Source organism: Ranitomeya imitator, chromosome 5 (genome assembly GCF_032444005.1).
Source record: "Ranitomeya imitator isolate aRanImi1 chromosome 5, aRanImi1.pri, whole genome shotgun sequence".
NCBI lineage: Eukaryota > Metazoa > Chordata > Amphibia > Anura > Dendrobatidae > Ranitomeya > Ranitomeya imitator.
The window spans coordinates 138,392,863-138,464,951 of NC_091286.1; the positions used below are offsets into that span (position 1 = coordinate 138,392,863).

Consider the following 72,089-nt stretch of genomic DNA (forward strand, 5'->3'; position numbering starts at 1 on the left):
GTGGGAGAAAACTACTGTTTCGGTACACGTAGGGGCAGGGCCGGCGTCAGCACCCGGGCACGCGCCGGGGCCCTGGTGAGACAAGGGGGCCCACTCACGCTGTCATAGATACAGCTGGCATGGCACAAGCATCTTCTCACTCAGCCAGGCATTCAGGCACATAGGGGTTAAGAGAACGTAGCCAGCCGTCACTGTTTGTGGGCGGAGAGAGCACGTTCTCCTGCTCTGCTCTCCGCCCCTGGCTGGCTACAGTGAGTGCATGCAGCCTGCTCTCCGCCCCTGGCTGGCTACAGACTACAGTGAGTGCATGTGTGCCCCGCTCCGCAGCCGTCCTGTGTGCCCCCACCCTGCCTGTGTGACCCGCTCCTACAGTCCTGTGTACTCCCACCCTGCCTGTGTGCCCTGCAGCCGTCCTGTGTACCCCCACCCTGCCTGTGTGCCCCACTCCGCAGCCGTCCTGTGTACCCCCACTCTGCCTGTGTGCCCCGCTCCGCAGCCGTCCTGTGTACCCACACCCTGCCTGTGTGCCTGCCAGGCTCTGCAGCCGTCCTGTGTACCCCCACTCTGCCTGTGTGCCCCGCTCCGCAGCCGTCCTGTGTACCCCCACCCTGCCTGTGTGCCTGCCAGGCTCCGCAGCCGTCCTGTGTACCCCCACTCTGCCTGTGTGCCCCGCCCTGCAGCAGTCCTGTATGCCCCCACCCTGCCTGTGTGCCTGCCAGGCTCTGCCGCCGTCCTGTGTACCCCGCTCTGCAGCCATCCTGTGTACCCCCACCCTGCCTGTGTGCCCCGCTCTGCAGCAGTCCTGTGTACCCCACCCTGCCTGTGTGCCCTGCTCTGCAGCCGTCCTGTGTACCCCCACCCTGCCTGTGTGCCTGCCAGGCTCTGCAGCCGTCCTGTGTACCCCCACCCTGCCTGTGTGCCCTGCTCTGCATCCGTCCTGTGTACCCTCACCCTGCCTGTGTGCCCTGCTCTGCAGCCGTCCTGTGTACCCCAGTGCCCCCATAATAGAGTAGCACATAACTGAACCCCATGAGACATAAGACACATTCATGTACACACGGCAATACAGAGCGAGCGGCTCCTGCGTGCTGAACTTATTAGGCAGATTCCGGAGGAGCTCCTACCGGCGCCTGAGTGACTCTGAGTGCAATGGTATCCCTGTATTCTGGGGTTCTGGGTGAGCTGGGCGGCTGCAGGTTGCAGCTGAGATGCTGAAGTACTGTATATACACTGTACAGCACCACTCCTCCTGTATATATACACTGCACAGCACCTCTCCTGTATATATACATTGCACAATACTGCTCCTCCTGTCCTGTATATATACACTCCACAGTACCGCTCCTCCTGTCCTGTATATATACTGCACAGTACCACTCCTCCTGTATATATACACTGCACAGCACCTCTCCTGTATATATACATTGCACAATACTGCTCCTCCTGTCCTGTATATACAGTGGGGCAAAAAAGTATTTAGTCAGTCAGCAATAGTGCAAGTTCCACCACTTAAAAAGATGAGAGGCGTCTGTAATTTACATCATAGTTAGACCTCAACTATGGGAGACAAACTGAGAAAAAAAAATCCAGAAAATCACATTGTCTGTTTTTTTAACATTTTATTTGCATATTATTGGGGAAAATAAGTATTTGGTCAGAAACAAAATTTCATCTCAATACTTTGTAATATATCCTTTGTTGGCAATGACAGAGGTCAAACGTTTTCTGTAAGTCTTCACAAGGTTGCCACACACTGTTGTTGGTATGTTGGCCCATTCCTCCATGCAGATCTCCTCTAGAGCAGTGATGTTTTTGGCTTTTCGCTTGGCAACACGGACTTTCAACTCCCTCCAAAGGTTTTCTATAGGGTTGAGATCTGGAGACTGGCTAGGCCACTCCAGGACCTTGAAATGCTTCTTACGAAGCCACTCCTTCGTTGCCCTGGCGGTGTGCTTTGGATCATTGTCATGTTGAAAGACCCAGCCACGTTTCATCTTCAATGCCCTTGCTGATGGAAGGAGGTTTGCACTCAAAATCTCACGATACATGGCCCCATTCATTCTTTCATGTACCTGGATCAGTCATCCTGGCCCCTCTGCAGAGAAACAGTCCCAAAGCATGATGTTTCCACCACCATGCTTTACAGTAGGTATGGTGTATGATGGATGCAACTCAGTATTCTTTTTCCTCCAAACACGACAAGTTGTGTTTCTACCAAACAGTTCCAGTTTGGTTTCATCAGACCATAGGACATTCTCCCAAAACTCCTCTGGATCATCCAAATGCTCTCTAGCAAACTTCAGACGGGCCCGGACATGTAGTGGCTTAAGCAGTGGGACACGTCTGGCACTGCAGGATCTGAGTCCATGGTGGCGTAGTGTGTTACTTATGGTAGGCCTTGTTACATTGGTCCCAGCTCTCTGCAGTTCATTCACTAGGTCCCCCCGCGTGGTTCTGGGATTTTTGCTCACCGTTCTTGTGATCATTCTGACCCCACGGGGTGGGATTTTGCGTGGAGCCCCAGATCGAGGGAGATTATCAGTGGTCTTGTATGTCTTCCATTTTCTAATTATTGCTCCCACTGTTGATTTCTTCACTCCAAGCTGGTTGGCTATTGCAGATTCAGTCTTCCCAGCCTGGTGCAGGGCTACAATTTTGTTTCTGGTGTCCTTTGACAGCTCTTTGGTCTTCACCATAGTGGAGTTTGGAGTCAGACTGTTTGAGGGTGTGCACAGGTGTCTTTTTATACTGATAGCAAGTTTAAACAGGTGCCATTACTACAGGTAATGAGTGGAGGAAAGAGGAGACTCTTAAAGAAGAAGTTACAGGTCTGTGAGAGCCAGAAATCTTGATTGTTTGTTTCTGACCAAATACTTATTTTCCACCATAATATGCAAATAAAATGTTAAAAAAACAGACAATGTGATTTTCTGGATTTTTTTTTCTCAGTTTGTCTCCCATAGTTGAGGTCTACCTATGATGTAAATTACAGACGCCTCTCATCTTTTTAAGTGGTGGAACTTGCACTATTGCTGACTGACTAAATACTTTTTTGCCCCACTGTATACACTGCACAGTACCGCTCCTCCTGTCCTGTATATATACTGCACAGTACCACTCCTCCTGTATATATACACTGCACAGCACCTCTCCTGTATATATACATTGCACAATACTGCTTCTCCTTTCCTGTATATATACACTGCACAGTACCGCTCCTCCTGTCCTGTATATATACTGCACAGTACCACTCCTCCTGTATATATACACTGCACAGCACCTCTCCTGTATATATACATTGCACAATACTGCTCCTCCTGTATATATACACTGCACAGTACCGCTCCTCCTGTCCTGTATATACACTGCACAGTACCGCTCCTCCTGTCCTGTATATACACTGCACAGTACCACTCCTCCTGTATATATACACTGCACAGCACCTCTCCTGTATATATACATTGCACAATACTGCTCCTCCTGTATATATTGTAGGGGTTCCAGTCACTCAGCTGCGACGGCTGACACTCGGAGGCAGGTTCCTTTAAAGTTCACTGGGTTTATTGCTCCATAAACCATATGACAAAAACAACAGAAAGCAAATAGCCTTTGGTTCAGGCAAAGAAAAACAAGTGTCCAGTTCATCCGGCTCAGTCCTGAAGCCGTAACACACTCAGGAGGGTTTCACCTCCACACATATCTACCTGTGTTAAGCATTAGGCTTTCTTTTATATGTCTAACCACACCCAGAACCCATCACATGACCAGACATGTGGTTGTGACATCACCACAGGTCCTGAAACACATATAGGTAGCTATGGTTACATCACAGCAGCAAGCCATCTATAAGACACATATCTCCCATCGATTAGACATCCTTTAGCCACGCTACATACCTCCCCCCTCTGCCTAAAGCCGTGGGGCTTGGCACTTTCCCCCACTAGACAAGGGATTCTTGACAGGGCATCAGCATTACCGTGCAGCTTTCCGGCCCTATGTTCCACATGGAAACAGAAGTCCTGCAGGGCTAAGAACCAACGGGTGACCCTAGCATTTCTACCCTTCGTTTCCCTCATCCACCTAAGTGGGGCATGGTCGGATATCAGTCTAAATTTACGTACGTCCCAGCAAATAGTACCGTAATGTGTCGACTGCCCATTTTATGGCCAAGCACTCCTTTTCAACGACTGAGTAGTTCTTTTCAGACGAGGACAGCTTCCTACTCAGATAGAGAACAGGATGCTCCTCTCCATGTAGTTCTTGGGAAAGGACTGCTCCCACCCCAACATCTGAGGCATCTGTCTGAAGAATAAACTCTTTCTTGAAGTTTGGGGCCATCAGAACGGGTTGCTTACATAAAGCCTCTTTCATTTCTTGGAAGGCTGAATCTGTTTCTTCGGACCACTTAACCATTACTGATTTTGTCCCTTTTAGCAGGTCAGTCAGAGGCGCCGCCATTGTGGCGAAGTTTGGGATGAACCTCCTGTAATATCCCACGATTCCCAGGAAGGCTTTAACTTGCTTCTTGGAAACTGGTTTTGGCCATGTTTGAATTGCCTCCACTTTACTGATTTGGGGTTTTATTTCTCCATGACCCACTATGTATCCAAGGTACTTAGCTTCTTCTTTACCCAATGCACACTTCTTCGGGTTTATTGTAAATCCGGCCTCTCTTATAGCATCAAACACCGCTTGGACTTTCTCCAGATGACTCTCCCAGTCCGGGCTAAAGATGACGATATCATCTAGGTACGCAGCAGCGTATGCCTTGTGGGGTGCAAGGACTCTATCCATAGCCCTTTGGAAGGTGGCCGGAGCTCCCTGTAGGCCAAATGGCATCCGGACATACTGGAAGCATCCATCTGGTGTAGAAAACGCCGTCTTCTCCTTGGCTTCCTGTGCCATGGGGATCTGCCAATACCCCTTCGTCAAATCCAAGGTGGTTATGTACCTGGTGGGCCCAAGCCTTTCCATGAGCTCATCAACGCGGGGCATGGGATATGCGTCGAACTTGGAGACCTCATTCAACTTCCTATAGTCGTTGCAAAATCTCCACTCCCCATCAGGTTTTGGGACCAAGACAATTGGGCTCGACCAACCGCTCTTGGATTCCTCAATGACTCCAAGCTTCAACATACGCTCCACTTCCTTGGAGACTATTTCTCGACGGGCCTCAGGAATTCTATAGGGCTTCACGTTCACGCGCACATGGGGCTCTGTCAGGACCTCATGCTCTATGACCTTCGTGTACCCAGGCAACTCGGAAAACAGGTCCCTGTTTTTCTGGAGTAACTCCCGGCATTGCTGTTTCTGGGACTCCGATAGCGTCTCCGCTATAGTAACCGCTCCAACCTCATCTTCTGGGTTGCTTAACAACGATGGAGTTACTGTCGGCTCTCTATCTTGCCACGGCTTGATAAGGTTGACATGGTATACTTGGAATGGTTTCCGTCTTCCTGGTTGGTGAATTTTATAGTTTACTTCACCAAGTTTCTCGACAACCTCATATGGCCCTTGCCATTTGGCCAAGAACTTGCTTTCCACTGTCGGAACTAACACAAGAACTCGGTCTCCCGGATTGAATTGCCTCACTCTTGCAGACCGGTTGTAGACCCTGGCCTGAGCTTCTTGTGCTTGGAGAAGGTGTTCTTTCATGATAGGCATCACCTTTGCAATCCTCTGCTGCATCAGGGCCACATGCTCAATGACGCTTCTGTGGGGCGTGACTTCGGCTTCCCAGGTTTCCTTGGCTATATCCAGGAGTCCTCGTGGATGTCGGCCATACAGAAGCTCAAACGGTGAGAAACCTGTGGAGGCCTGTGGAACTTCATGAATGGAAAACATCAAATAGGGTAAGAGACAATCCCAGTCTCTACCGTCTTTCTCTATAGCTTTTCTCAGCATGCTTTTCAGTGTCTTGTTAAATCTCTCAACAAGGCCATCTGACTGGGGATGGTACACCGAGGTCCTCAACTGGGAGATTTTCAGGGCTTTGCATAGTTCCCTCATCACCTTGCTCATGAAAGGTGTCCCCTGGTCAGTCAGGATCTCCTTCGGCAGACCTGTCCGGGAAAAGACATGGACCACCTCGCGAGCTATACTCTTTGAAGAAGAATTTCTCAAGGGAATTGCCTCAGGATAGCGTGTGGCATAGTCCAGGATGACTAATATATACTGATGGCCCCGGGCTGATTTAACTAAGGGACCGACCAAGTCCATGGCAATTCTCTCGAATGGCACCTCAATAATGGGCAGTGACACAAGGGGGTTCCGGAAATGAGGAGTGGGAGCAGTTAGCTGACATGTAGGGCAGGACCTGCAATAGTTCACTATTTCCCGGTGGCACCCAGGCCAATAGAACCTCTGCACAACCCGTTCCTGCGTTTTTTCCACCCCTAGGTGTCCACCCAAGATGTGTGAATGGACCATGTCCAACACCTTCCGTCTATATGGACCCGGCACTACCAACTGCTCTACCAACTCCTCCCTTATTTTCGTGACCCGGTACAACAACTCCCTGCTCATTAGAAAATGGGGAAATCTTGTGTCTGCCCCCGGCTCCTGTACCACCCCGTCAATAACTGTGACATTATTAAAGGCTTCCCTCAGAGTGGGGTCCCTATGTTGGGCAGTCCCAAAATTTTCACCGGATACCTCTAACTCCAGAATGTCAGATGCAGGGGACACATCCTCCTCATCTCCAGCCAGGACACAAAAAGGAAACCTGTCTGACTCTGGGTGTGGCACCACCCTTCCAGGGTTCACTGGTTCCCTACTCTTGCTAGGGAGCTCAGAACCTTTCCCCCACAAATCCCAAAACAAACAGAAATCCCGGCCAATAATTATAGGGTGCAACAAGTCCTGAACGACGCCGACTATGTGGGACTCCGTGCCACATGTCGTTTCAATGTTCACACTGGCCACAGGGTAGTCCTTTGCATCACCATGTATGCACCGCACTCCGACCTTCTTTCCCGGGAGCAGGTGGAGAGGAAAAGTGGCCCTCACCAGGGTCACTAGGCTCCCCGAGTCTAACAGTGCCGTTACTGCTCGACCGTTCACCTTTACGGGACACGCTTGAGGTCCCTTGTTGGGCGGAGAGTTCACACTGCAGGCTGGATACGCATAGTATGAACAACGGCGTCCCATGCTGCAGTCCATCTGCTCAGTGGTCTGGGAACAACGGGCAGCTATATGTCCTGGCCCGTGGCACCTCCAACAAATAATATCACCCGTAGGGACCTTGGGCACCACCTCCCCTGCCCTTGGTGACCTTGGACGCGCCACCCCTTTTTGGGGCTCAGCTCCCTTCTGGGACCCCCAGTATGGCATGGGCTGCCTCCTGAAGGAGCCTTCCAACCCTTGGTATCTCTCAACCAGTCCGATCAGCTCGTCGGCAATCTGGGGATCACCCTGGGCAACCCAAGTCTGTATAGGCCTCGGGAGGGAATGGACAAACCGATCCATCATCACCCGTTCTACCATTTGAGCAGGTGTAGATGACTCTGGCTGCAGCCATTTCTGGACCAGGTGCAACAGATCAAACATTTGGGAACGAGGTGGTTTGTCCCGGTGATAGGCCCAGCAGTGAATTCGCTGTGCCCTGACAGTCAGTGTCACCCCCAAACGTGCGAGAATCTCGGCTTTCAACTTGTGATACTCCTTGGCATCCTGCAAGGTCAAGTCATAGTACGCCTTCTGGGGTTCTCCCGTCAGGTATGGCGCCAATACCTCTGCCCACTGCTCTGGCGGAAGTTTTTCCCTCTCAGCGACCCTCTCAAACACTGTCAGGAAGGCCTCAACATCATCCCCGGGGGTCATTTTCTGCAATGCGCGTCTTACCGTCTTCCGGACGTGGGCGTCATCAGCCAGACCTGGGGTTGGGGCACTCGTCTTGCCCTGGATGGCGGTTGCCAGAAGCTGCATCTGCTGCCGTTGCTCCTGCTGGCTCTGTTGCATCTGCTGCCTCTGCTCCTGCTGGCTCTGCCGTTGCTCCTGCTGGCTCTGTTGTATCTGCTGCATCAACAGCCTGTTGGTCTCTTGCTGCCGTTGCTCCTGCTGGCTCTGCAACTGGACCAAGTGTTTCAGCAGGTCCTCCATTTTCCCCGGCGACGCTTGCTGGCTTGCAACAGACTTGACCCAGGACATTAAACAATAGACTTACGTCTCTGCTGGGAACGCTGCCCGCACGTCTACCACCAATTGTAGGGGTTCCACTCACTCAGCTGCGACGGCTGACACTCGGAGGCAGGTTCCTTTAAAGTTCACTGGGTTTATTGCTCCATAAACCATATGACAAAAACAACAGAAAGCAAATAGCCTTTGGTTCAGGCAAAGAAAAACAAGTGTCCAGTTCATCCGGCTCAGTCCTGAAGCCGTAACACACTCAGGAGGGTTTCACCTCCACACATATCTACCTGTGTTAAGCATTAGGCTTTCTTTTATATGTCTAACCACACCCAGAACCCATCACATGACCAGACATGTGGTTGTGACATCACCACAGGTCCTGAAACACATATAGGTAGCTATGGTTACATCACAGCAGCAAGCCATCTATAAGACACATATCTCCCATCGATTAGACATCCTTTTGCCACGAAATCTGGCATTGTACTATACATTTCTCTGCCGTATCTGTGCATCATAAATCGGGGTATGTGTTAAAGGGGGGGGGGGTGGGCACTGAGACTCTTTCGCCCCCGGCCCTGCGTAGGGGCTCGGAAGGGAAGTACTGATTTGGAATGCAGACTTTGATGAAATGGTCTGCGGGTGTCATGTTGCATATGCAGAGCACCTGATGTACCTAAACAATAGAAACCTCCCACAAGTTACCCCATTTTGGAAACTAGACTCCCTAAGTAACTTATCTAGATGTGCCTAAACAATGGCAATGCCCAACAAGTGCCCCCTTTTTAGAAGTAATCTACTGTTTCTTGGTATGTGAATTTTATGATGTAGTGGCATACGTGAGTTGTGTAGTGTTTGTCAGGTTGTCATACGTCAGTTTTGTGGTGTTCGACAGGTTGTCATATGTCAGTTGGGTTAGTCAGAAGTAAATTTATTAGTGCATGGAGGTGTGGTACAGTCTGAAGCAATCTTTCATACACAGGCCAGGTTTCTTGGGGCAGGTGTCGCATTGATAAATGGTGTCCTTGCTTATTCCCCTTTTGTAACACACTCGGTACCTCTTTTGCAACTTGCCATTTTTTCTACTTTGAGGGACCTCCCACGGGAAATGTTGACCTGGTGTAACAACTCTGCTGGCATCACAGCATGGCCTCTCATCTCTCACACACCATCTTACCCACTGCTCCAGGTCATGTTGTGGTCTCTGTCTGCTGCCTGCTCCATGCTCTGTGTCTCTTGCTTTCTTCTCTGCATGCTTCCTGGCTGTGTGCATAGGGGGGCGGCGCCAGAGCTCTCTGGTTCTTATAGAATCAGGGCGCACCTGTCTAATGTGTTCCTGACCAATTACCAAGAGGCTTCCAGTATTTAGGGCAGCTCCACCCTGTGGTCTGGGCCTGTGCAATGTGTTAACTCAGTTAGTGTTTTGCTTCTGAGCTGCCAGGCCTTGCTCTGTGTCTTGCCTTCTCTGAAGGCTGTTCTCCTTGCTTTGCCTTATACCTGTCTGTCTGCCCTCCAGGAGGCTGAATATTCTGGTCCCTGTGTCTTTGTTCTTGTACATTTTCTTGTTCCATTACCTTGTCTGAACTTTGTCCTACCTCTGTCTCCTTGTCTGTGGCTTCTTTCCCTGCTGTGTCTTTCCTTGTGTCCTCTCTGTTTGCTTATGCTTCTCACTCTTGCGGCTCTGCCTGCTCTGTACCTTTGTGACTTTGCCTGTGCTCCGCTCTCTTGCAGCTTTACCTCTGCTCCGCACTCCTGCGGTTCTGCTCCGTTCTACTCTGATCTGCTCCTGCTGCTGCAGAAATCTCTTGCTGCATCTCCTCTCCGCATTCCTTGCGGTTCCGCTGTGCTTAGCGTCTGCTGCTGCAGAAATCTCTTGCTGCTGTACCACTCCTATCCGCAGCCTTGCGGTTCTCTTCCTGTGTGAACAGGTCCCAACCTGTTCCTTCATACTCCTTTCCTTCCAGCTTGTTTCCGTACCTGCATCTCCCGTGTGAACAGGTTCCAACCTGTTCCTTTATATTTCTTTCCTTCCTGCTTGTTTCCGTACCTGCATCTCCTGTCTAAACAGGTCCCAACCTGTTCCTTCCTGCTTGCATCCGTACCTGCACCTCTTGTGTGAACAGGCCCAAACCTGTTCCGTCATACACCACTCTTTCCTGTCTATTCCAGTACTAGCATCTGCTGTGTGAACAGGTGTCTATCTGTTCCTTCATACACCACACCAACCTGCCCTGTGTCTCTGCCGTATTTGCCAGCCCTGTGTCTCTGCCGTACCTGCCAGCCCTGTGTCTCTGCCGTGCCTGCCAGCCCTGTGTCTGCCGTACCTTCCAGCCCTGTGTCTCTGCCGTGCCTGCCAGCCCTGTGTCTCTGCCGTGCCTGCCAGCCCTGTGTCTCTGCCGTGCCTGCCAGCTCTGTGTCTCTGCCGTGCCTGCCAGCCATGTGTCTCTGCCGTGCCTGCCAGCCCTGTGTCTGCCGTGCCTGTCAGCCCTGTGTCACTGCCCTGTGTCTCTGCCAGCCCTGTGTCTCTGCCAGCCCCGTATCTCAGCCGTGCCAGCCTACTCGTCTGAGTCTCAGCCGTGCTCTTCTGCCAATCCTGCCTGATGCCCGCACCTGTCCTAGTGTTCCTGTTCTCCAAGTGGGATCAGGAGCCACAGCCAGACACCACCCTGGAGTAGCACCTGACAGCTGCCTGCCGCACAAGTCTGACCTCACCATCAGAGGCTCCAGAGAAGACCAAGGCAGCTGTCATAGTCACGCCCCTTCCAGGGTAGTTTGGGCGTGAGCGTGACATCTGGTATGATACGAGCACCTTCAGTTCCGGAAGTACTGGGGCTTCCTCTTTCCTGATCTCCAAAGATTAAGGCCTTGATCACTACCTCCTGGAACTGAAGATACGATGTATCGGTCTGGCCTGCACATCATGACAGCAGGAAAATACTTATTTTCCACCATAATATGCAAATAAATTGTTAAAAAAACAGACAATGTGATTTTCTGGATTTTTTTTTCTCAGTTTGTCTCCCATAGTTGAGGTCTACCTATGATGTAAATTACAGACGCCTCTCATCTTTTTAAGTGGTCGAACTTGCACTATTGCTGACTGACTAAATACTTTTTTGCCCCACTGTATCTAATAACTGTTGGACACAGAAATGTTTCTGCCTTGAAATGAGGTTTATTGTACTAACAGAAAATGTGCAATCTGCATTTGACAGGTGCATAAGTATGGGCACCCTTATCATTTTGTTGTTTTAAATACTCCTACCTGTCAATTTCCACTGTGAGGAACATAGTAAGGAAATGGAAGAACACAGGTACAGTTTTTGTTAAGGCCAGAAGTGGCAGGCCAAGAAAAAAATCAGGCAGAGAAGAAGAATAGTGAGATCAGTCAAGGACAATCCTCAGAGCACCTCCAGAGAGCTGCAGCATCAACTTGCTGCAGATGGTGTCACTGTGCATCGGTCAACTATACAATGCACTTTGCACAAGGAGAAGCTGTATGGGGGAGTGATGCGAAAGAAGCCGTTTCTGCAAGCATGTCACAAACAGAGTCGGCTGAGGTATGCAAAAACACATTTGGAGAAGTCAATTTCTTTTTGGAAGAAGGTCCTGTGGACTGATGAAACCAAGATTGAGTTGTTTGGTCATACAAAAAGGCATTATGCATGGCGGCCAAAAAACACAGCATTCCAAGAAAAACACTTGCTACCCACAGTAAAATTTGGTGGAGGTTCTATCATGCTTTGGGGCTTTGTGGCCAATGCCAGCACTGGCAATCTTGTTAAAGTTGAGGGACGCATGGATTCCTCTCAGTATCAGCAGATTCTTGACAATAATGTTCCTGAATCAGTGACAAAGTTGAAGTTACGCAGGAGATGGATCTTTCAGCAAGACAATGATCCAAAACACCGCTCCAAATCTACTCAGGCATTCATGCAGAGGAACAATTACACTGTTCTGGAATGGCCATCCCAGTCCCCAGACCTGAATATCATTGAACATCTGTGGGATCATTTGAAGAGGGCTGTCCATGCTCGGCGACCATCAAACTTAACTGAACTGGAATCGTCTTGTAAAGAGGAATGGTCAAAAATACCTTCATCCAGGATCCAGGAACTCATTAAAAGCTACAGGGAGCAACTAGAGGCTGTTATTTTTGCAAAAGGAGGATCTACTAAATATTAATGTCACTTTTCTGGTGGGGTGCCCATACTTATGCACCTGTCAAATTTTGTTTGAATGCAGATTGCACATTTTCTGTTAGTACAATAAACCTCATTTCAAGGCAGAAACATTACTGTGTCCAACAGTTATTAGATGTATGAAACTGAAATAGCTGTTGCAAAAAAAAACAATTTTTATAAAACATTAAGCTTAAGATTAATAGGGGTGCCCAAACTTTTTCATATAACTGTATATACAGGGCCGCCATCAGGGCATTACAGCCATGACTGGCGTATGGAGCCCGGTGGGCAGAGGGGGCCCGCATCGGGCCTCGTCTCATCTGCTCATCGGGCCCCCCCTACTGGCGCTGCGGCATGCTATTGACGTGCGGACCCGCGTCCGCACGTCAATAGTTAACAGCCACCGCCAGCCAGTCGGAGGCTGGCAGCTGACTTGAGCGGCCGCAGTGCGCACTTCGCCGGCGTTTGACGTCATTGTCAGCCGTCGGCGAGTGCGTCCTTCACCTGCGTGGAGGGAGTGAGCTTCGCCCGCCGCAGGAGCACGGCCAGGTAAGAACTCGTGTTTTTTTTTTTTTTTGAGAGCGCCATGTCCAGGGGGCCCCGGGGCAGAATGCTTGACACGCTGGGGCAGAGATGCTGGACACAGTGGCAGAATGCTGGACACTGGGGCAGAATGCTGGACACTGGGGCAGAATGCTGGACAGGGGCAGTATGCTGGACAGGGCAGTATGCTGGACACTGGTGCAGAATGCTGGACACTGGTGCAGAATGCTGGACACTGGGGCTGAATGCTGGACATTGGGGCTGAATGCTGGACTCAGGGGCAGAATGCTGGACTCGGGGGCAGAATGCTGGACTCAGGGGCAGAATGCTGGACACAGGCGCAGAATGCTGGACAGTGGGGCAGAATGCGAGACACGTGGGCAGAATGGAGATACGGGCTATGATTGGAGACACGGGGCAGGATAAAAGACATGGGGGCATGACTGGAAACAGATGGGGCAGGATTGGAGACAGATGGGGCAGAATGGAGACACAGGGGGCATGATTGGAGACAAGTGGCAGGATTGCAGACATGGGGGCATGAGTGGAGACATAGGGGGCAGAATGGAGACACAGGGCAGGATGAAAGACATGGGGCATGATTGGAGACACTGGGGGCAGAATTGGAGACAAATCGTGCAGGATCATAGAGCAGGATGGATATGATGGAGACAGATGGGTCAGTTTGGGGAGATCATATGGGGCAGAAAGGATACTCATGAGGGCAGGATGGGAGAACATATGGCTGATGCCAGGAATGAGACACACGGTGGCCAGGATGGGGAATATTATTACCATAGGGACTAATTTAGGGATATTATTACTGCAGTGATGTATTTATTTTATTTTTTGAGTATACTGTTTTAAATGAGGGGGCGGTCCTGTTACTGTGTAGAGTGACCCTATGTCGCCTCTTTTTTTCATGTGGTGTAATGTAGAAGTTGGGAAAAATTAAGTAATGTGTTCTACAAGCGGAGCTCAAGATAACTGTGTTATTTCCTGCAGAGACGAGTCCTGGCTGGATGAAGTGATGGCGGTCTGTGCTAGATGAAAGATGAAGGGCTTTACCTAGAGACGTCACTGGTGAGTCAGTGTTACCTATACACTGACACTATACACTGTATACTATATACAGAGTTTCTGTGTATAATGTCACTAGTGATCACTGTATTATCTGTACACAGACACTGCATACTAAGTACAGATCTCCTGTGAATACTGGCACTTATGGTGATAGTATGGTGCTTTTTTTAATACATAGTTACATAGTTATTAAGGTCGAAGGAAGACTATAAGTCCATCTAGTTCAACCCATAGCCTAACCTAACATGCCCTAACATGTTGATCCAGAGGAAGGCAAAAAAAACCCATGTAGAAAAGAGTAAGCTCCACATTGGGGAAAAGAATTCCTTCCCGACTCCACATACGGCAATCAGACTAGTTCCCTGGATCAACGCCCTATCAAGGAATCTAGTGTATATACCCTGTAACATTATACTTTTCCAGAAAGGTATCCAGTCCCCTCTTAAATTTAAGTAATGAATCACTCATTATAACATCATACGGCAGAGAGTTCCATAGTCTCACTGCTCTTACAGTAAAGAATCCACGTCTGTTATTATGCTTAAACCTTTTTTCCTCCAAACGCAGAGGATGCCCCCTTGTCCCTGTTTCAGGTCTATGATTAAAAAGATCATCAGAAAGGTCTTTGTACTGTCCCCTCATATATTTATACATTAAAATGAGATCACCCCTTAGTCTTCGTTTTTCCAAACTAAATAGCCCCAAGTGTAATAACCTATCTTGGTATTGCAGATGCCCCAGTCCTCTAATAACCTTGGTCGCTCTTCTCTGCACCCGCTCTAGTTCAGCTATGTCTTTCTTATACACCAGAGACCAGAACTGTGCACAGTATTCTAAGTGTGGTCGAACTAGTGACTTGTATAGAGGTAAAATTATGTTCTCCTCATGAGCATCTATGCCTCTTTTAATGCATCCCATTATTTTATTTGCCTTTGTAGCAGCTGCCTGACACTGGCCACTGAATATGAGTTTGTCATCCACCCATACACCCAGGTCTTTTTCGTTGACGGTTTTGCCCAGAGTTTTAGAATTAAGCACATAATTATACATCTTATTACTTCTACCCAAGTGCATGACCTTACATTTATCCCCATGAAAGCTCATTTGACATTTATCAGCCCAAGCTTCTAGTTTACATAAATCATCCTGTAATATAAAATTGTCCTCCTCTGTATTAATTACCCTGCAGAGTTTAGTGTCATCTGCAAATATTGAAATTCTACTCTGAATGCCCCTACAAGGTCATTAATAAATATGTTAAAAAGAAGAGGGCCCAATACTGACCCCTGTGGTACCCCACTGCTAACCGCGACAAAGTCCGAGTGTACTCCATTAATAACCACCCTTTGTTTCCTATCCCTGAGCCAGCTCTCAACCCACTTACACATATTTTCCCCTATCCCCATTATTCTCATTTTATGTATCAACCTTTTGTGTGGCACTGTATCAAAAGCTTTTGAAAAGTCCATATACACTACATCCACTGGGTTCCCTTGGTCCAATCCGAAACTTACCTCTTCATAGAAACTGATCAAATTAGTCTGACATGAACGGTCCCTAGTAAACCCGTGCTGATACAGGGTCATGAGGTTATTCCTCTTCAGATACTCCAGTATAGCATCCCTTAGAATGCCCTCCAGGATTTTACCCACAGTAGAGGTTAAGCTTACTGGCCGATAATTTCTGAGTTCAGTTTTTGTCCCCTTTTTGAATATTGGCACCACATTTGCTATACGCCAGTCCTGTGGTACAGACCCTGTTATTATGGAGTCTCTAAAGATTAAAAATAATGGTCTATCAATAACTGTACTTAATTCCTGCAGTACTCGAGGGTGTATCCCATCCGGGCCCGGAGATTTGTCAATTTTAGTGATTTTTAGACGCCGCCGCACTTCCTGCTGGGTTAAGCCGGTGACATTTAATTGGGAATTTTTATCACTAGTCATTTTGTCTGCCATGGGATTTTCTTGTGTAAATACTGATGAAAAAAAGTCATTTAGCATATTGGCTTTTTCCTCATCCTCATCCACCATTTCACCCAGACTATTTTTAAGGGGGCCAACACTATCATTTTTTGATCATCCGGTGCAGGGAACTTTATTCAAACGCTGTGCAATACATCTTCACGTCCGGGGGTGCTATACAAAGAGTGCGGCAAAGCTGGACGACGGCCGTTTCGCGCCTGGCTGGCGCTTCAACGGGTCTGACCCGTTGAAGCGCCAGCCAGGCGCAAAACGGCCGTCGTCCAGCTTTGCCGCACTCTTTGTATAGCACCCCCGGACGTGAAGATGTATTGCACAGCGTTTGAATAAAGTTCCCTGCACCGGATGATCAGCGAGTGCGCTCCAGTTTCTTTCTCTTGTGATTTACACGTGGATTCTTTCCAGCGGAGCATCGCACCCAAGATCAGACACCTTGGCGCACCACACACAGGTGAGCGAATCCCACTTGACTGTTTTCGGCTGTGGTGCTGTCCGGCTGTTTTCTCTTATGCTTGCACTATCATTTTTTAGTTTCTTACTATTTATGTAGTTAAAGAATATTTTAGGATTATTTTTACTCTCTCTGGCAATGAGTCTCTCTGTCTCAATTTTTGCTGCCTTGATTTGCTTTTTACAGAATTTATTTAATTTTCTGTATTTATTTAATGCCTCATTGCTACCTACTTCCTTTAATTCTCTAAATGCTTTCTTTTTGTCACTTATTGCGCCCCTTACAGCTCTATTTAGCCATATTGGTTTCCTCCTAATCCTATTTTGTTTATTCCCATACGGTATATACTGTGCACAGGTCCTATCCATGATGCTAATTAAACGTCTCCCATTTTCTTTGTGTATTTTTGTGTCTCAGGATATCGTCCCAGTTAATTGCACCAAGATCATCTCTCATCCTTTGGAAATTTGCCCTCCTAAAATTTAGTGTCCTTGTAAGCCCTCTACTACAAATCTTATTAAAGGATACATGAAAACTTATTATTTTGTGATCGCTATTTCCCAAGTGACCCCCAACCCTTACATTTGCTATGCGGTCTGGCCTGTTGGTTAATATTAGGTCTAGCAGTGCCCCCCTTCTTGTTGGGTCCTGAACCAGTTGTGAAAGGTAATTGTCTCTCATAGTTGTCAAAAACCGATTACCTTTGCTGGAACTGCAGGTTTCTGTTCCCCAATCTATTTCAGGGTAGTTGAAGTCCCCCATAATAATGACTTCTCCTTGAGTCGCAGCTTCATCTATTTGCTTTACGAGGATATTTGTTGTGAATTCTGTGGCAGAGTTCACTCCTGTGGTCACAAGTGGTACTTCGGCTGATTCTCTCTGGGATCTTCCGTTTGTGGAGGAAAGTGGTACTGCAGCTTCTGAGTTTCCTCCCTCAGGTGATCTGGTGAGCTCGTTAGCTTCTTCTCTACTTAACTCCACCTGATGCTTTGATCTATGCTTCCTGTCAATGTTTCAGTGTGGGACTTGTTTTTTCCCTGGATCATTCCTGTGGCCTGCTGCTCTGCAAAGCTAAGTTTTGCTTATGTTATTTTGTTGCTATTTTTCTGTCCAGCTTGCTTTATTGGTTTTTCTCGCCTGCTGGAAGCTCTGAGACGCAGAGGGACCACCTCTAGTCGGTGTGGAGGGTCTTTTTGTCCCCTCTGCGTGGTTTTTTATAGGTTTTTGTGCTGACCGTAAAGTTATCTTCCCTATCCTCGTTCTGTTCAGCTAGTCGGGCCTCACTTGGCTAAATCTGTTTCATCTCTATGTTTGTGTTTTCATCTTACTCACAGTCATTATATGTGGGGGGCTGCCTTTTCCTTTGGGGAATTTCTCTGAGGCAAGGTAGGCTTATTTTTCTATCTTCAGGATTAGCTAGTTTCTCAGGCTGTGACGAGGCGCCTAGGTTCTGGTCAGGAGCGCTCCACGGCTACCTTTAGTGTGGTTTGATAGGCTTGGGGATTGCGGTCTGCAGAGTTCCCACGTCTCAGAGCTCGTTCTATTATTTTGGGTTATTGTCAGTTCACTGTATGTGCTCTGACCTCCATGTCCATTGTGATTCTGAATTGCCTTTCATAACAGTACAGGAAGCCAAAAGTGCTAATGATTCTCAATAGAGGGAAAAAAGAAGTTCTGAGACCATTTTTTTTTCTTTGCACTGTGTTTTGTCTTTTTTTTCCCCTAGACATTTGGGTGGTTCAGGACATAGGTGTAGCAATGGACATTAAAGGTCTGTCTTCATGTGTGGATCAGCTCACGGCAAGAGTTCAAAATATTCAAGATTTTGTGGTCCAGAATTCTTTGCTTGAACCGAGAATTCCTATTCCAGATTTGTTTTTTGGAGATAGAACTAAATTTCTGAGTTTCAAAAATAATTGTAAACTATTTCTGGCTTTGTTTGAAACCTCGCTCTTCTGGTGACCCAATTCAACAGGTTAGGATCGTCATTTCTTTTTTGCGCGGCGACCCTCAGGACTGGGCGTTTTCTCTTGCACCAGGAGATCCTGCATTGAGTAATATCGATGCGTTTTTCCTGGCGCTTGGGTTGCTGTACGATGAGAATAATCCAGTGGATCAGGTAGAAAAAAATTTGCTGGCTCTTTGTCAGGCTCAGGATGAGATAGAGGTATATTGTCAGAAATTTAGAAAGTGGTCAGTGCTCACTCAATGGAATGAATCTGCGCTGGCAGCAATATTCAGAAAGGGTCTCTCTGAAGCCCTTAAGGATGTCATGGTGGGATTTCCTATGCCTGCTGGTTTGAATGAGTCTATGTCTTTGGCCATTCAGATCGGTCGACGCTTGCGTGAGCGTAAACCTGTGCACCATTTGGCGGTATTGCCTGAGCTTAAACCTGAGCCTATGCAGTGTGATAGGACCTTGACCAGAGTTGAACGGCAAGAACATAGACGTCTGAATGGTCTGTGTTTCTACTGTGGTGATTCCACTCATGCTATCTCTGATTGTCCTAAGCGCACTAAGCGGTTCGCTAGGTCTGCCACCATTGGTACTGTACAGTCAAAATTTCTTCTGTCCGTTACCTTGATCTGCTCTTTGTCATCATATTCTGTCATGGCATTTGTGGATTCAGGCGCTGCCCTGAATTTGATGGACTTGGAATATGCTAAGCGTTGTGGGTTTTTCTTGGAGCCCTTGCAGTGTCCTATTCCATTGAGAGGAATTGATGCTACGCCTTTGGCCAAGAATAAGCCTCAATACTGGACCCAGCTGACCATGTGCATGGCTCCTGCACATCAGGAGGTTATTCGCTTTCTGGTGTTGCATAATCTGCATGATGTGGTCGTGTTGGGGTTGCCATGGCTACAAGCCCATAATCCAGTATTAGATTGGAAATCCATGTCGGTGTCCAGCTGGGGTTGTCAGGGGGTACATGGTGATGTTCCATTTCTGTCAATTTCGTCATCCACTCCTTCTGAGGTCCCAGAGTTCTTGTCTGATTACCGGGATGTATTTGATGAGCCCAAGTCCAATACCCTACCTCCGCATAGGGATTGTCATTGTGCTATCAATTTGATTCCTGGTAGTAAATTCCCAAAAGGTCGATTGTTTAATTTGTCCGTGCCTGAGCACACCGCTATGCGCAGTTATGTGAAGGAATCCCTGGAGAAGGGGCATATTCGCCCGTCATCGTCGCCATTAGGAGCAGGGTTCATTTTTGTAGCCAAGAAGGATGGTTCGCTGAGACCTTGTATAGATTACCGCCTTCTTAATAAGATCACGGTTAAATTTCAGTGCCCCTTGCCATTGTTATCTGATCTGTTTGCTCGGATTAAGGGGGCTAGTTGGTTCACAAGGATAGATCTTCGTGGTGCGTATAATCTGGTGCGAATTAAGCAAGGTGATGAATGGAAAACTGCATTTAATACGCCCGAGGGTCATTTTGAGTATCTCGTGATGCCGTTCGGACTTGCCAATGCTCCATCAGTGTTTCAGTCCTTTATGCATGACATCTTCCGAGAGTACCTGGATAAATTCCTGATTGTGTACTTGGATGACATTTTGATCTTCTCGGATGATTGGGAGTCTCATGTGAAGCAGGTCAGAACGGTGTTTCAGGTCCTGCGTGCTAATTCTTTGTTTGTGAAGGGATCAAAGTGTCTCTTTGGTGTGCAGAAGGTTTCATTTTTGGGGTTCATCTTTTCCCCTTCTACTATCGAGATGGATCCTGTTAAGGTCCAAGCCATCCATGATTGGACTCAGCCGACATCTCTGAAAAGTCTGCAAAAGTTCCTGGGCTTTGCTAATTTTTATCGTCGCTTCATCTGCAATTTTTCTAGTATTGCTAAACCATTGACCGATTTGACCAAGAAGGGTGCTGATGTGGTCAATTGGTCTTCTGCTGCTGTGGAAGCTTTTCAAGAGTTTAAGCGTCGTTTTTCTTCTGCCCCTGTGTTGTGTCAACCAGATGTTTCTCTTCCGTTCCAGGTCGAGGTTGATGCTTCTGAGATTGGAGCAGGGGCTGTTTTGTCGCAGAGAGGTTCTGGTTGCTCAGTGATGAAACCATGCGCTTTCTTTTCCAGGAAGTTTTCGCCTGCTGAGCGTAATTATGATGTGGGCAACCGAGAGTTGCTGGCCATGAAGTGGGCATTCGAGGAGTGGCGTCATTGGCTTGAAGGAGCTAAGCATCGCGTGGTGGTATTGACTGATCATAAGAACTTGACTTATCTCGAGTCTGCCAAGCGCTTGAATCCTAGACAAGCTCGTTGGTCGTTGTTTTTTGCCCGTTTTGACTTTGTGATTTCGTACCTTCCGGGCTCTAAAAATGTGAAGGCGGATGCTCTGTCTAGAAGTTTTGTGCCCGACTCTCCGGGTTTATCTGAGCCGGCGGGTATCCTCAAGGAAGGAGTAATTGTGTCTGCCATCTCCCCTGATTTGCGGCGGGTGCTGCAAAAATTTCAGGCTAATAAACCTGATCGTTGCCCAGCGGAGAAACTGTTTGTCCCTGATAGGTGGACGAATAGAGTTATCTCTGAACTTCATTGTTCGGTGTTGGCTAGTCATCCTGGAATCTTTGGTACCAGAGAGTTAGTGGCTAGATCCTTTTGGTGGCCCTCTCTGTCGCGGGATGTGCGTGCTTTTGTGCAGTCCTGTGGGATTTGTGCTCGGGCTAAGCCCTGCTGTTCTCGTGCCAGTGGGTTGCTTTTGCCCTTGCCGGTCCCGAAGAGGCCTTGGACACATATCTCTATGGATTTTATTTCTGACCTTCCCGTTTCTCAAAAGATGTCAGTCATTTGGGTGGTCTGTGATCGCTTTTCTAAGATGGTCCATCTGGTACCCTTGTCTAAATTGCCTTCCTCCTCTGATTTGGTGCCTTTGTTCTTCCAGCATGTGGTTCGTTTGCATGGCATTCCAGAGAATATTGTTTCTGACAGAGGTTCCCAGTTTGTTTTGAGGTTTTGGCGAGCCTTTTGTGGTAGGATGGGCATTGACTTGTCTTTTTCCTCGGCTTTCCATCCTCAGACTAATGGCCAGACCGAGCGAACCAATCAGACCTTGGAAACATATCTGAGGTGCTTTGTTTCTGCTGATCAGGATGACTAGGTGTCCTTTTTGCCTTTGGCTGAGTTCGCCCTTAATAATCGGGCCAGCTCGGCTACCTTGGTTTCACCGTTTTTCTGCAATTCTGGGTTCCATCCTCGTTTCTCTTCTGGACAGGTTGAGTCTTCGGACTGTCCTGGTGTGGATACTGTGGTGGACAGGTTGCAGCAGATTTGGACTCAGGTAGTGGACAATTTGACCTTGTCCCAGGAGAAGGCTCAACTTTTCGCTAATCGCAGACGCCGTGTGGGTCCCCGACTTCGTGTTGGGGATCTGGTTTGGTTATCTTCTTGTCATATTCCTATGAAGGTTTCCTCTCCTAAGTTTAAACCTCGTTTTATTGGTCCGTATAGGATTTCTGAGGTTCTTAATCCTGTGTCTTTTCGTCTGACCCTTCCAGATTCTTTTTCCATACATAACGTATTCCATAGGTCATTGTTGCGGAGATACGTGGCACCTATGGTTCCATCTGTTGAGCCTCCTGCCCCGGTTTTGGTGGAGGGGGAATTGGAGTATATTGTGGAGAAGATTTTGGATTCTCGTGTTTCAAGACGGAAACTCCAGTATCTGGTTAAATGGATGGGTTATGCTCAGGAGGATAATTCCTGGGTTTTTGCCTCTGATGTCCATGCTCCCGATCTTGTTCGTGCCTTTCATGTGGCTCATCCTGGTCGGCCTGGGGGCTCTGGTGAGGGTTCGCTGACCCCTCCTCAAGGGGGGGGTACTGTTGTGAATTCTGTGGCAGAGTTCACTCCTGTGGTCACAAGTGGTACTTCGGCTGATTCTCTCTGGGATCTTCCGTTTGTGGAGGAAAGTGGTACTGCAGCTTCTGAGTTTCCTCCCTCAGGTGATCTGGTGAGCTCATTAGCTTCTTCTCTACTTAACTCCACCTGATGCTTTGATCTATGCTTCCTGTCAATGTTTCAGTGTGGGACTTGTTTTTTCCCTGGATCATTCCTGTGGCCTGCTGCTCTGCAAAGCTAAGTTTTGCTTATGTTATTTTGTTGCTATTTTTCTGTCCAGCTTGCTTTATTGGTTTTTCTCGCCTGCTGGAAGCTCTGAGACGCAGAGGGACCACCTCCGTACCGTTAGTCGGTGCGGAGGGTCTTTTTGTCCCCTCTGCGTGGTTTTTTATAGGTTTTTGTGCTGACCGCAAAGTTATCTTCCCTATCCTCGTTCTGTTCAGCTAGTCGGGCCTCACTTTGCTAAATCTATTTCATCTCTATGTTTGTGTTTTCATCTTACTCACAGTCATTATATTTGGGGGGCTGCCTTTTCCTTTGGGGAATTTCTCTGAGGCAAGGTAGGCTTATTTTTCTATCTTCAGGATTAGCTAGTTTCTCAGGCTGTGACGAGGCGCCTAGGTTCTGGTCAGGAGCGCTCCACGGCTACCTTTAGTGTGGTTTGATAGGCTTAGGGATTGCGGTCTGCAGAGTTCCCACGTCTCAGAGCTCGTTCTATTATTTTGGGTTATTGTCAGTTCACTGTATGTGCTCTGACCTCCATGTCCATTGTGATTCTGAATTGCCTTTCATAACAGATATTCTCCATTGCTTCCATTATTTTTGGAGATTTATAACAAACCCCTATCAGTAATTTATTATTTTTCCCCCTCCCCTTATCTCCACCCACAGGGATTCTACATTTTCATTAAATTCACTATATTATCACGCAGGATGGGTTTTAAGGACGATTTTACATACAAACACACCCCTCCCCCTCGCTTATCTGTACGGTCATTTCTGAACAGGCTATAGCCCTGCAAGTTAACAGCCCAGTCATGGCTCTCATTCAGCCACGTTTCGGATATCCCCACCATGTCATAATTATGCTCCAACAACATTAGTTCTAATTCGTCCATTTTATTAGCGAGGCTTCTGGCATTAGTATACATGCACTTGATGTTCCTCTCTGTACCTCTATTCATTCTTAAATTATTAACTGTTCTAACCCCACCCCCCATGCCACCGCCACCCCCAACTTCCTTATTTGTGCCCAGGTGTTGTGAATTCTGTGGCAGAGCTCCCTCCTGTGGTCACAAGTGGTACTTCGGCTGATTCTCTCTGGGAGCTTCCGTTTGTGGAGGAAAGTGGTACTGCGGCTTCTGAGTTTCCTCCCTCAGGTGATCTGGTGAGGTCGTTAGGTGCTTCTCTACTTAACTCCACCTAATGCTTTGATCCATGCTTCCTGTCAATGTTCCAGTGTTGGACTTGTTTTTCCCTGGATCATTCCTGTGGCCTGCTGCTCTGCATAGCTAAGTTCTTCTTTGCTATTTGTTTGCTATTTTTTCTGTCTAGCTTGTCTAATTGTTTTGCTGGAAGCTCTGGGACGCAAAGGGTGTACCTCCGTGCCGTTAGTTCGGTACGGAGGGTCTTTTTGCCCCCTTTGCGTGGTTTTCTTTAGGGTTTTGTGTAGACCGCAAAGTTATCTTTCCTATTCTCGCTCTGTTAAGAAAGTCGGGCCTCACTTTGCTGAATCTATTTCATCCCTACGTTTGTCTTTTCATCTTAACTCACAGTCATTATATGTGGGGGCTGCCTTTTCCTTTGGGGTATTTCTCTGAGGCAAGGTAGGCTTATTTTCTATCTTCAGGCTAGTTAGTTTCTCAGGCTGTGCCGAGTTGCATAGGCAGAGTTAGGCGCAATCCACGGCTGCCTCTAGTGTTGTTTGGAGAGGATTAGGGATTGCGGTCTGCAGAGTTCCCACGTCTCAAAGCTCGTTCTATTATTTTGGGTTATTGTCAGATCACTGTATGTGCTCTGACCTCCATGTCCATTGTGATACTGAATTGCATTTCATAACAGTACAGGAAGCCCAAAGTACTAATGATTCTCAATAGAGGGAAAAAAGAAGTTCTGAGACCATTTTTTGTTCTTTGCACTGTGTTTTGCCTTTTTTTTCCCTAGACATTTGGGTGGTTCAGTACACAGGTGTAGCGATGGACATTAGAAGTCTGTCTTCATTTGTGGATCAGCTCTCGGCAAGAGTACTAAAGATTCAAGACACTATTGATCAGAAATCTATGTTAGAACCAAGAATTCCTATTCCTGATTTGTTTTTTGGAGATAGAACTAAGTTTCTGAGTTTCAAAAATAATTGTAAGCTATTTCTGGCCTTGAAACCTCGTTCCTCTGGTGATCCAGTTCAACAGGTTTTGATTATTATTTCTTTTTTGCGCGGCGACCCTCAGGACTGGGCATTTTCTCTTGCGCCAGGAGATCCTGCATTAAGTAATATCGATGCGTTTTTCCTGGCGCTCGGATTGCTGTACGATGAGCCTAATTCAGTGGATCAGGCAGAAAAGAATTTGCTGGCTCTTTGTCAGGGTCAGGATGAGACAGAGGTATATTGTCAGAAATTTAGAAAGTGGTCAGTGCTCACTCAATGGAATGAATCTGCGCTGGCAGCTATGTTCAGAAAGGGTCTCTCTGAAGCCCTTAAGGATGTCATGGTGGGATTTCCTATGCCTGCTGGTTTGAATGAGTCTATGTCTTTGGCCATTCAGATCGGTCGACGCTTGCGTGAGCGTAAATCTGTGCACCATTTGGCGGTATTACCTGAGCTTAGACCTGAGCCTATGCAGTGCGATAGGGCTTTGACCAGAGTTAAACGGCAAGAACACAGACGTCTGAATGGGCTGTGTTTCTACTGTGGTGATTCCACTCATGCTATCTCTGATTGTCCTAAGCGCACTAAGCGGTTCGCTAGGTCTGCCACCATTGGTACGGTACAGTCAAAATTTCTTCTGTCCGTTACCTTGATCTGCTCTTTGTCATCGTATTCTGTCATGGCGTTTGTGGATTCAGGCGCTGCCCTGAATTTGATGGACTTGGAATATGCTAAGCGTTGTGGGTTTTTCTTGGAGCCCTTGCAGTGTCCTATTCCATTGAGAGGAATTGATGCTACGCCTTTGGCCAAGAATAAGCCTCAATACTGGACCCAGCTGACCATGTGCATGGCTCCTGCACATCAGGAGGTTATTCGCTTTCTGGTGTTGCATAATCTGCATGATGTGGTCGTGTTGGGGTTGCCATGGCTACAAGCCCATAATCCAGTGTTGGATTGGAAGTCCATGTCGGTGTCCAGCTGGGGTTGTCAGGGGGTACATGGTGATGTTCCATTTCTGTCAATTTCGTCATCCACCCCTTCTGAGGTTCCAGAGTTCTTGTCTGATTACCGGGATGTATTTGATGAGCCCAAGTCCGATGCTCTACCTCCGCATAGGGATTGTGATTGTGCTATCAATTTGATTCCTCGTAGTAAATTCCCAAAAGGTCGACTGTTTAATTTATCCGTGCCTGAGCACACCGCTATGCGCAGTTATGTGAAGGAATCCCTGGAGAAGGGGCATATTCGCCCGTCATCGTCGCCATTAGGAGCAGGGTTCTTTTTTGTAGCCAAGAAGGATGGTTCGCTGAGACCTTGTATAGATTACCGCCTTCTTAATAAGATCACTGTTAAATTTACTAGTGATGCCATTCGGACTTGCCAATGCTCCATCAGTGTTTCAGTCCTTTATATATGACATCTTCCGAGAGTACCTGGATAAATTCCTGATTGTGTACTTGGATGACATTTTGATCTTCTCGGATGATTGGGAGTCTCATGTGAAGCAGGTCAGAACGGTTTTTCAGGTCCTGCGTGCTAATTCTTTGTTTGTGAAGGGATCAAAGTGTCTCTTTGGTGTGCAGAAGGTTTCATTTTTGGGGTTCATCTTTTCCCCTTCTACTATCGAGATGGATCCTGTTAAGGTCCAAGCCATCCATGATTGGACTCAGCCGACATCTCTGAAAAGTCTGCAAAAGTTCCTGGGCTTTGCTAATTTTTATCGTCGCTTCATCTGCAATTTTTCTAGTATTGCCAAACCATTGACCGATTTGACCAAGAAGGGTGCTGATTTGGTCAATTGGTCTTCTGCTGCTGTGGAAGCTTTTCAGGAGTTGAAGCGTCGTTTTTCTTCTGCCCCTGTGTTGTGTCAGCCAGATGTTTCTCTTCCGTTCCAGGTCGAGGTTGATGCTTCTGAGATTGGAGCAGGGGCTGTTTTGTCGCAGAGAGGTTCTGATTGCTCAGTGATGAATCCATGCGCTTTTTTTTCCAGGAAGTTTTCGCCTGCTGAGCGAAATTATGATGTGGGCAACCGAGAGTTGCTGGCCATGAAGTGGGCATTCGAGGAGTGGCGTCATTGGCTTGAAGGAGCTAAGCATCGCGTGGTGGTATTGACTGATCATAAGAACTTGACTTATCTCGAGTCTGCTAAGCGTTTGAATCCTAGACAGGCTCGTTGGTCGCTGTTTTTCGCCCGTTTTGACTTTGTGATTTCGTACCTTCCGGGCTCTAAAAATGTGAAGGCGGATGCTCTGTCTAGGAGTTTTGTGCCCGACTCTCCGGGTTTATCTGAGCCGGCGGGTATCCTCAAGGAAGGAGTAATTGTGTCTGCCATCTCCCCTGATTTGCGGCGGGTGCTGCAAAAATTTCAGGCTAATAAACCTGATCGTTGTCCAGCGGAGAAACTGTTTGTCCCTGATAGGTGGACGAATAAAGTTATCTCTGAGGTTCATTGTTCGGTGTTGGCTGGTCATCCTGGAATCTTTGGTACCAGAGAGTTAGTGGCTAGATCCTTTTGGTGGCCATCTCTGTCGCGGGATGTGCGTACTTTTGTGCAGTCCTGTGGGATTTGTGCTCGGGCTAAGCCCTGCTGTTCTCGTGCCAGTGGGTTGCTTTTGCCCTTGCCGGTCCCGAAGAGGCCTTGGACACATATCTCTATGGATTTTATTTCAGATCTTCCCGTTTCTCAAAAGATGTCAGTCATTTGGGTGGTCTGTGATCGCTTTTCTAAGATGGTCCATCTGGTACCCTTGTCTAAATTGCCTTCCTCCTCTGATTTGGTGCCATTGTTCTTCCAGCATGTGGTTTGTTTGCATGGCATTCCAGAGAATATCGTTTCTGACAGAGGTTCCCAGTTTGTTTCGAGGTTTTGGCGAGCCTTTTGTGGTAGGATGGGCATTGACTTGTCTTTTTCCTCGGCTTTTCATCCTCAGACTAATGGCCAGACCGAACGAACCAATCAGACCTTGGACACATATCTGAGATGCTTTGTTTCTGCCGATCAGGATGACTGGGTGTCCTTTTTGCCTTTGGCTGAGTTCGCTCTTAATAATCGGGCCAGCTCGGCTACCTTGGTTTCGCCATTTTTCTGCAATTCTGGGTTCCATCCTCGTTTCTCTTCAGGACAGGTTGAGTCTTCGGACTGTCCTGGTGTGGATACTGTGGTGGACAGGTTGCAGCAGATTTGGACTCATGTAGTGGACAATTTGACCTTGTCCCAGGAGAAGGCTCAACGTTTCGCTAATCGCAGACGCCGTGTGGGTCCCCGACTTCGTGTTGGGGATCTGGTTTGGTTATCTTCTCGTCATATTCCTATGAAGGTTTCCTCTCCTAAGTTTAAACCTCGTTTCATTGGTCCGTATAGGATTTCTGAGGTTCTTAATCCTGTGTCTTTTTGTCTGACCCTCCCAGATTCTTTTTCCATACATAACGTATTCCATAGGTCATTGTTGCGGAGATACGTGGCACCTATTGTTCCATCTGTTGACCCTCCTGCTCCGGTTTTGGTGGAGGGGGAATTGGAGTATATTGTGGAGAAGATTTTGGATTCTCGTGTTTTAAGACGGAAACTCCAGTATCTGGTTAAATGGAAGGGTTATGCTCAGGAAGATAATTCCTGGGTTTTTGCCTCTGATGTCCATGCTCCCGATCTTGTTCGTGCCTTTCATGTGGCTCATCCTGGTCAGCCTGGGGGCTCTGGTGAGGGTTCGGTGACCCCTCCTCAAGGGGGGGGTACTGTTGTGAATTCTGTGGCAGAGCTCCCTCCTGTGGTCACAAGTGGTACTTCGGCTGATTCTCTCTGGGAGCTTCCGTTTGTGGAGGAAAGTGGTACTGCAGCTTCTGAGTTTCCTCCCTCAGGTGATCTGGTGAGGTCGTTAGGTGCTTCTCTACTTAACTCCACCTAATGCTTTGATCCTGGCTTCCTGTCAATGTTCCAGTGTTGGACTTGTTTTTCCCTGGATCATTCCTGTGGCCTGCTGCTCTGCATAGCTAAGTTCTTCTTTGCTATTTGTTTGCTATTTTTTCTGTCCAGCTTGTCTAATTGTTTTGCTGGAAGCTCTGGGACGCAAAGGGTGTACCTCCGTGCCGTTAGTTCGGTACGGAGGGTCTTTTTGCCCCCTTTGTGTGATTTTCTTTAGGGTTTTGTGTAGACCGCAAAGTTATCTTTCCTATTCTTGCTCTGTTAAGAAAGTCGGGCCTCACTTTGCTGAATCTATTTCATCCCTACGTTTGTCTTTTCATCTTAACTCACAGTCATTATATGTGGGGGGCTGCCTTTTCCTTTGGGGTATTTCTCTGAGGCAAGGTAGGCTTATTTTCTATCTTCAGGCTAGTTAGTTTCTCAGGCTGTGCCGAGTTGCATAGGCAGAGTTAGGCGCAATCCACGGCTGCCTCTAGTGTTGTTTGGAGAGGATTAGGGATTGCGGTCTGCAGAGTTCCCACGTCTCAGAGCTCGTTCTATTATTTTGGGTTATTGTCAGATCACTGTATGTGCTCTGACCTCCATGTCCATTGTGATACTGAATTGCCTTTCATAACACCCAGGTCTCTGTCTGCACTATCTTCCCCTCCTATAAATTGACTACCCTCCCCCCCAATCCCTAGTTTAAACAATCCTCCAACCTTCTAGCCATTTTCTCCCCCAACACAGCTGCACCTTCCCCATTGAGGTGCAGCCCGTCCCTAGCGTAGAGCTTGTAGCCAACTGAGAAGTCGGCCCAGTTCTGCAGGAACCCAAACCCCTCCTTCCTACACCAATTCTTGAGCCACTTATTAACCTCCCTAATCTCCCGTTGCCTCTCTGGCGTGGCACGTGGTACAGGCAGTATTTCGGAAAATACCACATTGGAGGTCCTTGCTTTCAGCTTGCGGCCTAATTCCCTGAAATCATCTTTAAGGACCTTCCACCTACCTCTAACTTTGTCATTTGTGCCAATGTGCACCATGACCGCTGGGTCCTCACCAGCCCCTCCCAGTAATCTGTCCACCCGATCAGCGATGTGTCGGACTCGAGCGCCAGGTAGGCAGCACACCGTTTGACAATCCCTGTCTTTGTGACAGATTGCCCTATGTGTTCCCCTAATAATTGAGTCTCCCACTACCAGCACCTGTCTGGCCTGCCCTGCTCTCCTATTTCCCTCCTTACTGGAGCAGTCACTCCTCCGGCTTTCAGAGGACATGCCTGGCTGCAGCAGTGCTACTCCTGTACTGGCACCCCCCTCATCTGCCAACTTAGCAAACTTATTGGGGTGTTCCAGATCAGGACTAGCCTCCCTAGCACTCTTCCCTCTACCCCGCTTCCTAACTGTCACCCAGCTTGTTACTTCACCATCCTGCAGCTCCATCCTACCATCCCCCCCTCATCTGTCCCATTGAGCGTCTGCTCCGTGAGCAGAAGACTCCTCTCCATATTGTCTATGGATCTCAGTGTTGCCAGCTGCACATTTAGAGTCAGAATCTGGGTTTCCAAATGCACAACGTGCTCACATCTCGCACAGCAGTATGCACCCTCGATCGGCTGCTCAAGGACAGCATACATGTGGCAAGATGTGCACTGGATGGCATTAACAAGAGTGGAGCACATTTCCTAATGGGGATTGTACCAGACAGAAAAGTTAAATAAAAAAAATAAATACAAAGTATTAATAAGAAACAGGCAGCAATTCAGTAATTCTTCCCGTGGAAACTCCCTGAATCCAAAGTCACACTTACCGCCGTCCACACTTACGCTCAGGTCACACTCAGCTCGCTCACACTCGCTATGCTGAAGATTTATAGATTTTTTTTTCTCTAGTTCCCTTAACAGCAATCCACCTTGCTGTTCAAATGCACTTCCAAAAAGGCAGAATTGTAGTATTCAGTCACTATGTGGTGGTAATATGTGGTCTGGTCATGGTGCGGTGGTATTTGTTCCTTGTATGTGATATTATTGGTCATTTTAAAAATTGAAAAATAAATAAAAAATATACCTAAATTGTATTGCATATTTTAACAAATATTTAATAGGTTACAGAAGAGTAGGGTCCGGCCAAAAGTGTCTACCGTGTTATGGTGGCGGCTTAAAAAATCTTTTGGCCAAAACAAAAGCTGCCAGCTATGTATGTGATCTGGTGATGGGACCTGTTAATGTGTGATAGGTGAGAAGTGGAGTTTTTCCAAGAGAGAGCGGTGGAACTGTGGACAGTTCGAGGGGTGGAGCGTGGAGGCGGGGCTGGGGTGGAGCCTGGGCAAAGTTTTAAGGGGCCCTGAAAATGTTGCCAGTATTGGGCCCCGAAATTTCTAGTGGCAGCCCTGGGTATATATAAATATGTCAGTGAGACACATATATATATAATTCAGCGCTAGATAGCAGAAAAGCTGGTAATTCAATTGCCGGCTTTTCCTATCTCCTTCACGAACCTGACAGGATATGAGACATGGTTTACATACAGTAAACCATCTCATATCCCTTCTTTTATTACATATTCCTCTTTAGTAATGTAAGAAGTGTCTTTGTGTCAAATTTGGGGTCTCTAGCTATTAAATTAAAGGGTTAAATCCCGGAAAAAAATTGGCGTGGGCTCCCGCACAATTTTCTCCGCCAGAGTGGGAAAGCCAGTGACTGAGGGCAGACATTAATAGCCTAGAAAGGGACCAACATCTGCCCCCAGCCACCCCAGAAAAGGCACATCTGTAAGATGTGTATGGTGTCTATGAACTCGTAATGATCAGGAGAATCATAATGTCAGGTCAGTTTTAGCATTTAGTGAACCTAGTAAAAAAGCCAAACAAAAAACAAGTGTGGGATTGCACTTTTTTTGGAATTTCACCGCACTTGGATTTTTTTCCATTTTCTAGAACGGGACATTCTAAAACAAATGATGTCATTCAACAGTACAACTTGTCCAGCAAAAAACTAGCCCTCACATGGCCATTTTGACCAAAAAATAGAAAAGTTATGGCTCTGGGAAGAAGGGGAGCAATAAATGAAAATCCAAAATATGTGTTCATTAAGGGGTTAAAATTAATTAGGAGCTCATCCATGCAGATGTCCCTTTGGGGAACGTACACTTCAGCATACTTTTTGTTGAAGTGTTCGATGACCGGTCAAACTTTGAGCAGATGGTCAAAGTTGGGGTCATCTCGGGGAGGACACTGTGCATTACACTGGTCTACAAAAAAAATTTCTGGCATGGACTTTAAGGACAGTTTTAGACTAATTTGAGGGTGCTGAATTCAAGTCTGATCTTATAATTTCTCTATCACATCATGTTTTTGCGTTATAGGTATATAGCCCATTTTCATGAATTCCATGATAAATATAAGTAGTGTATGAAAAGTGCCGGTTTATATGGTTCACTAAGGTAAATTTAGTTTTCATTTAGTCTCCCAATAAATGTGAGAATATCTTTCTTTTCTTTGAACATGCATAATTCCTATTTGTTATGATAACACCCTTGTTTTCTGTGCTTCTGGGACAGTAGAGCTACAGCAGAGCATTGGGTGAAAACTGAATGGCATCAGCGACAGAGTTTGGCATCTGGCGATAAGAATGTCATCCATGATCCTCTAGTGCAGTGTTCCCCAACTCCGGTCCTCAAGAGCCACCAACAGGTCATGTTTTCAGGATTTCCTTAGTATTGCACAGGTGATAATTGTATCACCTGGACAGGCAAGCATTCAATCACCTGTGCAATACTAAGGAAATCCTGAAAACATGACCTGTTGGTGGCTCTTGAGGACCGGAGTTGGGGAACACTGCTCTAGTGGATAGGAAGAACATTGTCTTTCCTCCCTTACACATAAAACTTGGATTGATGAAGCAGTTCGTCAAAGCTCTCAATCACAGTGGAGAATACTTTAACTATATATGTTCAACTTTTACTGGTCTTAGTGAAGAGAAGAAAAAGTCTGGAATATTTGATGGACCTCAAATAAGAACACTTATGAGAGACCCAAATTTTATCACATCAATGAATGAGACAGAAGAAAGAGCTTGGAATGCATTTTGTAATGTGGTGCAGATTTTTCTAGGGAATAAGAAAGCAGACAACTATAAAGAGATTGTGGAAGAGCTACTAATGAGTCTGTGAAATGTTGGATGTAGAATGAGTATCAAGATTCACTATTTACACAGCCTTTTGGACTTTTTTCCAGAGAACCTTGGTAATGTGAGCGAGGAACAAGGGGAGCATTTTCATCAGGACATTAGAACAATGGAAAAACGGTATCAAGGCCAGTGGGACTCACATATGATGGCTGACTATTGCTGGAGCTTGATGAGAGATAACCCAGAAGCTGTACATCACAGATCAGCCAAGAAAAGAAAGTTCAAATAACTGCCATTTGTCATTCATCTGTGTGCTATATATATGTGTTTTTGTAGTTTAATTCTGTAAGTATATTTGTTTTGCTGTACATAGACTTTGTAATCTTTGTTATTCATTGATTAAAAATATACAAAATGTAGTACCGAAAATCATGTGTTTTTATCATAAAACATTAGGAGTAATTTTCATCAAAAATTGAAAATATCTTGAAATGCTGATGTGATAGCCAAAAACAGAGTTCATATTCGTAATCAACAGCCAAAATTGACTTAAAATATGTTTTAAAACCTTTTGCCAGAAAATTGCGTTGTCCAGTGTTATCATAATGCAGGAATTTGTGGATGGCCATGACCATTCGGAACACTGGAGTGTTGTATAAAACATCAACCCTCCAATATTGCCGAAGTTCTGGCTTCTTCAGGATCCTAATGTGAGGGATTAAGCCCCAAAACCAGTTAGAAAACGATGAACCGGGGTTTTGTGCCAAAAATTGATGAGCATACAAATTAGTTTGGACCACCATGAGGTTAACAAAATCCTCAGAGAAAAAGACTTTGAAACAGTCTAGTTCTGTGAGGCCGGAAGTGTCAAACTTGATTCCTAATTCTGCCACAAAATCAGGAATCAGGGGGGGAATTTTCAGGGGGCGAGGTCCTTTCGAGGTCCATAATGGGGTGTGCTGTTTCATCTTCTGGAATAGGGGGCGCTGCTTCTTCTGTCCTGGGACATCTGCGTGGCAGTTCAGCAGCACCTGAGGAGGAAGAAGAGGATGAGGAGGATGAATCTGAAAAATAAAGAAATGTGGGAACTTCTTCCCTCACGATCAGTGTCGGAGGCAAGGAAAGAATATGCCTCCACCACTGAATAGCACTTTTGGGACGACATTTTTTTTTTTATGAATGTGATGACTGTGTCGCTACTTTATTTAACTGTGTGTGTGTGTGTGTGTATGTGTGTGAGCGAGAGAGAGATAGTGCTTGGTGTAATCTTATTTTTCTGAAAAGAAAAGCTAAAAGAAAAAAAGCAGCAGCCAGGGAGAAAATAAAGTCAAGAAAAGTGTAAAACAGCAGGCACAAGCTCTGATGAGTGAACTGAGTCACTACTCAAAGTTCGGAAGCTGCTAGATGTGCACATGAGGGTGGCGAAGAAGAAATGTGTCTAAAACAGCAGACATGAGCTTTGATGAGGAGTGGACTGTGTCACTTATCAAACTTTGACGTCTGCTGGATGTGCGCACGGGGTGGCACAAAAGGAGAAAGAAAAAAAGGGGATAACTGCAGGCATGAGCTCTTATGAGTGAACTGCGTCACTAAAGCTCGGCGGCTGCTGGATGTGCGCACGGGGTGGCGAAACAGAAATATGTCATTACCTTAATGAGCGGTACCACGTGACTGCTGAGCACAGGATGCACTGTAGCATCGGGACAATGGAGATGCAGGGACGTTCAGCGGCGGCGCGAGGAGGGTGAGCATGAAGGAGGAGGACGGAGGCAGCCGAGCCATGCATGCAAGATGGGATGGGGGGAGCCATGCATACAAGGATGGGACGGGGAGCTGAGCCATGCATACAAGGAAGGGATGGGGGGAGCCATGCATACAACAATAGGATGAGGGGAGCCGAGCCATGCATACAAGATGGGACGGGGGGAGCCATGCATAAAACAGGGGGAGCCATACAGATCAGGACAGAACTGGGGGAGCCACACAGAGCAGGACAGCAATAAGGGCACAATACATACCCAGCTTACACTCGATAAGCTTGCTGAGTTTTCCGTGACAAAATTAGATGCCTCGGCGTATACTTGTGTCGGCTTATACTCGAGTATATACAATATATATTGCATCTACTACTATTTATCAATTTATCTAGGTCCTTTTGGTCCATGCAAATTTACACATACCTGCATTTTCAAATTATGATACTGCAGATGGATTCGCTTCCAGTATAGTTATGTGCAAAAAATGTTTCGCTGCATCTTATTTACTCTGCTGTTCATATAGCAATAGTTCAATTCAGTTGTCAACATTTTATATTGTAAATTAAAAGATTTTCTTATTTTCCTTGTATTAGCTGGTTCTATTACTGTGTAATGCTGACCTGAAAAGAGCACTAATAAATTCTGTCTGACATGTGTTTGTTTTACTGTGGGCTATCTTATGCTAAAGGGCGGTGTTACCATATTACCATACTAGTCTATACAGTTAAGGTACCGTTACACTAAATGACTTACCAACGATCACGACCAGCGATACAACCTGGCCGTGATCATTGGTAAGTCGTTGTGTGGTCGCTGGGGAGCTGTCACACAGACAGCTCTCTCCAGCGACCAACGATCAGGGGAAAGACTTCAGCATCGTTGAAACTGTCTTCAACTATGCCGAAGTCCCGGGGTAACCAGGGTAAATATTGGGTTACTAAGTGCAGGGCCGCACTTAGTAACCCGATTTACTAAGTGCAGGGCCGCACTTAGTAACCCGATATTTACCCTGGTTACCATTGTAAAAGTTCTGCTTTACGGCCGGCGCTGACACAGTCAGTGCGGGAAGCTGACGCCGGGGGACGTGACAGACATCGGAATGTGAGTATGTACTGTTTTTTTTTTTTTTTAACTTTTACAATGGTAACCAGGGTAAATATCGGGTTACTAAGCGCGGCCCTGCGCTTAGTAACCCGATATTTACCCTGGTTACCAGTGAACACATCGCTGGATCGGCATCACACGCCGATCCAGCGATGACAGCGGGTGATCAGTGACCAAAAAAAGGTCCTGATCATTCCCCAGCGACCAACGATCTCCCAGCAGGGGCCTGATCGTTGGTCGCTGTCACACATAACGAGATCGTTAGCGGGATCGTTGCTACGTCACAAAAAACGTGACGTTACAACGATATCGTTAACGAAATCGTTATGTGTGAAGGTACCTTTACTTCACTTTCAGTACAGCTGGAGAGAACAAAGAAAGAGCACATGTATAGATGTCAGAACTCTGAAAACTCATCTTTACAGGTATGTAGCAGATAAACTATTATTTTCAAATTATTCAATTCTTTTGACTAGATTGTATAGTGTAAAGCAGCATTATTTTTTTTTGCTCAGCCATTTGTTGATTACTGTGTCATGGTGTAAGTTTATAGTTCTATGTTTTATTTTACTAAGGATACAACAGTAGTTTCTTACATTCCCCAAAAAAACACAAATAGGTCATTGTGATGAGCACAATACACCATGATAGTGCAATCAGTAATCGAGACTAGGGTTGAGCGACTTTTACTTTTTTTGGGTCGAATCGGGTTTCGCGAAACCCGACTATCTCAAAAGTCGAGTCGAGTGAAATCGGCCGATTATCGCAAAAAGTCGGGGATCGACCGAAACACGAAAACATCTACAGTGCCCATTTTAATGGCAAAAACATCCATTCTTCTTACTGAAGCTTGTCAATCTTAATTTACCTTATAATGTTAAGCATTGGAAATTGGGGGTCATCTGGCTAAAGTTGTGGGGGGTAGGGCTGGTTCAAGTATTTAGTGGGCCCAGAAAATGTGGACCACATCACAGCAGTGGGGCAGGGAGAGGTAAGTATTTCAACTTTGCAAGTGCTGTGATCCTGAGCAAGCAGGGGGGGCCCACTCATTGGCACTGGCACAGGGCCCCTCAAAGTACGGCGGTGTGTTTCCACGGCGGGGGCGCCTCCCACCGGCAGCGACACTTTTGCGTACTATGAGGGGCCCTGTGCCAGTGACGTCGCCAACGATTATTCCCCCCCCACCTGATGCAGGAACCTGCACTTTCATCTGCACCTTCCTCTTTGTCCCCGTGTAAGGTGGTATGGTATGCGGGAAGGGGAACCTGACTTTCAGCAGGGTCACATTCTGGCTGTGTAGCGTACACGGGGAATGTAGCGTTCTGGGTCAATGTACCAGCAGACTCATCTATCACTGGCTGGGCAATGGGCAGGATGAGGAGGAAACACAGATATAGGCCTAAATAATAAAGTGGGCTAAATGCAGTTCAAAATTGGTAACAGGCGGCATTGCTTTGTTCAGTGGAGGACAACTGTAATGAGAGGCTGACACAGTGAGTAGGCCCAAATCAGTAAGTAGGCTAAATGCAGTTCAAAATTGGTAACAAGTAAACAGGCGGCACTGGTTTGTTCAGTGGAGTAGAACAGCAAGGAGCGGCAGACACCGTTAGTAGGGCCAACAAAACAAGTAGGCCAAATGCAGTGTTATATTAAAAACAATGTAACGAGAGCCTGAAGATTGAAGCTCAGGAAATACACCCAGGAGAACACCTTGGAGCGGCAGACAACGTTTCTAGAACCCAACCAAACTTGTAGGCCTAATGCAGTGTTATATTAACAACTACTTAACGAGAGCCTGAAGATTGAAGCTAAGGAAAGGCAACCTGGAGAACACCTTGGAGCGGCAGACACCATTTTTAGAACCCAACCAAACTACTAGCCCCACTGCAGTTGGTCAATTAAAAAACTCTTTGACAAGAGCCTCAAGATAGAAGCTCAGGAAATGCAACCAGGAGAACACCTTGGAGCGGCAGACACCGTTTCTAGAACCCAACCAAACTAGTAGCCCCACTGCAGTTGGTCAATTAAAATACTCTTTAACAAGAGCCTCAAGATAGAAGCTCATGAAATGCAACCAGGAGAACACCTTGCAGCGGCAGACACCATTTCTAGAACCCAACCAAACTAGTAGCCCCACTGCAGTTGGTCAATTAAAAAACTCTTTAACAAGAGCCTCAAGATAAAAGCTCAGGAAATGCAACCAGGAGAACACCTGGGAGCGGCAGACACCGTTTCTAGAACCCAACCCAACTTGTAGGCCTAATGCAGTGTTATATTAACAACTACTTAACGAGATCCTGAAGATTGAAGCTAAGAAAAGGCAACCTGGAGAACACCTTGGAGCGGCAGACACCGTTTCTAGAACCTAACCCAACTTGTAGGCCTAATGCAGTTGGTCAATTAAAAAACTCTTTAACAAGAGCCTCAAGATAGAAGCTCAGGAAATGCAAACAGGAGAACACCTTGGAGCGGCTACTTAACGAGAGCCTGAAGATTGAAGCTAAGGAAAGGCAACCTGGAGAACACCTTGGAGCGGCAGACACCATTTTTAGAACCCAACCAAACTACTAGCCCCACTGCAGTTGGTCAATTAAAAAACTCTTTGACAAGAGCCTCAAGATAGAAGCTCAGGAAATGCAACCAGGAGAACACCTTGGAGCGGCAGACACCGTTTCTAGAACCCAACCAAACTAGTAGCCCCACTGCAGTTGGTCAATTAAAATACTCTTTAACAAGAGCCTCAAGATAGAAGCTCATGAAATGCAACCAGGAGAACACCTTGCAGCGGCAGACACCATTTCTAGAACCCAACCAAACTAGTAGCCCCACTGCAGTTGGTCAATTAAAAAACTCTTTAACAAGAGCCTCAAGATAAAAGCTCAGGAAATGCAACCAGGAGAACACCTGGGAGCGGCAGACACCGTTTCTAGAACCCAACCCAACTTGTAGGCCTAATGCAGTGTTATATTAACAACTACTTAACGAGATCCTGAAGATTGAAGCTAAGAAAATGCAACCTGGAGAACACCTTGGAGCGGCAGACACCGTTTCTAGAACCTAACCCAACTTGTAGGCCTAATGCAGTTGGTCAATTAAAAAACTCTTTAACAAGAGCCTCAAGATAGAAGCTCAGGAAATGCAAACAGGAGAACACCTTGGAGCGGCTACTTAACGAGAGCCTGAAGATTGAAGCTAAGGAAAGGCAACATGGAGAACACCTTTGGAGCTGCAGACACAGTTTGTAGACCCCAATCAAACTTGTGGCCCCAATGCAGTTTTAAAATTCCGACAGGCTGAAAACCTGACAATTGCAGCTCAGTTTTTTTAAGAGGACAGCTGTATTGAGTGGTGCAGACAGACACTGCAAGTAGGCCTTACATCACAAAGTTGGCTCGCTGCTGGTTTAAAAAAGGTTACATGGGTACACCGGCAGCATTGGTGTGGTCAGCGGAGGACAATTGGTAGGAGGGACCGCAGACAGACTTAGTAGGCCTAAAATAACAAAATAGGCTCAATGCAGGTTCGATTATGTTGCAGGGGTACACAGGCAGCATTGGTGTGGTCAGCGGAGGACAATTGGTAGGAGGAACTGCAGACAGACTTAGTAGGCCTAAAATAACAAAATAGGCTCAATGCAGGTTCGATTATGTTGCAGGCGTACACAGGCAGCATTGGTGTGGTCAGCGGAGGACAATTGGAAGGAGGGACCACAGACAGACTTAGTAGGCCTAAAATAACAAAATAGGCTCAATGCAGCTTCGATTATGTTGCAGGGGTACACAGGCAGCATTGGTGTGGTCAGCGGAGGACAATTGGTAGGAGGGACCGCAGACAGACTTAGTAGGCCTAAAATAACAAAATAGGCTCAATGCAGCTTCGATTATGTTGCAGGGGTACACAGGCAGCATTGGTGTGGTCAGCGGAGGACAATTGGAAGGAGGGACCGCAGACAGACTTAGTAGGCCTAAAATAACAAAATAGGCTCAATGCAGGTTTGATTATGTTGCAGGGGTACACAGGCAGCATTGGTGTGGTCAGCGGAGGACAATTGGAAGGAGGGACCGCAGACAGACTTAGTAGGCCTAAAATAACAAAATAGGCTCAATGTAGGTTCGATTATGTTGCAGGGGTACACAGGCAGCGTTAGTGTGGTTAGCGGAGGACAATTGGAAGGAGGGACCGCAGACAGACTTAGTAGGCCTAGAATAACAATAGGCTCAATGCAGCTTCGATTATGTTGCAGTGGTACACAGGCATCATTGGTGTGGTCAGCGGAGGACAATTGGTAGGAGGGACCGCAGACAGACTTAGTAGGCCTAAAATAACAAAATAGGCTCAATGCAGGTTCGGTTATGTTGCAGGGGTACACAGGTAGCATTGGTGTGGTCAGCGGAGGACAATTGGAAGGAGGGACCGCAGACAGACTTAGTAGGTCTAAAATAACAAAATAGGCTCAATGCAGGTTTGATTATGTTGCAGGGGTACACAGGCAGCATTGGTGTGGTCAGCGGAGGATAATTGGTAGGAGGGACCGCAGACAGACTTAGTAGACCTAAAATAACAAAATAGGCTCAATGCAGCTTCGATTATGTTGCAGGGGTACACATGCAGCATTGGTGTGGTCAGCAGAGGACAATTGGTAGGAGTGACCGCAGACAGACTTAGTAGGCCTAAAATAACAAAATAGGCTCAATGCAGGTTCGATTATGTTGCAGGGGTACAGAGGCAGCATTGGTGTGGTCAGCGGAGGACAATTGGAAGGAGTGTCTGACACAGTTATTACTCTAAAATAATAAATAGATGTTAATGTCTCGCAAAAAAAAACAAAAAAAAAGGGTGGCATACTTAGGTACAGGGGTGGGCTCCTCTGCTGACTTTCAGACATTGTTATTTGGTGCAAAGTATTTACTGGTGTAAATGTAAGACAGGGCCCCTGAATATTTTAACTAGCATCATACATGTCAACAAATTGGTATTGTCAGTGCCAGGCATTGAAGGATTTCACCGCATAGACTAAACAGTGGTGGAGCAGTGAGAGATAATTTTGCAAGTGGTAGAGCACTGTTTGAGCTGGGAGGGGGGGACTGTCATGATTCCAATGGCAGGGAATCACAAAAGGACAAGCACAAACGAGCTCTAGGGTGATGGAACCTGAGCTGACCGCGACCCTAAACCTGAACACACAAATAACAATAGCCGGGGAACGTGCCTACGTTGATCCTAGACGTCTCGCACCAGCCGAAGATCTAACTTCCCCTATTAGAAGAAACACAGACCTCTCTTGCCTCCAAAGAAATACCCCACAGAAATAGCAGCCCCCCACATATAATGACGGTGAAATGAGAGGAAGGCACATACACAGTATGAAATCAGATTCAGCAAAATGAGGCCCGCTAAAACTAGATAGCAGAGGATACAAAAGAAAACTGCGCGGTCAGCAAAAAACCCTTCAAAAAACCATCCTGTAATTACTTGAACTCATGTTCCAACTCATGGAACATGAGGAGCAATTACAGCCCACTAGAGCAACCAGCAGCAAAGAAACAATTAAATGCAAGCTGGACAAGACAAAAATAAATCAAAACATGGAACAAGAAAATCAAAAACTTAGCTTGTCCTGAAGATTACTGAAGCCAGAAGCTGAGGTAACAAAACACTCTGATAACCTTGATAGCCGGCGGGGAAATGACAAGAAAGCCCGGTTAAATAGGAAACTCCCAAATCCTAATAGAACAGGTGGACACCAGAGACAGCAGAACACAAATCACCCAGTACCATCAGTAACCACCAGAGGGAGCCCAAAAACAGAACTCACAACAGGGGACACTCTCTCGTGGCCGGCGGAACAGGCCCAGGGCCCCTCATGTTACAACGATGTGTCTGACGTTGGGTGCGCGCCGCCAGAGACACTTCATTGTACTATGAGGGTCCCAGTGGCAGTGCCGTTGACCAAAAGTGGACACACCCACCTCTTTAGACAAACGGCACTCTCACGGGTGCTTGCGCTAAGTGGCGAGACCACGGCCCCATGGGGGGAGTTAGCCCATTTAAGGAGGTGTAAACATGTCGTATGCTGGACAAACAGCAGCTGCAAATTAAGAGATTGGAACAGTCAGTAAGACCAGTCCAAAAGCAAGACCTTTTTACAGGAAAGCTAGGTGTCAGCCGGGAAAGTTGGGGCAAAATAATTAGAAATCCATGAGTGGTTCATTTTAATGAAAGTTAGATCATCAACATTTTGGGTAGCCAGACGAGTCCTTTTTTCGGTCAGTATTGAACCAGCAGCACCGAATACTCTTTCTGATAGCACACTAGCTGCTGGGCAAGCAAGCTCCTGCAATGCATATTCGGCCAATTCAGGCCAGGTGTCTATTTTGGATGCCCAGTAATGAAATGGGAATGACGGTTGAGGGAGAACATCGATAAGGGAGGAAAAATAGTAATCAAACTGGACAAATGTCTCCTCTCACTTTGAATTGATGCTGCAGTACCTGTCCTGTCTGCGGTGATTGCGAAATCACTCCACAACCTGGTCAGAAAACCCCTCTGTCCAACGCCATTCTGATTTGTGCACCTCTAACACCTCTGCCCTGTTGCCCCCTGCAGCTCGTGTGAGAACCATCACCGGCGCTGTGTGCTGGGAATGCCTGAATCAAACGGTCTACAAGAGTTGCTTGTTTGGTTGCCAATATTTGTTCAAGGTTCTCATGTTGCATGATATTTTGCAATTTCCCTTTATAGCGTGGATCCAGGAGGCAGGCCAACCAGTAATCGTCATCGGTCATCATTTTTATAATGCGTTGGTCCCTTTTGAGGATACGCAAGGCATAATAAGCTATGTGGGCCAATGTTTCAGTTGTCAAATCAATGCTTGTGCTGGGTTGAGGAGCACTTTCGGGCAAATCAACGTCACTTGTCTCCCTCAAAAACCCTAAACCTGGCCTTGCAACGCCACCAGTTTCTATTGCCCCCTGAGAAGCTTCCTCATCCAAAAAATACTCATCCTCATCATCCTCCTCGTCGTCCTCTTCGCCCGCCACCTCGTCCTGTAGACCAGGGGTGTCAAGCTGCATTCCTCAAGGGCTGCAGACAGGTCATGTTTTCAGGATTTCCTTGTACTGCACAGGTGATAATTTAATCACCTACACACATCATGATTACAGCACCTTGTGCAATGCTAAGGAAGTCTTGAAAACCCGCATGGTTTGCGGCCGTCGAGGAATGCAGTTTGACACCCCTGCTGTAGACTTCCCTAACCAGACAATGGCTGACTGTCATCAAGGCTTCCCTCGTCCTCGGCTGCAGACGCCTGCTCATTTATGTGCGTCAAACTTTGCATCAGCAGATGCATTAGGGGGATGCTCATGCTTATTATGGCGTTGTCTGCACTAGCCAGCCGTGTGCATTCCTCAAAACACTGAAGGACTTGACACAGATATTGTAGCTTCGACCACTGCACACCTGACAACTCCATGTCTGCCATCCAACTGCCTGCCCGTGTATGTGTATCCTCCCACAAATACATAACAGCACGCCTCTGTTCGCACAGTCTCTGAAGCATGTGCAGTGTGGAGTTCCACCTTGTTGCAACGTCGATGATTAGGCGATGCTGGGGAAGGTTCAAAGACCGCTGATGGTTCTGCAAACGGCTAGAGTGTACGGGCGAATGGCAGATGTGCGAGCAAAGTCTGCGCACCTTGAGCAGGTCGGGTAACCCCGGATAACTTTTCAGGAAGCACTGCACCACCAGGTTTAAGGTGTGAGCCAGGCAAGGAATGTGTTTCAGTTGTGAAAGGGCTATGGCAGCCATAAAATTCCTTCCGTTATCACTCACTACCTTGCCTGCCTCAAGATGTACAGTGCCCAGCCATGACTGAGTTTCTTGCTGCAAGAACTCGGACAGAACTTCCGCGGTGTGTCTCTGGTCGCCCAAACACTTCATTGCAAATACAACCTGCTTAAGCTTGCCACTAGCTGTTCCATAATGGGACACCTTGTGTACAACAGTGGCAGCTGCGGATGGAGTGGTCGTGCGACTGCGGTCTGTGGACGACCTCTCGCTTCTGCTGGAGGAGGAGGAGGGGGGGTGCGAACGCCTACAGCCAATTGTTTCCTAGACCGTGGGCTAGGTAGAACTGTCCCAATATTGCTGTCCCCTGTGGACCCTGCATCCACCACATTAACCCAGTGTGCCGTGATGGAGACGTAATGCCCCTGGCCATGCCTACTGGTCCATGCATCTGTTGTCAGGTGCACCTTTCTACTCACAGATTGCCTAAGTGCATGGACAAAGCGGTCTTTTATATTCTGGTGGAGGGCTGGGATGGCGTTTCTCGAAAAGAAGTGTCGACTGGGTAGCTCATAGCATGGTACAGCATAGTCCATCAGGGCTTTGAAAGCTACGCTTTCAACTAACCGGTAGGGCATCATCTCTAACGAGATTAGTCTAGCAATGTGGGCGTTCAAACCCTGCGTACACGGATGCGAGGATGAGTACTTCCTTTTCCTAACGAGAGTCTCTTGTAGGGTGAGCTGGACTGAAGAACTGCATATGGTGGAACTAGCGGGGGTGCCGGTGGACATGGCAGACTGAGAGAGGGTTGGTGATGGTATTCTTGCTGTTGCCCTACATACAGTGTTTCCTACGACGAACCCTGGTGACTCCCTGACTGCTTTGGCCTTGCGACGAAACCTCCACATTTACTGCAGGTGGTCTGGTAAACAGTGGGCTTACAGTGAGGGAAGGGATGTAGCGTTGCTGACTAGCTTCATTGTGAGAGGGTGCTACAACGTTAAGGGACGTTTGGTAGTTAGTCCAGGCTTGCAAGTGCATGGTGGTTAAATGTCTACGCTTGCAACTTGTATTTAGATTTTTAAAATTCTGACTGCACTCTTCCTACTATACCTTTTCAGGCATTGCACACTGAGCTACTTTAACCGGATGGCCACGCTGTCCTACAACTGTTTTTTGGTTTTGCCACACGTTTTTGGCCAGATACGGGCCTGCCAAATGGAACCTGTTGCGATGTTGATGCCTGCTGCGGCTCCTCCTCCTCCGCTTCAGAGCTACTGCCGCCTGCACCCTGTTCCCCCAATGGCTGCCAATCGGGATCAACAACTGGGTCATCTATGACCTCCTCTTCTATGTCCTGTGCACCTTCCTCTGTGTCACCCTGTAAGCCGGTGCTATAGCGTTTGTGACGGGGCTCCATAGTCTCATCAGGGTCAGATTCAGGATCAGTACACTGCGAGGGCAATGTTGTGATCTGAGTCAAAGGAACAGCATAATAATCTGGCTGTGGCTGTGCATCTGTGCACTCCATGTCCAATTCATCTTGTAATGGGCATGGCCTGTTAACAATTTCCCTTTCTAACCCAGGAACGGTATGTGTAAAGAGCTCCATGGAGTAACCCGTTGTGTCGCCTGACGCATCCTTCTCTGTTGTTCTAGGTGAAGAACACAAGGAAGCGACTTGTCCCTGACCGGGAACATCCACTGACGACGCGCTGCTTTTACATTTTGCACTTTCCTAAGAGGAGGCAAAAGAGCTAGAGGCAGAGTCAGCAAGGAAAGCCAAATCTTGTTCCTGCTGCTCCGGCTTTAAAAGCGGTTTTCCTACTCCTAGAAAAGGGAGCGTTCGAGGTCTTGTGCAGCCAGACGATGACGCTGGCTCAACAACTCAAGACTTAGGTGCTATATTGCTTTTCCCACGAACATCTGATGCTCCACCACCACTACCATCATTACCAGCTGGCAATGACCGCCCACGGCCACGACCTCTTCCACCAGACTTCCTCATTCTTTGGAAAATGTAACCAAACAAACGGTATTTGGTACTGTAAAACCAGTTAGAAGGTGTACGCAAACTTGTGGTGAATTTAAATCTCCCTTTATGGGTGGGTGAGACTGCAGGGAAAATCAGGCCCACTGTATAACAGTACACAGCTTCAGTGGCAGACAGATATGCCACTAACAGGACTGACGCAGATGCACACACTGGCAATAAAAATCTCCCCCTTTATTTTATATGGGAGACCAGTGAATAAATCAGGCCCACTGTATTACAGTATATTTTCTGTGGCAGAAAATGAGTGACAGATACCTCAGACACGACTGGCAAAGATGCAGATTTGCCAATATTAATCTCCCCCTTTTTTATTTTTTCAGGGAGACTAGTGAATAAATCTGGCCCACTGTATTACAGTATATTTTCTGCGGCAGAAAATGAGTGACAGATTCCACAGACAGGACTGGCACAGATGCAAATTTGCCAATATTAATCTTCCCCTTTTTTATGGGAGACTAGTGAATAAATCTGGCCCACTGTATTACAGTATATTTTCTGTGGCAGAAAATGAGTGACAGATACCACAGACAGGAATGGCACAGATGCAGATTTGCCAATATTAATCTCCCCCTCTTTTTTTATATGGGAGACCAGTGAATAAATCAGGCCCACTGTATGACAGTATAGTTTCTGTGGCAGAAAATGAGTGACAGATACCACAGACAGGACTGGCACAGATGCAGATTTGCCAATATTAATCTCCCCTTTTTACTTTTTTATAGGAGACTAGTGAGTAAATCTGGCCCACTGTATTACAGTATATTTTCTGTGGCAGAAAATGAGTGACAGATATCACAGACAGGACTGGCACAGATGCAGATTTGCCAATATTAATCTCACCCTTTTTTACTTTTTTTCTGGGAGACTAGTAAATAAATCTGGCCCACTGTAATACAGTATATTTTCTGTGGCAGAAAATGAGTGACAGATACCACAGGCAGGACTGGCACAGATGCAGATTTGCCAAAATTAATCTCCCCCTTTTTTTTCTGGGAGACTAGTGAATAAATCAGGCCCACTGTATTACAGTATAATTTCTGTGGCAGAAAATGAGTGACAGATACCACAGACAGGAATGGCACAGATGCAGATTTGCCAATATTAATCTCCCCTCTTTTTTTATATGGGAGACCAGTGAATAAATCAGGCCCACTGTATTACAGTATAGTTTCTGTGGCAGAAAATGAGTGACAGATGCCACAGATAGGACTGGCACAGATGAAGATTTGCCAATATTAATCTCCCCCTTTTTTATTTTTTTATGGAAGACTAGTGAATAAATCAGGCCCGCTGTATTACAGTATATTTTCTGTGGCAGAAAATGACAGACAGATGCCACAGACAGGACTGGCACAGATGCAGATTTGCCAATATTAATCTCCCCCTATTTTATTTTTTCTGGGAGACTAGTGAATAAATCTGGCCCACTGTATTACAGTATATTTTCTGTGGCAGAAAATGAGTGACAGATACCACAGACAGGACTGGCACAGATGCAGATTTGCCAATATTAATTTCCCCCCCTTTTTATGGGAGACTAGTGAATACATCTGGCCCACTGTATTACAGTATATTTTCTGTGGCAGAAAATGAGTGACAGATACCACAGACAGGACTGGCACAGATGCAGATTTGCCAATATTAATCTCCCCCTTTTTTATTTTTTCTGGGAGACTAGTGAATAAATCAGGCCCGCTGAATTACAGTATATTTTCTGTGGCAGAAAATGAGTGACAGATACCACAGATAGGAATGGCACAGATGCAGATTTGCCAATATTAATCTCCCCCTCTTTTTTATATGGGAGACCAGTGAGTAAATCAGGCCCACTGTATGACAGTATAGTTTCTGTGGCAGAACATGAGTGACAGATACCACAGACAGGACTGGCACAGATGCAGATTTGCCAATATTAATCTCCCCCTTTTTTTTCTGGGAGACTAGTGAATAAATCTGGCCCACTGTATTACAGTATATTTTCTGTGGCAGAAAATGAGTGACAGATACCACAAACAGGACTGGCACAGATGCAGATTTGCCTATATTAATCTCCCCCTTTTTTACTTTTTTTATGGGAGACTAGTGAATAAATCAGGCCCACTGTATTACAGTATATTTTCTGTGGCAGAAAATGAGTGACAGATACCACAGACAGGACCGCCACAGATGCAGATTTGCCAATATTAATCTCCCCCTTTTTTACTTTTTTATGGGAGACTAGTGAATTTATCTGGCCCACTGTATTACAGTATATTTTCTGTGACAGAAAATGAGTGACAGATATCACAGACAGGACTGGCACAGATGCAGATTTGCCAATATTAATCTCCCCCTTTTATTTCTGGGAGACTAGTGAATAAATCAGGCCCACCGTATTACAGTATATTTTCTGTGGCAGAAAATGAGTGACAGATACCACAGACAGGGATGGCACAGATGCAGATTTGCCAATATTAATCTCCCCCTCTTTTTTATATGGGAGACCAGTGAATAAATCAGGCCCACTGTATGACAGTATAGTTTCTGTGGCAGAAAATAAGTGACAGATGCCACAGACAGGACTGGCACAGATGAAGATTTGCCAATATTAATCTCCCCCTTTTTTATTTTTTATGGAAGACTAGTGAATAAATCAGGCCCGCTGTATTACAGTATATTTTCTGTGGCAGAAAATGACAGACAGATGCCACAGACAGGACTGGCACAGATGAAGATTTGCCAATATTAATCTCCCCCTTTTTTATTTTTTATGGAAGACTAGTGAATAAATCAGGCCCGCTGTATTACAGTATATTTTCTGTGGCAGAAAATGACAGATGCCACAGACAGGACTGGCACAGATGCAGATTTGCCAATATTAATCTCCCCCTATTTTATTTTTTCTGGGAGACTAGTGAATAAATCAGGCCCACTGTATTACAGTATATTTTCTGTGGCAGAAAATGAGTGACAGATACCACAGACAGGACTGGCACAGATGCAGATTTGCCAATATTAATTTCCCCCTTTTTTATTTTATCTGGGTGACTAGTGAATAAATCAGGCCCGCTGTATTACAGTATATTTTCTGTGGCAGAAAATGAGTGACAGATACCACAGACAGGACTGGCACAGATGCAGATTTGCCAAAATTAATCTCCCCCCTTTTTTTTCTGGGAGACTAGTGAATAAATCAGGCCCACTGTATTACAGTATATTTTCTGTGGCAGAAAATGAGTGACAGATACCACAGACAGGAATGGCACAGATGCAGATTTGCCAATATTAATCTCCCCCTCTTTTTTTATATGGGAGACCAGTGAATAAATCAGGCCCACTGTATTACAGTATAGTTTCTGTGGCAGAAAATGAGTGACAGATGCCACAGACAGGACTGGCCCAGATGAAGATTTGCCAATATTGATGTCCCCCTTTTTTATTTTTTATGGAAGACTAGTGAATAAATCAGGCCCGCTGTATTACAGTATATTTTCTGTGGCAGAAAATGACAGACAGATGCCACAGACAGGACTGGCACAGATGCAGATTTGCCAATATTAATCTCCCCCTATTTTATTTTTTCTGAGAGACTAGTGAATAAATCTGCCCACTGTATTACAGTATAGTTTCTGTGGCAGAAAATGAGTGACAGATGCCACAGACAGGACTGGCACAGATGAAGATTTGCCAATATTAATCTCCCCCTTTTTTATTTTTTATGGAAGACTAGTGAATAAATCAGGCCCGCTGTATTACAGTATATTTTCTGTGGCAGAAAATGACAGACAGATACCACAGACAGGACTGGCACAGATGCAGATTTGCCAATATTAATCTCCCCCCTTTTTTATGGGAGACTAGTGAATAAATCTGGCCCACTGCATAACAGTATATTTTCTGTGGCAGAAAATGAGTGACAGATACCACAGACAGGACTGGCACAGATGCAGATTTGCCAATATTAATCTCCCCCTTTTTTTATTTTTTCTGGGAGACTAGTGAATAAATCAGGCCCACTGTATTACAGTATATTTTCTGTGGCAGAAAATGAGTGACAGATACCACAGATAGGAATGGCACAGATTCAGATTTGCCAATATTAATCTCCCCCTCTTTTTTATATGGGAGACCAGTGAATAAATCAGGCCCACTGTATGACAGTATAGTTTCTGTGGCAGAAAATGAGTGACAGATACCACAGACAGGACTGGCACAGATGCAGATTTGCCAATATTAATCTCCCCCTTTTTTTTCTGGGAGACTAGTGAATAAATCTGGCCCACTGTATTACAGTATATTTTCTGTGGCAGAAAATGAGTGACAGATACCACAAACAGGACTGGCACAGATGCAGATTTGCCAATATTAATCTCCCCTTTTTTACTTTTTTATGGGAGACTAGTGAATAAATCTGGCCCACTGTATTACAGTATATTTTCTGTGGCAGAAAATGACAGACAGATGCCACAGACAGGACTGGCACAGATGCAGATTTGCCAATTATAATCTCCCCCTTTTTTTTTTCTGGGAGACTAGTGAATAAATCTGGCCCACTGTATTACAGTATATTTTCTGTGGCAGAAAATGAGTGACAGATACCACAGACAGGACTGGCACAGATGCAGATTTGCCAATATTAATCTCACCCTTTTTTACTTTTTTTCTGGGAGACTAGTGAATAAATCTGGCCCACTGTAATACAGTATATTTTCTGTGGCAGAAAATGAGTGACAGATACCACAGACAGGACTGGCACAGATGCAGTTTTGCCAATATTAATCTCCCCCTCTTTTTTATATGGGAGACCAGTGAATTAATCAGGCCCACTGTATTACAGTATAGTTTCTGTGGCAGAAAGTGGCTTGAAGATATATAACAAAAAAAAAAGGGGACTGTACTACAATTACTATCTCCCTACAGTAATCTCAGAAAAGTATGGCAGGCAGCAATAAAAAGGACTGCTGCACACAAAAGTGTGGACAAACAAACAAGATAGCTGTGCAGAAAGGAAGGAGCAACAGGATTTGTGTTTTGAAAAAAGCAGTTGGTTTGCACAGCGGCGTACAAACAGCAATGCAGCTATCAGGGAGCCTTCTAGGGCAGCCAAATAAGCTACAGAGCTGATGAAGAAAAATCTAGCCTCCACTGTCCCTGCAAAGAAAAGGTGGTGTTGGACAGTGGAAATCGCTACAGCACAAGCGGTTTGGGGGTTAATGTACCCTGCCTAATGCTATCCCTGCTTCTGATGAAGCGGCAGCAACCTCTCCCTATACTCAGATCGGCAGCAATAAGATGGCGGTCGGCGTGCACGCCCCTTTATAGCCCCATGTGACACCGCAGAAAGCAAGCCAATCACTGCCATGCTCTTCTCTAAGATGGTGGAGACCAGGACCTATGTCATCATGCTGCCCACACTCTGCGTCCACCTTTATTGGCTGAGAAATGGCGTTGAACGCGTCATAGGAAACGTGACTTTGGCGCGATGGTCGCCGACCGCGTGGCCGACCCCACACAGGGATCAGGTCGGGTTTCATGAAACCCGACTTTGCCAAAAGTCGGTGACTTATGAAAATGACCAATCTGTTTCGCTCAACCCTAATTGAGACAACAGAAAGCCAGATATGATTTTACATTACAATGCCACAAAAGGGACACTTGATACTCTTGATCAACTCATAGGCACTTACACATGTAAACGCAAAGCAAATCGTTGGCCAATGGTTGTTTTTTACAACAATCTTGATGTGTTGGCAAACAATGCATTCATGTTATGATGATAAAAGAAGAATTTTTATAGAGGAGTTGGGAAAATCACTGGTTAGCCCATAAATCGAAGAAAGAAAAGTAACACCCATAGATAATGGAGCTGCAGCCATTGTCCACAGGATCCAACATCATTCTAAAAAAAGTGAACCAACAGCTTCCACCAGCACTGCTATGATATCCACGGCCTCCAACAGCAATGCAACCAGCCTAGCATGGAAACGTTGCGCCTTCTGTCCAATATCAAGTAATCATAAAAAAAGGTGATATGTTGCAGTTTTGCAGAGTACTTATGCAAAAGACATGTAAATTATACTTGTGACGAATGCAAACAGTAAACTTAGCACCGTGAACTTTATTTATTCTTTTTCTTATAGAAAAAACTGATCTTTTTATTATTTTATTTTTTTTTTTAATATATTTACATACAGTTTGATGTTATAGTTTACATTTATATAAAGAATATTATTTATGTGCAAATGTGCAATATGCATGAATATTGCAATAAGGCCATGTAACATGTTTTGACCAAAAAAATAAAAATTAAGTTTTTTATTTCATTTTTCATTCGCTTATGAACAACCATTTCCACATACAGTATAAAAAAATGCCAGCTGATTTTTCCACGCTCAAGAGCTCATCTGATTTCAGGCTGTGAGGGAGTGCAGCTTCAGTGATGTCACGGCTAGTCTATGAAGCTCCGCTCCCAGCATTTCATTCATTCCCCAGAAGTTTACAACTGGGCCGGTCGCATTAGCACCGCTTCCGGTTGTAAACTTCATATACCCCAGAAATGGATTACGGCGTGGGACTGACTGAACGCCAGACAGATATGCGTTAATTGTTTTTTTTTTATTTTCATTTTTTTTACATGTGAAGAATAAAGATGGCAAAACTGTGTGATCTTTCATTTCATTAAAATACTTTATTATGCATGTGTGTGTTTATTTAACCCTTTCCAAACTTTAGGATTAGTAATGGATAGGTGTCTTATTGACACCTCTCCATCTTTTCAGTTGTTGTGCATCTCACAAAGGTTCTTCTGTGTGATCCAAACACCTTAAACTTGGATTCGTCTGTCCATAACACTTTTTTCCAATCTTCCTCTGTCCAATGTCTGTCTTCTTTTGCCCATATTAATCTTTTCCTTTTATTAGTCTCAGATCCAGTCTCGGAGTCGCCTCTTCCCTATAGACGTTAACACTGGCGTTTTGAGTGTACTATTTAATGAAGCTGCCAATTGAGGACCTGTGAGGCGTTGATTTCTCAAACTACAGACTCTAATGTATTTGTCTTGTTGCTTAGTTGTGCAGTGGGTCCTCCCACTTCTCTTTCTACTCTGGTTAGAGCCTGTTTGTGCTCTTCTCTGAAGGGAGTAGTACACACCGTTTTAGGAAATATTCAGTTTCTTGGCAATATCTCGCATGGAATAGCCTTCATTTCTAAGAACAAGAATAAACTGTCAAGCTTCACATGAAAGTTCTTTTTTTATGGCCATTTAATGGAACCAACAAATGTAATGCTCAAAGGAAGGTCAGGTTTATAGGCTCTCTAATCAGCCAAACTGTTTTCAGCTGTGCTAACATATTTGCACAGGGGTTTTCAATGGTATTCTAACCATTCATTAGCCTTCTTACACAGCAAACACAAAGTACCATAAGAACACTGGAGTGATGGTTGTTGGAAATGGGCCTCTATACACCTATGAAAATATTGCATTACAAACCAGACGTTTGCAGCTAGAATAGTAATTTACCACATTAAGAATGAATAGAGTGTATTTCTGAATCATTTAATGTTAGCTTCATTGGAAAAAAACTTTTCTTTTCGTTAAAAAATAAGGAAATTTCTGAGTGACCCTAAACTTTTGAACGGTAGTGTATACACTGCTCAAAAAAATAAAGTGAATACTTAAACAACAGTATATAACTCCAGAAAATGGAAGCAGTGAACACTGGCGCTGCACTGTCCGGGCAATAGAAAAGAGAGGGGGAGGCTGAATAGGGGAGGGGTGAGAAAGGGAAAAGAAATGGAGCTGCTGTTGGGGTGGTAGGGTCTGTGCTGTACCCTGTCTAGAATACTTGTACTGAAATATATACCAATGACCCACCTGCGCTCATGGATTGAGCGCTTCAGCAAGCTAAACAAAGCCAATTGCGCTCTGATTAGTATGATGGATTCAATAAACGGTGCAGCCCAGCACGTCAGTCGACAAGAAACTTGGACATCCACCGACCCCCGCAACCATCCAGACCTTCGGAACTAGTAAGTGGATTTTCTATTACTAACAGGCACTCTTACACTGTCAGCTTCTAGTGGATAGATCGCCATCCCACTGAAATTAGGAGTGTGTCAGTACATATACGGTTTTAAGGCATTACCCATTTATTGAATCCATCATACTAATCAGAGCGCAATTGGCTTTGTTTACCTTGCTGAAGTGCTCATTCCATAAGCGCAGGTGGGTCATTGGTATACATTTCAGTATATAACTCCAAGTAAATCAAGCTGTCCACTTAGGAAGCAACACTGTTTGACAATCAATTTCACATGCTGTTGTGCAATTGGAATAGACAACAGATGGAAATTATTGGCAATTACCAAGACACACTCAAAAAAGAAGTGGTTCTGCTGGTGGAGACCACAGACCACATCTCAGTACCAATGCTTTCTGGCTGATGTTTTGGTCACTTTTGAATGTTGGTTGTGCTTCCACACTCGTGGTATCATGAGACGGACTCTACAACCCAAACAAGTGGCTCAGGTAGTGCAACTCATCCAGGATGGCACATCAATGTGAGCTGTGGCGAGAAGGTTTTCTGTGTCTGTCAGCATAGTGGCCAGAGGCTGGAGGTGCTACCAGGAGACAGGCCAGTACACCAGGAAATGTGGAGGGGGCCATAGGAGGGCAACAACCCAGCAGCAGGACCGCTACCACAGTCTTTGTGCAAGGAGGAGCACTGCCAGAGCCATGCAATATGACCTCCAGCAGGCAATAAATGTGCATGTGTCTGCACAAACTGTTAGAAACCAACTCCATGAGGATGGTCTGAGTGCCCGACGTCCACAGATAGGGGTTGTGCTCACAGCCCAACACCGTGCAGGACACTTGGCATTCGCCACAGAACACCAGGATTGGCAAATTCGCCACTGGCACCCTGTGCTCTTCCCAGATGAAAGGTTTACACTGAGCACATGTGACAGAGTGTGGAGATGCCCTGGAGAGCAATCTGCTGCCTGCAACGTCCTTCAGCATGACTGGTTTGGCAGTGGGTCAGTAATGGTGTGGGGTGGCATTTCTTTGGAGGGTTGCACAGTGCTCCATGTGCTTGCCAGTGGTAGCCTGATTGCCATTAGGTACCGAGATGAGATCCTCAGACCCCTTGTAAGACCATATGCTGGTACGGTTGGCCCTGGGTTCCTCCTAATGCAGGACAATGCCAGACCTCATGTGGCTGAAGTGTGTCAGCAGTTCCTGCAAGATGAAAGCATTGAATCTATGGACTGGCCTGCCCGTTCCCCAGACCTGAATCCGATTGAACACATCTGGGACATTATGTCTCGCACCTTCCACCAACGTCACGTTGCACCACAGACTGTCCAGGAGTTGGTGGATGCTTTATTCCAGGTCTGGGAGGAGATCCCTCTGGAGACCATCCGCCGCTTCATCAGGAGCATGCCCAGGCATTGTAGGGAGGTCATACAGGCACTTGGTGGCCAAACATACTACTGAGCATCATTTCCTTGTCTTGAGGCATTTCCACTGAAGTTGGATCAGCCTGTAATTTGATTTTCCACTTTGATTTTGAGTATCATTTCAAATTCAGATCTCCATAGGATATTAATTTTGAATTATATTGATCATTTTTATATTTTATTCTTCTCAACACATTCCACTCTGTAATGAATAAAGATTTGCAACTGGAATATTTAATTCAGTGATATCTAGGATGTGGGATTTTAGTGCTCCTTTAATTTTTTTGAGCAATATATATATATATAAATATATATATATATATATATATATATATGTATACATATATATATATATATATATATATACATACTAGTTGGCCCGTGCAAAATTTTCGCACAGTGGTTGTCGGGGGCACAGGGAATTTCAGGAAAATTAAGCTGGTCAAATGTTAATGCATTTAATGAGCTGATGAAAATAGAGAGTTGTGTTTTGCAATGCGATTTTAACATGAGCTTTTACATAGAGAGAACTGCTGTATGTAAGAGCTCATGTTAAATTCGCATTGCATACGGATGCCATACGGATGTCACACTGGTACTAGATGTGTGGAAATTGCATCCTCGCATTGCAAACGGATTACATACAGATCACTGTTCGGGAACATTTGTGCGATTCTCAGCCGTCAAAATCGGATTGATTTTTTTTTTATATGGTAAGTGTGACTCCAGCCTTATAGTTTTTCTCTGCAATTTTCACTCCTGGCTTTGGCATTCAAACACTGATGAAAAAATATGTGTGAATGAGGCCTTATGTTGTGGGTATATGTTGCCTCGCTCTGACGCTCCATAGGTTTACATTATAAAAGCCACTTCCAGGTCATGCAGAATGCGGTTTGACACGTATAGTCTGCAGAGCGGTGACATCACTGTGAGAGGAGGAGTAGAACCTGGAGAAGATGGCGGTAGGTGAGTATATTAACAGTGACACTACTCTACATCACTACTTACACATATAGACATACTTATCTAAACCTAATGAGTATGTTCACCTGACGTCTGTTCAGTAGTGTGAGCATTCTGATACCCGGCAGCCCGCACAGAACTCTGGCTGGCCCGCACAGACCCCCGGCAGGCCCGTACAGACCCCTGGCAAGCCCGCACAGACCCCCGGCAGGCCCGCACAGACCCCCGGCAGCCCGCACAGAGCCCTGGCAGGCCCACACAGACCCCCAGCAGCCTGCACAGACCCCTGGCAGGCCCGTACAGACCCCTGGCAGGCCTGCACAGACCCCCGGCAGCCCACACAGACCCCCGGCAGCCCGCACAGACCCTGGGCAGGCCCATACAGACCCCCGGCAGCCCGCACAGACCCGCGGCAGGCACACGCAGACCCCCGGCAGCCCGCACAGACCCCCGAGAGGCCTGTACAGATCCCCGGCAGGCCCGCAGAGACCCCACCCGCACACAGACACCACAGTGTCCGCCCACGCACCGCCCACACTCTTCCCCCCTCCGGAACAGGATGTAGAAGGACAGAAAGGGCTTATTTACATTCCATTATTTTTGTCCCATTGACTTGCATTGGTATCGGGTATCGACGATATCCGTTAGTTTTGGGATATCAGCCGATCCAATCCGATACCGATACTTCTGGATATCGGAAGGTATCGCTCAACACTACTGTTCAGTCGAGCTTTTTTAGGCAAAGCCACATCAGGAAAACGCCAGCAGTCTTTTCCTGATGTGGTTTTACTGGTAGCTTTGCCGTTGTTTTCTGCTGTGAATCCACCTGTGTCTTTTCTCTTCATTTTGCACTATAATGTAGAGCAGATTTGGGGCAAGATGAGTGTGTCATGACTTGAAGCAGTTAAAAGAGGTAACAAAACACTGAACATATGCTGTTTTTTGCATTGCTGTGTGTTATGTTCATTTTTTGCATCCACCTGAAAAAGATGTAAAGTGCCCATACCCTTAGTGCCACGTTGCGGAAAGTGGTGCGGATTTTTCCAGACTAAGGCCGGCGTCACACTAGAGAGTTTTCCGGACGTATGAGAGGCGCAAAAACTACGCATTGCACACGGACCAATGATTCTCTATGGGGCAGCTCCTATCTGCCGTATATTTTGCAGCTGTATTTTACGTGAGAAAATCGCAGCATGCTGCGTTTCTCAACGTATTGCGCAAATAATCCACCAATGAAAGTCTATGGGGGCGAGAAAAATACTGATTACACATGGACCATCAGTGTGACTTGCGAGAAATATGCACCAGTGTTTTATAGAAAAGCCGGTAATTCAGCGCGGTGTACAGTAAACTCACACTGACAGAACAGAATAAATAGAATAAATGTCTACACATAGTAAAGGTATATACAGTGGGGAAAAAAAGTATTTAGTCAGTCAGCAATAGTGCAAGTTCCACCACTTAAAAAGATGAGAGGCGTCTGTAATTTACATCATAGGTAGACCTCAACTATGGGAGACAAACTGAGAAAAAAAAATCCAGAAAATCACATTGTCTGTTTTTTTAACAATTTATTTGCATATTATGGTGGAAAATAAGTATTTGGTCAGAAACAAACAATCAAGATTTCTGGCTCTCACAGACCTGTAACTTCTTCTTTAAGAGTCTCCTCTTTCCTCCACTCATTACCTGTAGTAATGGCACCTGTTTAAACTTGTTATCAGTATAAAAAGACACCTGTGCACACCCTCAAACAGTCTGACTCCAAACTCCACTATGGTGAAGACCAAAGAGCTGTCAAAGGACACCAGAAACAAAATTGTAGCCCTGCACCAGGCTGGGAAGACTGAATCTGCAATAGCCAACCAGCTTGGAGTGAAGAAATCAACAGTGGGAGCAATAATTAGAAAATGGAAGACATACAAGACCACTGATAATCTCCCTCGATCTGGGGCTCCATGCAAAATCCCACCCCGTGGGGTCAGAATGATCACAAGAACGGTGAGCAAAAATCCCAGAACCACGCGGGGGGACCTAGTGAATGAACTGCAGAGAGCTGGGACCAATGTAACAAGGCCTACCATAAGTAACACACACTACGCCACCATGGACTCAGATCCTGCAGTGCCAGACGTGTCCCACTGCTTAAGCCAGTACATGTCCGGGCCCGTCTGAAGTTTGCTAGAGAGCATTTGGATGATCCAGAGAGTTTTGGGAGAATGTCCTATGGTCTGATGAAACCAAACTGGAACTGTTTGGTAGAAACACAACTTGTCGCGTTTGGAGGAAAAAGAATACTGAGTTGCATCCATCAAACACCATACCTACTGTAAAGCATGGTGGTGGAAACATCATGCTTTGGGGCTGTTTCTATGCAAAGGGGCCAGGACGACTGATCCGGGTACATGAAAGAATGAATGGGGCCATGTATCGTGAGATTTTGAGTGCAAACCTCCTTCCATCAGCAAGGGCATTGAAGATGAAACGTGGCTGGGTCTTTCAACATGACATTGATCCAAAGCACACCGCCAGGGCAACGAAGGAGTGGCTTCGTAAGAAGCATTTCAAGGTCCTGGAGTGGCCTAGCCAGTCTCCAGATCTCAACCCTATAGAAAACCTTTGGAGGGAGTTGAAAGTCGGTGTTGCCAAACGAAAAGCCAAAAACATCACTGCTCTAGAGGAGATCTGCATGGAGGAATGGGCCAACATACCAACAACAGTGTGTGGCAACCTTGTGAAGACTTACAGAAAACGTTTGACCTCTGTCATTGCCAACAAAGGATATATTACAAAGTATTGAGATGAAATTTTGTTTCCGACCAAATACTTATTTTCCACCATAATATGCAAATAAAATGTTAAAAAAACAGACAATGTGATTTTCTGGATTTTTTTTTCTCAGTTTGTCTCCCATAGTTGAGGTCTACCTATGATGTAAATTACAGACGCCTCTCATCTTTTTAAGTGGTGGAACTTGCACTATTGCTGACTGACTAAATACTTTTTTGCCCCACTGTATATATATGTCAGTGAGACACATATATATATATATATATATATATACTAGATTGTGGCCCGATTCTAACGCATCGGGTATTCTAGAATATGCATGTCCCCGTAGTATATGGACAATGATGATTCCAGAATTCGCGGCAGACTGTTCCCGTCGCTGATTGGTCGAGGCAACCTTTATGACATCATCGTCGCCATGGCAACCATTATGACATCTACGTCGATACTGTGCCCGTCGCTGATTGGTCAAGGCGAATTCGCGGCAGGCTGTGCCCGTCGCTGATTGGTCGAGGCAACCTTTATGACATCATCGTCGCCATGGCAACCATTATGACATCTACGTCGATACTGTGCCCGTCGCTGATTGGTCGAGGCAAATTTGCAGCAGACTGTGCCTGTCGCTGATTGGTCGAGGCAACCTTTATGACATCATCGTCGCCATGCTATGCCCGTCGCTGATTGGTCGAGGCCTGGCGACCTCGACCAATCAGAGACGCAGGATTTCCAGGACAGACAGACAGAAAAACCCTTAGACAATTATATGGAGGACAATAGTAGTGGACAGTATAAAATCAACCGGGCAAATTTTATAGACTCAATAAAAATAGTGCGTTTGTGCCCAAGGTGCCGGATAGAATGCACATAAAGAACCGTCCCCACTAAATAAATGAATGGCAGACCATTCGGTTATGAATACAACAGGAAAACCTACGTATGGAAATCAGTGTATAAATAAATACAGATAGAGTACCAATGAAAAAAGGCCAAAAATTATTATAATGAATGTAATAATAGAAAATAATAATAAGGAGACAAAGTCAAATGGTGACAATCAAATTAAATGCCTTTATTGAAAAAATTAATTAATATGAATATACATATTTATTTGGGCAATAGTTGGCAACAACAATATGTGCCTGTAACTGGAGGAGAATTAATACAAAAAATATAATAATAATAGTAAAATATATAACAGAAACGGACGCCACAGGAGGTAAGGTAAGTATAAAAAATATTTCAAAAACAGATACCCCAAAATGTCTGGCTCTGCATAAATGGTACGAGGTAGAATGTGTATATAAAATATAAAAATATATATAAATATATGTGTAGGAAAAGTATATATATATATATATATATATATATATATGTGTGTGTGTGTGAAAAGTATACCAATAATTGTGCAAAAATCCAAAAAAGGAAAAAAATAAAAAAGTGTGAAAAAATATGTGTTCAAAATAATAATTAACCAATGTATGTGAAATAAAATAAAAAAATAATAAATAAAGTGGATATGTGTATATATTGATGTGAGGATAACAAATGGTGTGGTATAAGAAGATCAGGAAAACCGGTAAAATCAACACATGCAGTAAATATGCCGGAATATACCGTAATGGCAAAAGCAATCAAGTCTGCATCACCAGAATGTAAGAGAGTAAGGTGCAGTGTGCATATGTGCAGAGTAAATGGCGTATATACCTGGCACCGCCAGAGCCATAGACTAAGGAAGCAAAGTACAGACCGTGGAGTACCAAAAAGCGAGACACAAATAGCAACAAATAGCAAATTACCTCCTCCTGAAGCGGCCCGATCCTCCAGGTACAGCGCACCCCGACGCGCGTTTCGGACTGTGTCCTTCATGCCTCGACCAATCAGAGACGCAGGATTTCTACGTCAATACTGTGCCTGTCGCTGATTGGTCGAGGCCGCCAGGCCTCGACCAATCAGAGACGCGGGATTTCCAGGACAGACAGACGGAAAAACCCTTAGACAATTATATATATAGACTAGATTGTGGCCCGATTCTAACGCATCGGGTATTCTAGAATATGCATGTCCCCGTAGTATATGGACAATGATGACTACAGAATTCGCGGCAGACTGTGCCCGTCGCTGATTGGTCGAGGCAACCTTTATGACATCATCGTCGCCATGGCAACCATTATGACATCTACGTCGATACTGTGCCCGTCGCTGATTGGTCGAGGCGAATTCGCGGCAGACTGTGCCCGTCGCAGATTGGTCGAGGCAACCTTTATGACATCATCGTCGCCATGCTGTGCCCGTCGCTGATTGGTCGAGGCCTGGTGGCCTCGACCAATCAGAGACGTGGGATTTCCAGGACAGACAGACAGACGGACAGACGGAAAAACCCTTAGACAATTATATATATAGATATTTAATACAGAGCTAGATAGCATAAAAGCCAGTAATTCAATTGCCGGCTTTTGCTATCTCCTTATCAAACCCGACAGGATATGAGACATGGTTTACAGACAGTAAACCATTTCATATCCCTTTTTTTTTAACATATTCCTCACTAATAATGTTAGTAGAGTCTGAGTGCAAAATTTGCGGGCTCTAGCTGCTAAAATAAAGGGATAAATCACTGAAAAAACTGGCGTGGTCTCCCGCGCATTTTTCTTGGCCAGAGTGGGAGAGGGCAGATATTAACTCCTTTACCCCCAAGGGTGGTTTGCACGTTAATGACCAGGCCAATTTTTACAATTCTGACCACTGTCCCTTTATGAGGTTATAACTCTGGAACGCTACAGCGGATCCTGGTGATTCTGACATTGTTTTCTCATGACATATTGTAGTTCATGATAGTGGTAAAATTTCTTTGATATTATTATTATTTGTGAAAGAAACGGAAATTTGGCGAAAATTTTGCAATTTTCCAACTTTGAATTTTTATGCAATTAAATCACAAAGATATGTCACACAAAATACTTAATAAGTAACATTTCCCACATGTCTACTTTACATCAACACAATTTTGGAACCAACATTTTTTTTGGTAGGGAGTTACAAGGGTTAAAAGTTGACCAGCAATTTCTAATTTTTACAACACCATCTTTTTTAGGGACCACATCTCATTTGAAGTCATTTTGAGGGGTCTATATGATAGAAAATAACCAAGTGTGACTCCATTCTAAAAACTGCACCCCTCAAGGTACTAAAAACCACATTCAAGAAGTTTATTAACCCTTCCGGTGTTTCACAGGAATTTTTGGAATGTTTAAAAAAAATGAACATTTAATTTTTTTTCACAAAAAATTTAATTCAGCTCCAATTTGTTTTATTTTACCAAGGGTAACAGGAGAAAATGGACCCCAAAAGTTGTTGTACAATATGTCCTGAGTACGCCGATACCCCATATGTGGGCGTAAACCACTGTTTGGGCGCATGGCAGAGCTCGGAAGCGAAGGAGGGCCATTTGACTTTTCAATGCAAAATTGACTGGAATTGACATGGGACGCCATGTTGCGTTTGGAGAGTCCCTGATGTGCCTAAACATTGAAACCCCCAACAAGTGACACCATTTTGGAAAGTAGACCCCCTAAGGAACTTATCTAGATGTGTGGTGAGCACTTTGACCCATTAAGTGATTCACAGAAATTTATAATGCAGAGCCGTAAAAAAAAAATCATATTTTTTCACAAAAATGATCTTGTCGCCCCCAATTTTTTATTTTCCCAAGGATAAGAGCAGAAATTGGACACCAAAAGCTGTTGTACAATTTGTCCTGAGTACACTGATACCCCATATGTGGGGGTAAACCACTGTTTGGGCGCATGGTAGAGCTTGGAAGGGAAGGAGCGCCGTTTGACTTTTCAATGCAAAATTGACAGGAATTGAGATGGGACGCCATGTTGCGTTTGGAGAGCCACTGATGTACCTAAATATTGAAACCCCCCACAAGTGACACCATTTTGGAAAGTAGACCCCCTAAGGAACTTATCTAGATGTGTGGTGAGCACATTTTTCTGTTTTTTCATGACTATGAAAATTGTACATTCACTCTGAAGGCATCAAAACTATGAATTAACACATATGGAATTATATACTTAACAAAAAAGTGTGAAACAACCGAAATTATGTCTTATATTCTAGGTTCTTCAAAGTAGCCACCTTTTGCTTTGATGATTGCTTTGCACACTCTTGGCTTTCTCTTGATGAGCTTCAAGAGGTAGTCACCAGGAATGGTCTTCCAACAAACTTAAAGGAGTTCCCAGAGATGCTTAGCACTTGTTGGCCCTTTTGCCTTCACTCTGCGGTCCACCTCACCCCAAACCATCTCTATTGGGTTCAGGTCTGGTGACTGTGGATGCCAGGTCATCTGGCGTAGCACCCTATCACTCTCCTTCTTGGTCAAATACCCCTTACACAGCCTGGAGGTGTGTTTGGGGTCATTGTCCTGTTGAAAAATAAATGATGTTCCAACTAAATGCAAACCGGATGGAATAGCATGCCGCTGCAAGATTCTGTGGTAGCCATGCTGGTTCAGTATGCCTTCAATTTTGAATAAATCCCCAACAGTATCACCAGCAAAGCACCCCCACACCATCACACCTCCTCCTTCATGCGTCATGGTGGGAACCAGGCATCTAGAGTCCATCTGTTCACCTTTTCTGCGTCGCACAAAGACACAGTGGTTGGAACCAAAGATCTCAAATTTGAACTCATCAGACCAAAGCACAGATTTCCACTGGTCTAATGTCCATTCCTTGTGTTCTTTAGCCCAAACCTTGTGCTTGTTGCCTGTCCTTAGCAGTGGTTTCCTAGCAGCTATTTTACCATGAAGGCCTGCTGCACAAAGTCTCCTCTTAACAGTTGTTGTAGAGATGTGTCTGCTGCTAGAACTCTGTGTGGCATTGACCTGGTCTCTAATCTGAGCTGCTGTTGGATCGCCCCCAAGGGCTAGGGGTTACTCGGTACCGGGCCCTTCAGTTCTTGAGGGGAATGTCACGGTGGCTGACCCGGTCCGTGGCCCTCGGGAGGTCCGTTGATAAATTGGGGAGAGGTCTTTAAAGGAATAGTGTTCGTGATGCCACCTGTGGTATTCGGTCAGGGTGAATGACGCTGCTTAGGGGTCCGCTGGGGTGATGCTATGGCAGCTAGATGGTATACCTTCCCACAGGTGAAGTATGTCCCCAGGGCTTCCCAGAGTGTAGATGATGGATGGTGTGAGGCACAGTAAAGAACGAGGACACAAGGTTGCAGTCTCTACCTTTACTGAGGGCTTCAGTGTCCACAGTCCAGAGCACCGGATCACAGGGCAGGCAGAGTCTGGCCGGTCCGAAGGCAAATCCAGAGTCCCCCTATCCAGGTGGAAATCAGTAGCCTTCCTCTAGCGCCTGAGTGTTGTAGTTCCTCCCTGCTGAGCTTTTCGGTGAGGTCCTCACAACTATTGTAGACATAATGTCTCTTTCTCTCTATCCCCCTGATGGATAGGACAAACCCGTATGACTGATGGCCTGAGGCTTTTTACAGGGACCCTACGATGCCCCAGCCCCCACAAGTTGCCACCGTGCCTCCTGGGTATAAGGTCGGGCAGCCAACGTGGAATCAACTGTCCTGCCAGTCTCTGAAGTAAAGCATAGGGATCCTTACTCCCTCGGTGTTCTGGCTACCAGCTTCTGTGCTTCAGAAGGAAGCAGCCTGCTCCTCGCTGGTCTCCCTCTGATATTCCTCTCCTTTGCTATGACTTCATTTCTCACTCCCTACAAGACAATTCCCTTCTGATGTCTCTTTCTTTGGAAGCTGCCGCACGTGAGGCAGGCGCAGCTCCGTGGACCCTCGTCCTCCGCAGACCTCAGTCTGCCTATGGCTACCTCTCACTCCAGCCAGCTTCAGCTTCAGTCTGCATTTGCCTGGGTGAAGCCCAGTCAGTTTCTGCCTAACTTTCTGTCCAAACTCCCAGTTTTACCTAATTGTGAGGAGTGCCCTAATAGATAGAAGCATGGCTCCCCTGGTGGCCTGGAGTGTGAAGTGTGTTGTGTTGTTTGTGATACCTGGTAGGGTGATCTCCTTTATTGCCTTCAGACGTAACATCACTCCCCTGGTGGAAGAATAACATTACTGCAACGACCAGGACTCTGGGGCGCTGCACTGTTAACCTGCAATTTCTGAGGCTGGTGACTCGGATAAACTTATCCTCAGAAGCAGAGGTGACTCTTGGTCTTCCATTCCTGAGGCGGTCCTCATGTGAGCCAATTTCTTTGTAGCGCTTGATGGTTTTTGCCACTGCACTTGGGGACACTTTCAAAGTTTTCCCAATTTTTCAGACTGACTGACCTTCAATTCTTAAAGTAATGATAGCCACTCATTTTTCTTTACTTAGAATTTGCATTATGGCAAGAAAAAAGCAGCTAACAGTCTGTTCAGTAGGACTATCAGCTGTGCATCCACCAGACTTCTGCACAACACAACTGATGGTCCCAACCCCATTTATAAGGCAAGAAATCCCACTTGTTAAACCTGACAGGGCACACCTGTGAAGTGAAAACCATTCCCGGTGACTACCTCTTGAAGCTCATCAAGAGAATGCCAAGAGTGTGCAAAGCAGTCATCAAAGCAAAAGGTGACTACTTTGAAGGACCTAGAATATAAGACATAATTTCAGTTCTTTCACACTTTTTTGTTAAGTATATAATTCCACATGTGTTAATTCATAGTTTTGATGCCTTCAGTGTGAATGTACAATTTTAATAGTCATGAAAATACAGAAAAATCTTCAAATGAGAAGGTCTGTCCAAACTTTTGGTCTGTACTGTATATTGCATGCGGAATTTGTGTGCGTATTCCCGCTAAACACTAGCGTTTTGCAAGCGTAATTAGCTTGCAGAATGCTAGCGTTTTCTAAGCGATCTGTAGCATCGCTTGGAAAACTGATTGACAGGTTGGTCACACTTGTCAAACATAGTGTTTGACAAGTGTGACCAACTTTTTACTATTGATGCTGCCTATGCAGTAATAGTAGTAAAATGATATAATGTTAAAAATAATTTTAAAAATCGTGATATTCTTACCTCCGGCGTCCCCCGCAGGCTTCCAGCTCCTCGTGATGCTCCCTTTCCCAGTAATGCCTCGCAGCAATGACCCCAGATGACGTAGCAGTCTTGAGAGACCGCTACATCATCACAGGTCAGTGCCACAAGGCATTATTGGTAATAGGAGCATTGCGAGGAGTGGGAAGACTGCCGGGGGGCACCGGAAGGTGAGAATATCATGATTTTTTATTTTAATTCTTTTTTTTAACAATTATATGGTTCCCAGGGCCTGGAGGAGAGTCTCCTCCACCCTGGGTCCCAACCACACATGATCCGCTTACTTCCGGCATGGTGGGCATAACCCCATGCGGAAAGTAAGCGGATCAGTGCATTCTTATGTGTGCGGAATCCCTGAGATTCCGGAGAAAGAATGAAAATGCTGCGTTTATTTCCGGAATGCGATTCTGCCCAAAAATTGCGGATTGCATTCTAATAATAGGATGCTTAACGTATGCGTAGCGGAAAAAAACTCAAAAAATCATGAACGTGTGGACACAGCCTTAGGCATGCAGTATTTTTGATGTTTTATTTTGTTTTGTTTTTATGCAAATTAAATGTTGCTTTTTATAGTAACATGAAAAGCTACAAGATTTCTGAGATTTCATGAACACACAACTTGTTTTTTTTTCTGACTGAATTTACAATCGAGAGCATGTCAATTCTTAATTTTTCCAGCGTTTTTTCATCCATAGAAAGCAATGAGAAAGTGAAAAAATGCTCCAAAAACTGTTTGAGGTGTATTGGTGATTTCAATGGAATCTATCAGCAGGATTGTGCTCAGTAACCTACAGTGTCGGGCCAGCGCCATCATACTGATTAAAATAATACCTTGGATAATGAAATCCATCTTGTGGTTGTTGTTAAAACTTTATTTTCAGTTTTGAGTTAATGATATGTTCGTGCTCTGGGCAGCCTGTGGGGGTTCTTCATGTGGTGCTCTGCTTAGCTATTCATAATGAAGACTGCTGACAGGTTTTATATAATGAAAAAACACAAAAATTGAGCTTGACTTGAGTTGGTACACTTGCAGCTCATAAGCACATGTTCACATTGGCCAAAGAACATATAAAACCTACAAGAGAAAAAATGAGCAAAAACCCTGCTGTAACTAAGTAAATAAAAAGCAAAAAGAGCATTTAAATAACAGAGTTTTTGTACTACTGTTTTTGATCAAAAATAGCATAAAAGCCATTCCACCACAACAAGGTAACTCTGATCAAGACGGTCCTACACTGTCTAATATTAAAACCTTACCATGTGTCAATGTTGACCTCAGTGAGAGTAAGGGCAGATAAACAGACGGGGCCCAACCAGTGAAACACCAGTCTGTGAAAGCCTTATATACAATCTCTAGCTCAGAAACAGGGAGGCCACACCCTGGCTTGCACAGAATGCAATAATACAAAGAAAATACACAAAAATTGAGCTTCACTTGGGTTTGTGCGCATGCAGCTCATAAGCATATGTTCACATTGGCCATACAACATATAAAACCTACAAGAGAAAAAATGAGCACGTGGGATGTGGGGAGGTGACCTGCTTGAAGTGGGATGTAGGGAGGCGACCTGCTTGTGGTGGGATGTGGGCAGGGGTGACCTGCTGCTATCTATTGGGGGACCCCTGTGGTGGGATTTTGGGGTGACCTGCTTACGGGAGGACCCCTTTTAGTGGGGGCGACCTGCTTGTGGTTGGGTTTGGGAGGTGACCTGCTGCTGGCTATTAGGGGGACCCCTGTGGTGGGATTTGGGGGTGACCTGCTTATGGGGTGGACCCTTTTTAGTGGGGGCGGCGACCTGCTGCTGGCTATTGGGGGGATGACCCCTGTGGTGGGATTTGGGGGTGACCTGCTGCTTACAGGGGCATCCCTTTTATTGGGGGGCGTCCTGCTTCTGGTTGGGTTTGGTGGGGGCTGATGAGGGTTTATGCTGGGTGGAGTGGACATCCAATGAGGGTTTATGCTGGGTGGAGTGGGCGTCTGATGAGGGTTTATGCTGGGAGGAGTGGACGTCTGATGAGGGTTTATGCTGGGTAGGGGGTGGACTTCCAATGAGGGTTTATGCTGGGTTGGGGGTGGACGTCCGATGAGGGTTTATGCTGAGTCAGGGGTGAATGTCATGGGGGTTTATGCTGGGTGAGGGGTGGACATTCGATGAGGGTTTATGCTGGGTGGGGGTTTTTCATCCGATTGGGGTTTGTGCTGGGTAGGGGATGGACGTCCAATGGGGGTTTGTGCTGGGCAGGGGGTGGACGTCCAATGGGGGTTTATTCTTGGGTGGGGTGGTGTACAATGGGAGTAATGCTTGGAGGAGGGGTGGATGTCCTATGAGGGTTTATGCTTGGGGGGTGGATGGACGTTTGATGGGATTGCAGTGTGGAAGCCTCCAATGGGAGGTTTAAGCTGGGGTGGCATCCGATGGGGGGGTTATGTTTGGGGGGCGTCTGATGGGATTTACGATTAGGGGCAGGGGGCGTCATATGGGGATTTATGCCTGGGAGGCTGCGGGTTTATCCTGTAAGGTCTGCTGGTTAATGTGAGGTGGAGGTTTTGATTGGGGGAGTGAGGTTATGCTGTGTTGCCCTCTGGTTGATGTGGGGGGGGGGCTAGTGCTTCATTAGGGAACACAAAAAAACATGGGCGTATGCTGCTTATGCAAAAAAAAATGTAGGTCTTTCCCCGTAGAGGAGAGTACACCACCAACTGGCATGAAGCTAATCCATTTAGCTTAATGTCAGTAGAAAGCAGACATGAGTCTGGACTGCCCAGCCCAGTTTCAGCCTTAGGTTTTGTTTTTTTCTTATTAACGATTTTCCTTTTTATTTTATTTTTTTCAGATATGGCTTTTGAGGGCGACAGTGGAATTGTCACTCTAATCTCCCACCTAGAATTTTCACTACCGTATCATCTGTAGTCTATGAGGCAAGGCCCTAACACATCAAGAGTGTTTGGGGTTCCCCGGAGGATGGTCCATGCCATTAATCCCCCTACCCTCTCGGCCCTCCCAGAGCCAGATAGAGTAGGGATGGAAGATGAATCCGTTATGTGCCAGCCGCCGAAAAGTCTGCATCCAGGTTATTCCATGCCCATCTTCATCATCGGTCTGCGAAGAAGGATTTGTGATCTTCAGGACAGGTATATCCTACCAGGTAGTGAGGGGGTTACTTTGAAAAAAAAGGGAAGGACAGGACAAATATGTCCTAGTTTTCCCCTGAGCAATATGGATATTTCCTGGGGAAACCTTCCTATTTATGCAGCCTCCACATTTTCCAGAGGCTCCTGTGACTAGTGTTGAGCATTCCGATACAGCAAGTATCGGGTATCGGCCGATATTTGCGGTATCGGAATTCCGATACCGAGTTCCGATATTTTTGTGATATCGGGAATCGGTATCGGGATTAAGATTAATGTGTAAAATAAAGAATAAAAATAAAAAATATTGATATACTTACCCTCTGACGCGCCCTGGTCGTCACCGCTGCAACCGCCTTGCTTTTGTTCCGAAGAATGAGCGCGTAAAGGGCCTTCGATGACGTCGCGGCTTGTGATTGGTCGCTGAGCGGTCATGTGACCGCTCACGCGACCAATCACAAGCCGCGACGTCATTGAATGTCATTAACGCGCTCATTCCTCATTCCAACAGCATATTACAGTTTTACAATACTTTAGAAATGCATAAAATGAAACAAGCAAAGGCATAAAGTTATTCAATGCAAAAAAATGCACTTTTATAAAATTAGAAATGTTTCTATATCTAATGTTAAAATTATATTTGTCCAGTATTTCTATAAGTAAAAGTCTGAGATTTCTGTGGGAAATGGTAATTTGTTCCTCTTAAACCAGTTCTGAATGTAAATAAAACATTGCTCTGATGAAGTCTCCACATTGCATTTTAGCCTTTCATTTCAAGCATAGGGCAGGACAAGCCCATGATGTATCTGTGTAACACATGTAAGGTGCTATAATAGGCTTAGGCTGGTTTCACACTAGCGTTCGGCAGGGCTGCGGATGGCAGCCTTCTTCCTCCGTTAAGCCCTGCCCACTACCGTACCTCTTCCTTAAGCTCCGCCTACGTCTTCATGCGTCCTGCGTTACGCAGGCCATGCGGATGTAAGCGGATGCCTCTGCATGCGTTGTTTTGACTGCAACAAAATGCAACATGTTGCGTTCGATGCAGTTCACTGCAGCGTCAAAACGATGCATGTGGATGCCAGAGGCATCCGCATGGCCTGCATATCCAATGTTAAAGATAGGGTACGCAGGACTTATGCAGACGTAGGCGGAGCTGAAGGAAGAGTTGCAGCAGTGGGCCGGGCTTAACCGAGGTAGAAGGCTGCCATCCGCAGCCCTGCCAAATGCTAGTGTGAAACTAGCCTTAGACAGGTAAAGCACTTTTGAAACAATGAAGTTCACTTGACCCCTTAGTGACGGGGCCAATTTTTTAAAATCTGACCAGTGTCACTTTATGTAGTAATAACTCTTGAATCCTTCAACATATTCCATTGATTTTGAGATTGTTTTTTTCGTGACATATTAGACTTTATGATAATGGTAAACTTGGGTTGATATGTTTTGCTTTATTTTGTAAAAAATATCAGAAATTTGACAAATTTGAAAAAATAGAAATTTTCTAATTTTGAATGATTTTCCCTTTAAGGCCGGAGTCACAGTAGAGAGGAATACGGACAAGTGCTATGCGAGAAAAAAAATCGCATAGCACTCGGACCAATGTTTTTTTAAACTGCAGTATGCTGCGATTTGCACCGTATATCAGCCGAGACTCACTAACTAAAGTCTATTTGCGCAAGAAAAACTCACACACCACATATCAGTGTGATTTGCGAGAAATACGCACCGATGTCCATTGAAAAGCCAGCAATTCAGGTGCGGTGTACAGTAAAATCACACTGACAGCTTACAATTGTATATATATACACACAGTATAGGTGTGTATATGCTCTATCGATTTCATAGACAGCAGAATAGCCGATAATTAATTTGTTGGCTTCTGTCAAATCATTGCAGAAGCTGACATGATAAGAGACATGGTTTACCTACAGTAAGCCATTGCAGAACAGCTAGATTTATATATGTCAGTGGCTAATACAGTTAGTAGTATGTGTGTGTAAAATTTGGGACCTGAATGTATTTAATAAAAGAATGTTTTCACTGAAAAAACCGGCGTGGGCTCCCGCGGAATTTTCTGAGGGAGAGCCAGTGACCGAGGACAGATATTATAGCCTAGAGAGGGACCATGGTTATTGCCCCCTGTCGCGATATTGTATGAAATATCATATAAGTTTAGTTTCTCTGCCAGCCCATATAGGTTGGGCGGTGACCCCCCTTCACTCTGTGTTTAGCTTGTCTTGCCCATGCATGTGGGGGAGTTTTATTGAAGGAAGGTATTTACGACTAGGCTCAAATGTTCCTCTAGCAGACACTGGTTAAGAAGTTTCCAGAATCCATGAGAGTCTTTGTTCTAATATGATAAGATATTGGGCTAATGAGTTAGGCTAGAAAAAAGGAAAATACATATTCTTTATGTCCAGCGACGGATCTGTTAACCGCTGTAAACAGGAGCTTCTAACTCCATCAGGTAAAAAAGTAGGGATTTCTCGGTAATCATGCATCCCAAATAGGACATATTTGATCTCGTTAGAATGCCAATGTTAATACAAGATGGATGCTGGGTTTGTTATGACCATGACTTGTTCTGTAGCGGAGTTACAAGCATTAGACAAATTTAGGTTAAAGTTAGTTAAACTGAAGAGGTAGGAGGGACGGGGTAAACCAACCCCTTTCTGTGATGTCACAGGCTGCAGCTATAAGTTTTTGGCCAGACCCCAGCAGGGAGTCTGCTGCTGGAGCCTATGTGAGCCTGACGTGAAGAGCTGTTCCTAACCAGTCCTAATGCATTGGGACATATGGACCTAGCCTGGTTGCCTGCAATGCTCTGAACACATGTAAGTGTTACTTCTCATTTAACCCCTGTTGATTTTATAATTACCTTGTACATATTTTCAATTGTCTCATAGTGTAACATCTTTATATAACCGTTTATAAACACTGCCTGAAACTTTTGATGGGGTATATTATTTAATACTAGTTCGTTCTTCCTGTTCTAAAACGTACCCTAAGTCTTCTGAAGCGAATTACGCTACTGTTTTGGTTTAGCTTCGGACCCGTGTAATTGAAGCTGGTGGCAGCAATACCGTGTGCCGGCCTTTGGGTGTCGTTGTAGCGACTGCGGCGTTGATAATTATTGTTCCTACCTGAGTGGGAGTAGTTAATTGCGTCGCTGCAGCGTGCCCAATAGCCAGTACATAGCAGGCAGCCTTTCTGGCGACTAATTACCCCAGGTGCAGTACCTAATCTGACCTGAGAGTAAGGGGGGCGCCAGAGAACTGCAAGTTTCAAGGGAACTATAAGCGGGATATACATAAATCCCTGCAGTTTGTGGTATATTGAAGAGCAGTGGGATACCTAAAATAAGCCCCTGCTGTAAACTAAGAGGTCAATAGTCTTGTG

The 72,089-nt window shown here is 45.6% G+C and overlaps 1 long non-coding RNA gene across 1 annotated transcript; it reads left to right on the top strand.

The window, feature by feature from the left end:
• Positions 1-245: 245 nt before the first annotated feature.
• Positions 246-32,922, top strand: LOC138680577 (uncharacterized). Its single transcript, XR_011321666.1, has 3 exons — positions 246-299; positions 13,863-13,940; positions 32,713-32,922. It is a non-coding gene; the product is annotated as an uncharacterized lncRNA (long non-coding RNA).
• The last annotated feature ends 39,167 nt before the right edge of the window (positions 32,923-72,089 follow it).